Here is a 60,948-nt window from a genome sequence, read left to right on the forward strand (position 1 = left end):
AACGTGACGGGGGGACAAGGGTTAGATCTAAAGCATGTGTGTTTGAAGAACATTAACATATCTCCCCCCACCAAAAAAAAATCCCAACTAAAAGTCAATCAATGAATGTGCTAAACTGACTCATCTGGAAAGCTATCTCACCATGTAGAAGCTTGCACTCCAGAGATGGAAGCAGGAAGCAAGTCATTGTGAGATCAGTATGGGCAAATAAACGAGACACTGTCTCAAAACAAAAATGGGAATGCTTGGAGCCTATTATCAAGAGTATATTTTTTAACAGATCTAGACTTTTTTATACTTAAATACATATGCATCCAACTCAATCATAACTATAAGGCCATTATCATACTCAGGTGTGTCATTTTATGAGAAACCTAAATGATTGTTTTCAACTATTCGGGGTTCAGGCATGGGGCTTTTATGATTTTTAGAGCATGTCTTCCTTCTTGACCCTTGATTGTTGTTTGTTTGTTTTATGTGTGGCTCACCCTGCACTTGTCAGCTCTGTTACTCATGCTTATACCAAAATAACAAACTTACTTGGCATGTGTGAGGCCCCATCCATTTCTTCCTGTTCTACTTCTGCTCATGGTGCTGAATTGGAATTGGTGGTATAGTTACTACAGGGCATCTTAAGTTGCCTTGCCATTGCCTTGTGCGAGGACTTGGGGGAGGGGGGCTTCAGCAAAGATCATGCTTCTGAAAAGAGGGCTCAGTGGTAAAAAAAAATGCTGCCAATACCCTAGGAAGTAAACATTTGACAGTGTCAAAAGGACAGCTGCTATGTTGTACAATAGAAACATCTGGGGTAATTACTGAGAGTAGACACAGAGATGAGCATCTTGTTCCTGTCATCCTATTTAGTACTTTGGAGAGTCCTGGTGTTTTTTGTTTGTTTGATTGTTTTGTCTTTTCTTTTTTGGTACTGGGGACTGAACCCAGGACCTTGTACTTGCTAGGCAAGTCTTTGCCACTGAGCTACATCCCAGCCCGGTACTTCTAAGAGTCCTAAACTGGAGATACTCTTATGTTAATTTTATACATAAAGAAACTGAGACTAAGAAGGAATTTGTCCTATTTGAGTAATAAGGAGCAAAAGTTGGGTTCATTGAAGATTCAGTCTGACATGTAGCCTCCAGAACTACGGGGACAAGAACTTTCTGTCATTTTAAGCTACTCTATTTCTGGTAGTTGGTTATTGACAACTCTAGGAAATTAAAACAAGTACATTTTTATCATAGTGCCTCCCTGAAAATGTACAAGTTTGGATATACTTGGCTGTGAATGGTAGAGAGAAACACAGAAAACAATGGTACCTTCATGCAAGTACAAAAGTAAGGCCAAGCAATTTGTGTATTGACCGAGTAGGAAAGCCTGAAGGAAGGAAAGGCAATCAAGGACTCAACTTGCTCTTATCTATCAAACTAAAACTACATGGGTGCTTCCTACATAAAGCTCCAGGAACCTTTGACAGTGATATTTCTATCTTCATTCTACAGGAAATAGAACTGACTGGCCCCAAATCACACAGCTAATAAAGACAAGAAGCCTTCAAACCTTCAGCTTCTAACAAGCCTCATTGTTCTTTCTGCCTGCTAGACTAATTCCCACAGGAAACCATCTTCAGAGACAATCTCATTGCCTCAGGATGTGGGCAGATATTGGAAGGAACACTGTGTAAGTAATCTACCTAGTGTGTGTTGCACTTCAAGTTGTCCTTGGCTCTCAGAGGGTTCTGGAACAGGTTTTGGCTTTAGACTTTGTTGTGGTTTAAAAAAAAAAAAAAAAAAAAAGCTTAATTGGTCAGTAGACCCAATGCAATTCCTCTGTGTTATCTCTGAACTCCCAACTGCATCTCCCAGACGGTTTCATTTCCCTCTTCTGTTACTGTGCATTCCACTGCACATTGCAACTAATTAACTTACGAATTGCCTTGAGATAAAAACAAAAGTGCTGACATGAAGGAAATAGGGTTGGGCAGAAGCAAATGAATTTGTCTCATAAAACTCTGACCTTTGACTTCCAGCAGTGGGCCCCTCTGATGTCAAAAGGGCTGTGATCTTCTGTTGTTCCACTGAGTGGACACAAGGGCACTCCCTCTCCACGTGGGAGAATGGCATAATGCAAACACTCTTCTTCCCACACACTGAGAACGCAAAGGAGTGCTAAGGTTGTAGGCCAATCACCACATCTGGCACAGCTCAGAACAGCTCTAGAATGAAGAAAAGGTAATAATTCAATCAGTAGTGTCCCATCTTGAGAACTCTAAAGACCTATTATGTTTAAAATCATCTTTATTCATCATTTAAAATGAGATTTGAAAATTGAGATTATTTGTAACTGCTGTATTCATTATGGAACCTAGCCTGGTAACCTGCAAATATATGTCCACACCAGCACTTTAAAGCTGTCTCTGCAATGACCTTGCTTTCTCAGTCCAATTGTATTCCTAGCAACTTCACCTGGAAATCTCCATCCTAAAGGAATGACCTCGAAGTATGTCTGACTCTTCACTGCTTGGCTCTTAGCACTTTCACACTAGAATCCCACTATAGCCTAGTACAGGTGAAAGGACACCCACTTTCTCGTCCAGTGGATCTAACCTGCTTATGCAGAGACTGGCATTTTCAGAACCACCTTAGGTGCTGGCTGACTACAGTTCTGGAGGTCTACTCCCAGATGATTCTCAGGCACAGCCAAGTTTGGAAACTACCAATTATTCAAACTCACTTGGCTAGTACAGGATTTCCCTCCATACTCAAAGTATGAAACCAGCTGTTTCTTGAATATTCATTCATTCAATCTTGGAAATTACCACCTGATGAAAGAGTTAAACTCCATTTGTAAATAGTACTAATTGTCACTATTTTCTGCCTTATATTAAGGTACTATCCTCTCTTTCTCTGCAAATCACTCTGTGGGACCTAGTTCTTTCATATAAATCTACTTATAGCTGGTCCAACCATTCTTCTCGACAGCAGTTATTCAAATGTCTAAAGATGGATTTCAATTTCCATTCATTTCTGTATCCCCAACTCCTCCGAAGTCTTCAGGTTTTCTAGCTAACTAATTCTAATTCCTTCAGATGTAAATCATAATCTGTCATTATAGTATAATTCTTGCCATTATTCAATTAAATAGATGCTCTTGCTATTTCCATGTGTAGATAAGAAAACTGAGACCACCGTAGGTTAAGTGACTTCTACAAGACACCTTAGTAAGTTATGAGAGCCTGGACCCCAATAAACCTGGGTGATTCCAAAGTGGATGTCACCAACCACTTTGTTATACCTCCACCAATTTGTTCGTGTTTCTAAGGAAAGAGTCACGTGTCAATATCTCTCATTACATTTGATATCCAGAACAGTTCATATTGCTTGTGAACTTGTCTGACCAGCACAGCCTGCAGAGCTGTCCTACTGTTTGTTGTATACATCTTCTGTCAAGGTAGCCCAAGACCCTCTTGGTATTTTCTGGGAGCTCCATGCCACAATTCATTGGCACAAATAAAAACTCATGTCTATTTCACAAAGGCTGTTGTAAATTCGGGTATTGTTTCTTCTAATTGCCTATCATGTGAGAGATCAAAAAGCCACAGACTAGGGCTGTAAGAAGGGACACTGAACACTGTAGATGAGATGCTGAGAGCTATCATAGCACGTTTCTTGTCCAGTAACATTCAGATTTGAATTGAGAACTCTCCTTTTGTTTGTACTTATTTTGATCTTACCTGTTTATCTTGTGAGTCTTGGCACATCTTTTCAAACATTAAAACTATTTTTTGTTTTGTTTGCTTTATAAACAAGGTCTGGGTATATAATCTAGACTGATCTCAGAACTCATTATCCTACTGCCTCAGCCTCTCAAGTACTAGGATTACAGATCTAGGCCATTCCAGCTAGATTTGTTTAGTTCTTAACCCAATTCTGCCATGAGATGTCTTGGTCAACATTCCCAGCTTCTAAACTTCCCACAAATGGAATTAACATGCCTTCCATATTGCAAATAAAAATGGGTAGGAAAGGGGTGGGAATGTGGCTCAAGTGGTATAGCACCTGCCTAGCAAGTACAAGACTGTGAATTGAAACTCCAATACTACCAGAGAAAAAGAAGATATAAATGTGTCTTTAGAGATGGAAAAAATGCTCAAGTGGTAAGCTTCTTTAGCAAGTATGAGGTGCTGAATTCAAACTGCCAAAATAAACTAACAACAAATGAATGAATATTGACACTGGGTAGAAGGCATTGTGATAGAGATAAACTCAATTAGGAAAGGCCTATCTCTGATTTATTTATTAACTCTCCAATATATAGAACTAAGCTCCACAAAGAATGTACTACAACAACTGCTCATTATTTTTTCCTTCAGTCTTTAATTATAGAATATTCAAATACTCTAGCTGGATGATACCTTAAAAGTCATTAAACTCAATGTCTTCCTTTCATGTGATCAGGAAATGAATCTCAAGTCGCCTACTTAGGAAAGAGCCAAACAAAAACAAAACCAGAACAATGACCTAGGCTCCCAATTTCATAATACAAAGTATGACTACTACACAGAGAAATGGACTTAATGGTACACTTTCCTATAATTTTGTTTGCCCAAATAATTGAACTATTAGCCAGCCTGGGGATCCTGTGAAAAGTCCTATCAAGACAGAAGAAGGGGCTGGGAATATAGCCTAGTGGCAAGAGTGCTTGCCTCGTATACATGAAGCCCTGGGTTCGATTCCCAAGCACCACATATATAGAAAATGGCCAGAAGTGGAGCTGTGGCTCAAGTGGTAGAGTGCTAGCCTTGAGCAAAAAGAAGCCAGGGACAGTGCTCAGGCCCTGAGTCCAAGGCCTAGGACTGGCAAAAAAAAAAAAAAAAGACAAAAGAAATATCTTTTTCTCCTGGCTCAGGGTCCAAATGTTCTCAGCTGAATAATGATAAAGCATTTCCTCCTTATGAACTGAACTTATCATAATAAGGAATGATGTCTTTAACAGAGAGTCCATCTTTTTTTTTTTTTTTCCAATCCTGGGGCATAGACTCAGAATGAGCACTGTCCTTGGCTTCCTTTTGCTCAAGGCTAGCACTCTACCATTTGAGCCACTTCCAGCTTTTTCTGTTTATGTGGTGCTGAGGAATCAAACCAGGCCTTCATGCGTGCAAGGCAAGTACTCTACCACTAAGCCATATTCCTAGCCCAGAGGGTCCATCTTTAATGGGGTCTTAAGGGAAAAAAGAAGTCTTCCATGCTTCCATAAACACAAAATTGGCTTTCAGGAGCTCTCCAGGGTGCTAGACCACATCTGCGGTCCTATGGTCCCAGTGACCTACCTGCGCCATATATCTCTGGGCCTGGCCTATTATGAATTCCACTATCTAAAAACACTGAGTAGCAAATGACATGAATTCTTGACTTAGTAGGTGTTGGTCATGTTTTGATTTAATTTCATGTTTTGATTTAATTTTAAAGTATCCTAACAATCTTAAACATTCATTTCTACTAGCCCATTTTCCAGATGAGGAAATGAAGATCCAAAATGCTTGTTTATTTTTTCGAAGGTGGTAAGTTTGGAAGCTAATATACAAATCTAAGTTGAGTCATGTAAATGCAAAATTTAATACAAATTTATGTACTTGGCACCTCAGACTTCTTCCTCTAAAAAATAATATTCTGTCCTAAATTATTTCAAGCATGACCTCAACTAACTTCCAAACAATTTACTCAGAAAAATATAAATTGGCTCCTACTCCTATGTACGAATTTTCCCATCTGCTAACTTAGACCAGTCAATCCCAGGAGATTCCTAATATAACCTACATTTGCAGCCTTCTTTCGCAAAAACTCTCTGTCCTGAATTGTTCTGTTGACTAACCACATGACAGATTCTAAAGCAGTAGACTTGGAGAGGATGCTTAACTCAATACAACCACTGACAGTGTTCTATGCATTTTTTGGCAGGGAAGAGGAATTATGTGTTTCTTGAAGGTAAGGGTGATTATTTAAGAAATGAATGCCACAGAAAAAAATTAATTACATTTTTTCTGGATAGTCACACAAATGTGCTTGCTTCCTGCCTTTGAATACATATGCCATTATTACAGAAATGAATAATTTATTTTGGGTTTTTTGTTTATTGAATATAATATGCATATACTAAGAAGTGTGTGTGTGTTTGTGTGTGTGTGTATGCACTCACACGTGAACACAGGTCCTGGGGCATGAACTCAGGTCTTGTGCACTGTCCCTGGGCTTTTTGCTCAAGCCTAGAGCTCTGCCATTTGAGTCACAGCTTTACTTCGGGCTTTTTGCTGATTAATTGGAGATAAGACTCTCATAAACTTTTTTTTCTGAGCCGGCTATAAACTGTGATCCTCAGATCCCAGTGTCCCGAGAAGCTAGGATTTTCTGTGAGCCCTCAACAACACCTGGCTAAATGAACCTTCTTGCAATGTGCAATTCTTTGAAGTTGGACAGCAGTTTTCATCATCTGATTTTGTGCCTCAAAAGTCAATTTTTGAAGCCCTAATATGCAAAGTAATGTCCAGCCATGTATCCTTGAACAACAGGGATAAGTTCTGAGAAGCGTTCCCTGTGAGGGTGTTAGCACTGTGCTGTGAGAAAGGCCCTTTCTTTCTACCAAAGTCAGTTGGCTTAAAAGTTCCTGCTTTGGGCTGGGGATATGGCCTAGTGGCAAGAGTGCCTGCCTCATATACATGAGGCCCTGGGTTCGATTCCCCAGCACCACATATACAGAAAATGGCCAGAAGTGGCTTTGTGGCTCAAGTGGCAGAGTGCTAGCCTTGAGCAAAAAGAAGCCAGGGACAGTGCTCAGGCCCTGAGTCCAAGCCCCAGGACTGGCCAAAAAAAAAAAAAAAAAAGTTCCTGCTTTGTCTTGGTACTTGGTTCTTGTTGATTATTCTGCTAAAACAATATCCATAAGTAAAGAAAGGAAAAGAGGAAATTCTTTGAGATAAGGAAGAAATTTTTAAATGTGAAGTTTGGTTTTCACTGGTTCTTCCAAAATGTAAGAGCAATTAAGTCACCTCTGGGAGAAAGGAAGAAAGACTTCATGGAAAATTAACCCCATCAATACTTTTGTCTTGAACTTTAGGCCCCTGAATTGCAAAATAACTTTGATAGTGAAGCCACTGGTCCACGATATTATTTATGGTATCCTCAATCATCTAATACAGTTGTGTCATCATCACCAAAATCAAATTTTAAAGTAATTTTGTCATTCCAAAGAAGAAAGCTGACTAGCTGGGCACTGGTGGCTCATGCCTGTAATCCTAGGTACTTGGGGAGGCTGATGACAAATCAAGAACAAGGCAATGAAAGAATCAAATAGATTCAAATAATACAATACAAATATAATACAAATAATTTAGAGGGTTTTTTCCCCTAACATCTAGTCTAAGCGGATCTTTTTCCGCTTCTTAGCCTTTGTTCCTGCACCCCTGCCAATAACCTCCTCCCAGATTCTCTCTTGGGTTAATTAAATGAGTTTAGGCTATATGGATCCTTAAAAACTAGATTGCTAATTTGGCTATTTACACCATTTCAATTTATACAAATGGTATTCTCACATAGAACAAGTTATATGTTTGTTGTTAACATCTATCATGATGACATCAAGTACAATACTTTGACAATATGAAGAACTCTACAAATATTTGCTATTCCTACTATAGTAACAATTAATAATAATATAAAAATCTCTTTCCAGCATCTGTTTTGCATAAACTTTGGGTAGAGAGAAAAATAATTTTAAAAGTCAGCTGCTTATAGAAAAACAGATTCATCTGCACAATTGCACAATTAATTTTAAAGATGTTTGCATCAAGTTAAAAATGGTAAGGAATGAGAATTTCTGGCAGAACCTAAACTGACCTTGAAACTAAGGTTTAGAAACAGGTTTGAAATAATATATTTAAACCAATATTTTATCATAAGATATCATATGTGTCACATATACTGAACATATACCAAATTAGTTTTGCAAATTGTGTGTGTGTGTGCACACACATGTGCCAGGATTGGGACTTGAACTTAAGGGTTTGGGCACTGTCCCTTACCATTTTCTGCTCAAGACTAGCCTTCCCCAATTTAAGCCAGATATCTACTTTTGGCTTTTTCATTTTGTTTTGGGGGTGGTTTGTTGCTTTTTTTGTTGTGTTTTGTTTTGTTTTGTTTTTGGTGGTTAATTGGAGATAAGAGCATTGTGGACTTCCCTACCAGGCTGGCTTTGAACTGTGATCTCGGCTCAGTCTCTGAAGTAACAAGGATTACCGTTGTGAGCCACCAGTGTCTGGGTAAGTGTTGCAATTATGTTTTTGGAAAGGCAATGTTGAACAAAAGAAATCTAGAACTGACTTGTGGAAGATTGGGATCACTGACTGCTTTGGAGATGAGTCAACCCTGTATGACCAAGAGATGATTGAATGGTACATAGATCATGTTAAACTGAAAGCATCGATGATGTGAGTCAACTTCTCATTCTATGCAAGGGATGTCATCAGCAGCTGCACCTGCGTCACGAGAAGAAATAAAATCAAACACCAGCCAGTGAGCATTATGGCTGTTGGCCTGCTTCTTCACTTGGATACAGAAACCATTAGAGACATTGAGTAACAGGATGTCCAGCCAATTGGTCTTACAGATGAGGTGGGGGGGCGAAATAAAAGAAGTTCAAATACAGGATTAATGTCCCCATCCTAAGTAGCATTTGTTACAATAATTTTTGTTTAATGTCAAGTAGGCAAAAAAATGTGCAATCTAAGAACAGAGAGGAAATATCCCACCCTGTTGATGTTCACTTAGCAGACAAAGCTCAACTTTCCATACCCAAATCATCTCAGGAACCAGGTATGAGAATAGGCAAATCTTTTCCCCTGCAATGGCATAGCTAGATAAATATTTTGAGCATTGTTCATAAAAAAATTAATGCAAGCCTAGGCAAACACTGTTTTACTTTATTTAGAAAGTATGAAGTATTTTCCACTAAGGCAGATGATTTATTTGAAAATTGCCTGATCTGTTCTCCCTCCATCTTTTCCTGTACTATGAATTAATCTCCTATAATATCTATATTTCCTACTTGAGGAATGACTTTACATTGTATCTGCCCACCCATGTACAACACTTTCTCTCTATATATATCAGAAATCACAAACTGCATGGGCAGATTCATCATAATGCCTAATAAGTCCGGGAGGACTAAAAGCCAGATGTATTTTAAAAGGTATGGTTTTCAATTCATAATTTGTAAGTGTTGGCATGAGAGAGGGTCTAATACCAGAAGCATTGAGAAAGAGACACAACTCATCCTTGAACCCCAGGCATAAATCCATATGAATATTTTTTAGTCCTGCCACCATCCTACAAAACATTCTTATTGTGTGTGTGTTTGTTTCTATATCATTCCTATTATGATTAAGAGAGAAAGAAATATAGAGATAAACAGTCAAATTCTTAACCTTGGATCCTTAAATAAATCCAATAATCATTTAATTTAATAGTAATGATTTGGTTAATATTTAAACATTTACATCACAATTGTGATTAAATATTGACATGTCTAAATCCATTTGAGGTGATATAGACCCCAAAGTTTTTGACAGATTCCCAAATGCATGTGTGGCTTCAGGAAGTATGAGAATCACTGTCTTAGTTGTGCCGTAACTCACACAGGAAGATTGAATGATTAGCTGTCAAAGACAAAATAGCCCTTAAACTCATCTAATCTCACTTAACCTTCTTCAGTTTAGAGAGGAGAAAGCTGACTCACTCTCGTGAAGAGTAGAATTCTGAAGGGGCCATAGCCCTCATTCTGGAAATACCTATAGAGGTGACAGGATAGGGTAAGAAAATTACTATAGAGAAATTCTGAGAGAAGAAATGAAGTTTCCATTTCACTAGGGGTGTCAACAACAACAACAACAACAAAAAAGAGGAACCTGATGAGGGATGTGGTCTTTGAAACAATATGATAAATTTGGAAAGGTGTAGGGGGAGGCTAAAGTGAGAATAGATGGAACATGAGTGTTTGCTGGAAAAGAGAAACAGGAAGGTGGGAATGTGTAAATTATTTGTCAATAAGTGTGTGTGTGTGTGTGTGTGTGTGTGTGTGTGTGTGGTGCCGGAAGAGAGGAGATGTACTAAGACTAGAAATATAAATGATGGCCTTATTGTGAACAGTATCCCATCTGATGAAGACTTTTACTCTTTGTAAAACAGGAAGTATCATACATCCCCTATTAAATTTCTATAAACTTCTTTAAAGCTTCTAACTGCTGGGGCAATGTCAGTTGGTACAACTTTTCCAGAGACCAACTTGGGAATTGGCAGCCAAATACTTTGAAAAGGGCATAGCTCTGACTGAGTAATTCTTCATTTTGGAATTTATTTTAAGCAGGCCATGAATGTGTAGAGAAGTTTGCTCACGGAGCAATTCATCACAGCACTGATTCTAGTCATGAATAAGTAGGAAGTACCTAACGTCCATGCGTAAGACATATGTTAAATGAATTATGGTAACTTGACAATGGAAAATAAAAAGACTATTAATTATATTGTTAAAGAGTAGTTAAGCACATACAGAAATGTTCATGATAAATTATGAAGATACTTTTTAATTCAATTATTGTGTTAGCTTTCTGCTACTGTAACAAGTACTTGGGTAAATCAACTTTTACAAAGAACAGGTCTATTTCGACCCAGAGTTTCAGGTTGTCTGGTCCCTGGTCATTTGATCCCATTGCTTTTGTTTCCACAAGGCAATGCCTTGTGGTAGGGAAAACTTGGTAGAGTAAATGCACCTGCAGGTGTAAAAGAGAGACAAAAGACCATTACCCCACAATCCTCTTTGAGGCCACATCCCCAATGCCCTAAGCCTTCTTAAATCTTAAATTTTCTGCCACCTCCCAGAGTTCAGCCAGGCTGAAACTTGAGCCTTAATTTTTCTATTGACATGGAGGAGTTTCATCTGAACAAGCCCATTTATGTATACAAACCCATTTATGTATATTCATGGTAATCGCCCCTTTACCATACTTCCCTTCCAGTCATTCTCATCAAATTTCCTTGTTCTGTTTTCACACATGTACATCAAATATGTTCTCTATACTCACCCTTACGCTCCTCATTTGTCTCGATTTTTAGGTAAATCTCAGATCACTCAGAGACTGTGGATATAAGCTGAGATGACAAACCCCACTGCCCGGAACCGGATGGTCCCAGTTCAAGTGCATCATGGGAGATCATAGAGCCAGAGACCGCTAAGCATTGTTTCCAGCAAGTTCTTGGTTTGCCAGGGCTGATGAGGATCCATGTTCCATTGAGAAGCTAGGAGCTTGCTCTACTCCATATCCTTTCAGGACTGTGTTAATGAGCAGAGGTCCCAGTACAGGTCAGTTATGCCGTCTTCCTCTCCTCCAGCATTGTGAGTTCTACCCTCATCACCTCCACTAATCTCATGAGCATCTCTGCTCTGTTGTCTCCATAGTCAGAACTATTCTCTGTACCACAGCCTGGAGCAATGAGTTATTTTCAATCTGGGCATTTAATGACACCCAGCTCTTACTGGCTTTTCCACCAGCAAACGGTCTCCTGGAAAACACCTATATTCAAGAGTATGTATTCGACTATCTGGATAGAGTGATGCATGGCCAAATACACTCGTGGAATGCTGAGTTTATTCATGCGTTTTCTTTTGATGTTAGAGACTGATATGCATTGTGAATGGTCAAGAGGAAACAAAATCCTCAGTCTTTTCAATAAGGAGTATATGGCTGGCAGTTTCTTAGGCAAGAATAGTGGTAAATGTATTCATTCAGAAAACATTAAGTAAATATTAAGTTCTCATTTGGGTAGTGTTTCAGAAGCCTGGAAATTGGGGGGAATATGCCTTTCTTGAGGTCCTTTTCACATCATTCTAGTTTAGTTGCAAGAGATGACATTAAATACATGAACAAGATATTTTCAGCTCATGATAAGAAGCACATGGAGAAAATAGCCAGGGTCCCCTTCAAGGCCTTTCAGGAGATCTGTTTAAACTTTGAAGGTCAAACATGAGCCATCCACAGAAAGAGACCTGGGAAAAACATTCTAGGCAGACAGAGAATAAGTCAGGAAAGGTCAGGACCAAGTCAAATTGGGTCCAGCCTGGCATGGCTGAGAGCAGTGAGGGATGGAGATGAAGGAAAAGAGGTTGGGGAAGGAGCAGATGGTGGATTACAGAGGCCTTGAAGGCCACAGCCAGGAGGTTGGGTCTTAGACTAAGGCTGAGGTGAAGCAAGTAGGAGGCTTTGAACACTGTGGTTCTGGCAAAGAAAATAAAGTGGACAATGACAGCCGTATTTTGGAGACAGACACTCCCATCCCCACCCCCAGGACTCTCTACCTTCCCTCTGGGTTGTCTGAAGGCCTGAACATGCTATCTGTGCCATGCTGGCATTGTCCTGTGGTGCTTGTGAGCTTCTGTTTCCTAGCTTGGCTGCAAGTTCCTTCTCTCGGAGCCAAAAAGCAGAACGTAAAGAGTACGGTGTGGGTGGATGTGAGACTTGGGTTTCAGTCTGGGCTCATACCCAGCAGCTGTGTGAGTGTGGGCAAATTGAGTCACCTCTCTGAGCCTGTCTCCCCACCTGTGAAAACAGGTAAAACATGGGCCTAAGCCATGTACATCCAACAGATCCTCTACACAGAAATGACATGAGTAGAGAGAAGATTAGGCACCTGGCTACATACTGAGTTAAAACAGGGAGGAGATGCCCAAGGTCAAAGGTCACATGTTCCTATTCATGTTCCTATGGTTGTTGTAACAAATGACCACACATCCACCATCTGAAAGCAGTACTATTTTTTCTCTCAAATATTCTGGATGCAAGCCAGTCTGAAAAGCCAAAGTGTCACAGGCATGCGTCTAACCAGTGCTGCTTCTAGTTTCCAGTGACTGTCAGGAGCTCCTTGTCCGGAGACCACCTCACTTTCTTAGCCTCCCTGCTGTACTGCTTCCCCTTGTCTCTCAAACTTTTCCTGCCTCGTAATTATATTTGGGGCCCATTTGGAAAATACCACATTAAGTTGTCACCATCAAGAATGAACTGAAACATGTTTTTTGATGGATAAAGTATCATTCAGTCACCTTATCACCCAAAGTCATATGGGCAGTTTCAGAGGATTAGGATGAAAGCCTCTCTTTTAGGTGATCAACCCTCAGCCCCCTACAGTGATCAACTATCATCCCAACCCAAACACTCAAGGCACATTATTGCTTCTCTATTTCTTTGTTCCTCTCTCCAGGGTCCTCATCCTGCCTAACTTGCATTTCTTCTACATCTCCTTCACAGTACTCAGTACAGGACTTTGCACAGGATGGGTAATTCTTCAACCCATGTTGCTCCCAATGGAAACTTCCAGAAACCATTTTAGTCAGGGTATCCCAACCATTTCCCTTACAGCTCAAAGTCTGGAAAAATCAGCTGGATACCAATTGGTTTGTAAATGAAAAAACCTGTGTAGCCAGGCTTAGTTCAGTGGCTTCTAGAAGCCCTTATGCCATTCACATTCCACAAGAAGAATTGAAGATTGAGTAGGTTCCTTCCCTGAATACCATGAGATGCATTATTCTTTCAAGTTACACAAGAAAACATAGCCCTTTGTACTTTCCTACTGTACTTTGGGGAAAACATTTGCCCTAGAAAGAAGAAAAGGATTGAAGTGAGATAAAAATCTTCATTTTCCAGTTCCAGTGGCCCAGATCTGAACACTTGAGGCTTTTGCAATAAAGCGAGTCAAGTTTCAAAGATGACTATCTTTGCTGCAAGCTCCACTTGTTGTTTTGGAAAAAGTTAGAAGATCCTTCAACTAGCAAATATTCTCAGGCCTACTGATATGTAACAAACTGGGTACTTGTTTCCATCCATTAACCTGTACACTAGCCAGGTAGGTACATCCTCTTAAACCTTAAAGTTACACTCAGAAAAACCTTCCCATAAATGATTTGAAGAGCTACATTATTAACTAAAGAGATTATAACAAAGGCATCGGGCAAGGAGAAAAAGATTTAACTTGTCTCCACCTCACTCCCTTACTCAGGCCCTTAATGAAACATGCCAGAAAGGAAGAAAATAGCATTAGTTGAGCACCTAATAAACAAACAAGGCCTTTTCCTTGCTATCATAGCTCACTGAAATAGATAGTCTCAATTTCTCCAAAAGATACAAACTGCTGTCTGTGGTAATTCATACAGGCATGTGCTTCCAGCATTCAGGAGGCTGAGGCAGGAATATCACAAGTTCAAAGCCTGCCTGGGCTTCTATACCCATGTCTCAAAAAACAAACCACAAAACCATACAAAAATATGAACACCAATACCAAAAACATAACCCTTATATTCTTTGACAGAGGAATGGAGAAACAAAATATGATCTAGATAGATAGATGATAGATAGATAGGTAGATAGATATGTGTGTTATATATATGCACACACAATAGAATATTACATATTTATGCACAAAAAATAAAATACTACTCAGCCTTAAAAAGGACTAAAATTATTATGATACATGCCACAATATGGATGATCCTTAAGACATTGTGCTGAGTGAAACAAAAGTAAGCACAAAAGAACAAATACTGTATGGTTCTGCTTGAGTTATCTAGAACAGGTAAATTCACATAGAAAGTAGAAATGTGAGTACCCAAGGTGCTACAAAGACAGGGGAGTGAATGGATGGTATTTATAAAACTGGTAGAACTTCTGTGTGGGGTTATATACCAGTTAAGGAAGTGAACAATGATCATGGTGACTCAATAATGAAGGTAGTGGTCAAAAGTTGGACAGAAGGCCTGCTTTCCTATAAGCCAACAAAAGGATCTGGGAACTGATTGATTGTCCAAGGCCACAATGCTTCTTAATAGCCAAGGGAAGGGCAGCCAGGATTTCAGGCCATCTGTTCAACACACAATAAATGTTCATATGGGGGGGGGGGCGGGGTGGAGAGATAAGAAAAGATCACATGGAAGGAAAAATAATCAGCGTGATAAATGCTGACCTCTAGATGAGGCACAAACTTCATTGAGTCAACAGTAGCTTCTTGTGTCTACCCCAAGCTGACTTCCTCACTGGCGGTTGTTTTTCAGATGATTGCTGTGTGGGTGCAAAGAATTTTAACCATTGCTTTCAGGAGCATTATCTAACCACATCCTCCTAAGTCTCTTCTATAGATGGCTTCCTCTGCTGCTTTGTCCCCTGCTGGCCACCTCTGTTTGAACTTTGAGAATGATTAAAGAAATAAAACCAAAATAAATATGGCTCTCATAAAGCCGACAACTAACAGCAATAGAGAGAATAAACAATGAAGTCATTCTCTCTAGACAGTGTCATGGAATTTTTGAGGCCACTAAACCATATCTTGCAAGCTCATCATCTTGTTGTCCCATTCTCAGGCATGTGGCACAATATCTGGCTGATATCAGTGTTTGGATTTTTAAAAAATATATTGGGGGATGGGGGGGAGGGGTATGCTAGAGCTTGAACTCAGGGCCTGGGCCCTGTCCCAGAGCTTTTCACTCACAGCTGTCACTCTACTATTTGAACCACAAATAGTAGAGTGCTTCTGGCTTTTTGGTAGTTAGTTAGAGATAAGAGTCCCATAGACTTTTCTGGCTGGGATGGATTCAAACCATGATCCTTAGATTCAGCCTCCTGAGTAGCTAAAAATTACAGGAATGAGCCACTGGCTCCTGGCTCTAGATTTTGGAATTTTTAACCCCAAATCTGACAAAAGGTCTGTCAGCAAAGCCACTGAATAAAGGCTCTAATAGAAATTGTTTATATCAGACTTTTTATATCCATGCTCCATTTCAGAAAGAGTAAGTACTGCACCCTTCCCCAGTAGTAATAAGAGCTAATGTTTAGAGAGTTTGCGCTAGGTGCTAGGCAACGTTCTAACTTTGTATTCCCAGCTCATTTAATCTCTACCACAATGCTAGGAGATAATGATTAATATTCTTCTCACTTTGGTGATAAGGAAACTGAAAAAGCTTACCCTGTATCACACAGTAGTTGAAGTAAGCTGTCATATCTAGTTGCTTATGTATTGCTACTCAAAATTGTCAGTCATGCAGGGCACTGATGGCTTATACCTGTAATCCCAGCTACTCAGAAGGCTGAGATCTGAGGATCGCCGTTCAAAGCCAGCCAGGGCAGGAAAGTTCCTAAGACTCTTATTTACAATTAGCCACCAGAAACCTGGAGTGGGGCTGTGACGCAGAATGGTAGAGAGCTAGCCTTGAGCAACAGGAGAGTTCAGGGACAGTGCCCAGGCTCTTAGTTCAAGCCCCAAGACAAACAAAAGAAAAGAAAAAGTTAATCATATCATACCTGTCTCCCACAAGAACATGAAACATTGCAAGACCAGTTTTGGGCAGGCATATAGTAAATTATTTTATTTCAAATGAATGCCAAAAAAGGATCCTCCAACACAAACCTAAATTCCAGATTCCTTAGTGCCTTTCCTGGTCTAACCAAGCTCAGGCCTTCTCTTTTTGTAACTTAAGTACTCACTGACAGAACTCCCACAATTGTGAAAGCTCCACCTCATAGGAAGTGATGTCAAACGATGACCTTGATCTTGCCAGGATATTGTTTAGCTTCTAATTTAGGGGTTAACATATTCTATTTTGGTAGCAGGAAGGGGAAACAGTCAAGTGGTTCAGCATGTTTGGATGTTTATTCCATGACTGCAGCTAACAGTTGCAGGATCTAAAGGACATATGTTTGTGTATCTCTCTGATTTCTCCATGTTCCACGCTGGTCTATGATCACACTATAATTAGGTAGAAATCGGCCTTGAGGCACATGGCTGAGCAGAGGTCGATGCTTGGTTGGGTAATAAAGGCCCAAACCAGCATTCTCTCCTGCCTGCTGACTTTCTGCCCAGCCCCTGCAAAGGTTCTTTAACAGGCATTTTCTCACTAAACAACAGCTTTGCAGCCATTTTGCACTGTGATTGAGCATTCCTATTTATTCTATTTTCCGTGGGGGCATTTTGGTCTTCTTTCACAAGGGACTGAAGGTTTCCAACATTATTGTTACAGTTACTTTGAAAACATATAAGCAAACTATATGGACACTGACATCAATTTCTGTAAGCACTAAATTCAAAGAGCCACCCAGAATGGAATGTGTCCCAACTACCAGGATAGCAGTCTTGAAACCCTGATGCCTAGCCCTTTGCCAAGCAAAGTGTGAAAAGGCTTCCTTGGTCTGGCAGGATTGATAGTGCAAACTTTGCTCAGAGGCCGCACCTTCCCCCTTAGCCTCTGACCAGGACATCCTGCACTGGTATTTCTAAATATGGACCAAAGGCAACAATGTGTAAACTCCACATTCCATCCCTTATGTAAGAATGCCCTGTGAAAGTTCCCTCTTGGCAAAGAAGACCTTGGAGGCAATGCTGGAGAGTGGCCTAAAGATTGCACAGTTCAAAGGCGAATTCTACCTAGCATGTACAGGACCTTGGGTTTGATTTTTCAAATTGAAAAAAAAATAAAAGGAAGGGAAAGAATGGGTGGGAAGGAGAGAGAAGGGAAGGGGAAGAGAGAAGGGTGGGGGGGAGGGGGAGGAGCTCAGCTAGGGTTGTGTGGTTTATCTTAAAGCATCATACCCAACCACAACAGCAATTCCATTTTTTAATTAAAGTAGGAAGCAGCATGTTGAAACTGGGAGCCATACACATGAGTGTCTGTCTTAGAAGTCCCACTATATGATGTTAGCAAGGTAAAAGTTTTGAGAAAGACAGATGTAAGAAATCCTGTTTGTGTTTCATGCAAGAATTGCAAAATACTATTTGACCATAGTCTTTGTTTTCTTTTAATGTGACACTATTAACATTTGTTCTGGGGAGTGCACGTTGGGAAATACTCATGTAATGGAAAATGGTGACCTTTGCAGTCAACAAACCCACATCGAAACCCCCTTCTGAATGCTGACTTGCTATGGGCCCTAGGAAATTTACTGAACCTCCCAAGTCTCTTCAAAAATTAAGCTTACCATGAGGATGAATGATGCAAGCATATTGCTTGGGGCCTTATGGCAACCCAGTTAATGATGCATGCCATTAACAAAAAGGGCACCTTCAAGAATGGAGGCTATGAGGTACTTTTCAGATCCCACATCTAGGATAAAGGAAGGAAGTAGGTTTTTCTACTGTTGTTTTGTTTTTGTAATTCTGGGAATGCTGCTGAAAGACAACCCTCAGCCCTCCATCCTCTTCAGGAATTGTCATGGATTTTGAACACAAGCCACCTAACTAAAGGGTGAGCCCCACTCTCAGAACAGCTGTGGCAATCACTTCATTGACAAGGACCTGGCTCCCTCACCCTGTCTGAGAATAAATCTGAGCACCATCTCAGCTTCACACCTTTCCAAAGGATTAGCTAAGCCTTCCCCTGAGATGACTGCAGCCTTTCCTCTCTCCTCATCATTCTCTTTTGCCTTTCCCTTCTCTTCCATTCCAGTGCTCATACTTTCCCCTCCATAGGTGTCCAATGTCAGAGCACTTTCTAATATACCAGCAAACAAATTTGCTGGGGATTCACCTGACACCCCCTTGAACCTAATAATCTACCTTCCATCCTGACTTTGATGAGCAGGAAAGAAAGGCCTGTTGGGCTCCACGGGCCTCAGCAAGACTCAAACTTTTGCTTCCAAGTGTGAATGAGCTCCTTAAAGACATATATCACATGTCAGGAGGATGTCTTCTGCACCAATGCTCAGTTCCTTTAGTTACACAAGGGGTGGCTTTGTTCCTCACAGCTCAGCTCCTCTGTATCACCCAACAAAGGGGCTTGTCAGGGCCACTCCTGACTGTTCAAGGATAGGTCTCAGAGCCACTAGGAACCAGCATTTCTAACAAAACCTCCCAATGATGCTCATACTCACTGTCCTTGGACCAGCATTGCAAATCTTTTCTGAAAAGGGGCAGACAGGAGAGATTTTTAAGGCTAGGAGCCATGTTAGTATCTGTCACTACTTAGCTCTTTGTTTCAAGCACAAGCGCATACACAGAATGTTAGACAAATGAGGGCCCAGACCTGGCAACAAAAACAACAACAATAAAAACTATTTACAGAAAAGACAGCAGGCTGGATGTGCTAGCTCCAACCCTGAACCATTGCTATTCAAGTATTAGCTCCAAGATCAAGTATCATTGGTAGTAAGCTGTAAAGACTAAATATTAATCCCTGTCCTCCAACTACAGAGTCAGATCCTGCAATTTAACTTTTGAGTTTGAGAAGAAAGCTTTACAGTGCCCACTGGGACAAGGCCTCAGATCAATATCGCTGGAAGCTTGTTGACTTCGTTCTGTCCTGTGATTACAGAAGAAAAATTAGCACGGAGGTGGTGCCAACTGTTGCAAAAGTGTGCCACCTAGAGCAGCTCACATCCCTGCTCTTCACTGGGGAAACCATGGAAATCCCATTTTCTAACTGGAAGCCAGTGGTTTATTAATGAGAAAGACACACTCAAGAATAAAGATGTAATGGAGTTGATAGACAGGGAGGGGGGAAAATAAACTTTCACATCTTGAAGGGGAACTAGCATGGAAGAGAAGGTCTTGGTTTCCAGGTGCTAGAGCTCATCCATCTGATTCACAACATCCTGTTTTTCCATTAAGAGACTTGGGAACATTGCATTAAGTCAAAAGATTCTGCAACATCATTTTGATCAACATAAGGCGTCTATCTGAGTCAGAGCATGATTCTGAGGGTGGACTTGTGCTACCCAACTGTTCCTCTGAGAACATATCCAGAAGTGATTCTGTCAGAAACTCCAAAACAAGCTTGCTTTGACCAGTGACATAGTAAGTGGAGACAAAATGATCCCATCCCAAAAGACACAACTTTTCCCTGTTACACATGACCTGAAGAAAACCCAGACATGTCGTCTTGGCTGGACCACCGCATCCCCTAAAAGAGTGGTCAGTCAAGTTTTCGTGGGAAGGGTCAGACAGTAAATGTAGAGGAAGTTTAAAACTTTACCCTCTCACAATCCCTCACTGGGCCTGAGAATTCAATTGACAAGAGATAGAACATCAAAACAAGAGGTAGGAAGTGGCGCTGTGGCTCCAAGTGGTAGAGTGGTAGCCTTGAGCTGAAGAGCTCAGGGACATCACCCAGGCCCAGAGTTCAAACCCGCAACTGACCAAAAGAGAGGGGGCTGTAAACACTTACAAAGTTTGACCTTACACAGGAATCCTCATAAAGAAATAAAAGATTCCAAAAAATGACAAAAGCTATATCCTCTTGTGTCTACAGGTTGAAAATAGTGGGAAAAAATAACTTCAGTTCATTACTTACTACTTGCCTACTAAAAGAAGGGATATAGTTTAACTAGGTCTGTTTGCACATAAGTCTCTGGACAAGAACAATCTACCAAAGAATGATTCTTTTCTCCTGGTACAGACAGGATGTCTTCACATGGGTGTGTCAATCTCTTGATTTTTTTAAGGGGGGGGTGAGATTTCCTTCTTGTATCTGCTGTCTTCCAAGTACTTTTGAATCCAAGTAAATCCTATGTCGAAGTAGCATATTTTAGATGACACATTCCGCTACCCCTCACAGTCGTGCCAGTTTCATAAAGTCTTCTTTGCAATCACTCACTTCTGTTATTGAAGCCTGAAAGCAGCATGGGCAACACAAATGGATGCAGCTCTATACAATAAAACTTAATTTATAGAAATAGACACTGAGTTGGATTTGGCCTCTGAATTTTGGGTTGTTGGCTCTTTCTCTAGAGTCTGGTCAACCACTGCTTCATAAAACTGATTATGCTTAGGCATCACCTAATCCAGATACAGATTCTGGATCAAAAGATGGAGCCTGAGATTTTTTTAAATAAGCTCTCAGAGGATACTGATGGTGGTCCAAGAACTGCAATTTGAAGGACTGAGTTCAAACCGGTAGCTCATGATCGTGAATATACTCTTAAATCACCTTAGAGAGGGTTAAAACTACCAGTGTCTGGTTCTGGCTCTACCTCACTCAACCCACGAAAATATGACTCATCATTCTGTAATGTTGCTTGAAAATCAGGCTTGTTTTGAAGGATTCTAGGTTATTCTGATATACAGCTATCTTAGACATAGCACACAGCAAATGAATGAAAGATTCAAGAGTGTCTTTGAGAAGGGTTTAATTCACTACTCACATTTCTAAAATGGAACAGTTGCTCAGAATCAGGTTGTCCTTTCTGGAAAGAAAATGTTTCTACTCAAGAGGAATGATACTGTTTCTTGTGTATAAAGTCACTGGGTTTCTGAATTAGTCAAACAAAAATTAGATATAAAGACCCAAGTGAATGAATGGTTTGTAGTAGAGACCCACCTTTTCTTTCTGAGGTCAAGCAGAGACAGATTTAATAGGTTAAGTTCTGGAAGTTGGAATATTCTCAGCTAGAAAGCTTTCTGAGCCTTAGATAGTCATTTGTTAGACATGAGACATGGTAGTGGAATAAAAGTTTTGAAGAGAATTGTGAAATTTTAGAGCAAGTCCTATAAACACTAGAAGATGCAGAACAGGGCCCAGATGGACTTCTCAGCATTTCTGCAGGCCAGTTACAGGTATTCTTTCCAACTGAATGAGAGGAGGAATTTGCTTACAGTGAAAACTATCCAACGTTGTCCTGGCCTTCCAGCAAAAATGGGGAACTCCCAAGGGAGGATCTCAATCAATGGCAAGTGAGATCAGCACTTTGGAAATGGAAACAGAGGTATGGCAACAACCAAGTTCAGGGCTAGGAGTTGTTTTTGGCTAATAATGATTTAGCAGCCAATTTTTTCAAGTTTGCTTTATGATACAATCAAGGCTGTCTCTGGTAAGAACATCCCTCTCCATTCCTTTCATTATTGATAGGCTCTGAGTAAGGGAAAAGGGCAGGGCACAAGGTTGACTGTGCCAGGAATTGCATATAACCTGCAAAGTTTCATTTCACCAGCAGAGGTAATGTATCTCACACTGGAATATTGCCTCTGAGTTTGGGGGAGCAGAATAGAAAACAACAGGATAACTGTGAAAGTGGGAGGAGTTGAACAATGAACGTGGAGAGAGGATGTGGAATTGAAGAAGTTAAAAGTCCTTCAATTCTAATCCTTTATGATCTTGAGAAAACAGTGTGTGCTTCTGGGTTATTATTGTTGTTATTATTTGAAAGTGAAAGTTTCATATGAGGAGGGAGTAACTCCCTATCTAAATTATTCAGAACTTGAAGTCCCTTAGGGAATTGCTTCCTGGTCTCTGATTGAGGCAGAGATTTTTCTCCTGTATTCCTAGTCTGAATCATGATTGCATTTAAAAAAAAGTCTTTTGGGTCTAGAGAAAAATCATAAGTGATTAAGCCATAAGAACTATGCTTCTTGTATCTTGTTTCATTTTTATTGTTATCAAAAGCATCACACCCTGTGTAGCTTGTGATACTTTTATTTTTTACATAAAGCCAAAAATTAGGTATTGTTATAAAAGGATGCCTTAGTTTTGCTTGGGATTTGGTATTAGTTTTATCACATTCCAAATAGTGACCTTAAATAGAAAACTTCTGCAGAGTGCCAGCTTTTCCACTGTTAAATGACTCCAAGAGTTACTGGTAGAACATATACATATCAACTACTTTGAATAGTAGCTGGCAGGTATACAGGTGAGCAGTTTAGCTGTGTACATTATGTAATTCCCACCTCCTAGGAGCTAGGAGGAAAGAACAGTTAGAACTACAATTTTTAACACATGCAGCCAACAAGATAGAAACATAAAAGAACAAAGTTAGCAGACCATTTAACTCCTTTATTAAATGGATTCTTCTTCTTTATAAAATTAGGAAGACATTCTAGCTTGGCATCCAGATCCTTTTTGAGGAACAAGGCATGATGCTCAATGGTTAAGAGCTTTCTGGGTCTGATCTCCACCTCCAGAGGGGAAATGTCCTTCATGATTTGGTGCCACTGTTCCTACATATGTTACACACTCCCCCCCCCCCCGCCCTCCATACACATTTGAATCAAACCAGACCTCTTGTGCTCATCCCAGTAGGTACCATACATTCCCACGGCTGAGCGTAATACTAACTCAACCTGCATGTAATATACTTTTCCCTCATCTTTGCTGGTCAGTATCACTCCATCCTCAGCAAAAGCAAAGCTTTGTCATAGAGACTTTCTTTAAAAATACTATGTGATAGGAAGTGTCAACCTCTGTCTGTGGTGCTTTTTCCTATTTTGTGGCTTCTATTATTCTACTTTCCATGTGCTCCCTTGCTTGTAAGTTACTTTGTGATTCCCACCTGATTTTACAAGCCTTGAAGGACAGAAGTTTTTCCTCATTCTATTCCAGGCCCACCATCCCTTCCTCCTCACACAGCATACATTATCATGCCGCGCACACAGTAGGCTTTTGATAAATCTGGGCTGGGCAGGAGAATCCCTGAGCAAACTAAAGCATGTAACTAGAATAGATGTTGGCAACTGCTCCCCATCTAGTCCGATTAGGGCACATAAAAGAAGATGGCTGTAACTCAAGAGCTGTGAACACTTACAAAAATGATATTTTCAATGCTTATGAAAAATGTCTCTACACTATAAAGAAATTCAATTTATTTGTCCACCAAAAAACAAAGTACATTGGAATACCTTCATTTTACAGATAAGGACGCTGGTATGCAGGCATCAATATCAGCAGCCAATAATGATCTTAATATATTGAAAACTCTTTACCTACACATACACATATACACACACATACACACACTCACACAGGCCTATGTCACTATTATATAATCAATGTCAGATGATTGTGAACAAATTCTTCCACACTTAGTATAAGGCATCTTTCACTTGCTAGTCACACTCATCTCCTCCTATGTCAGCTTCTTTCTTCTTAGCTTCCAATGAGGGGGATGAATCACTTGTTTGTTCTACCTCTGTATACCCCCCCCCCCAAATACACACACTTGACTGGATCAAAGCAGCCAATTTACATAAACTCTGTTTGTTGTGACCTGTTGAGATAGGATGAACTCTGCCAATTGCACCTTCCATTGAGAATTTCAGGTTAAGACTTGGAAATAAATACTCAGCCAGGAGCTCCAAACACCAGAATTATTATAATAGTCATAATAGCAGCTAGACTTACTGTGCTATACTGTGTGTCTAACACTGTGCAAAATATTTAACAGCATTTTCATTGTTCCTCACACTGTCCTCTAAAGTCAAGGCTGTTGTGGGTTCAGCAAACCAAACCACAGTACGGTGCTTTGACAAGCCGAATAGTTAGAAAATGAAAACGTGTGTCAGGATTAAGTTCTCTCAAATTCTCTCCAGCATCTTTCAGCTCTCATCCTCTCACTCCTCTCTTCCCCATGAGGTACAGGGAGGCTTTTCCTCATGTGCTGAAAGGTCACACTCTAGAGTTTACTGGCCAGCAAGACTAGAGTTGATGCCATTCCTGAAGCCCAGACAAACTTTGTCTTTCATTGCTGCTAAAAATTATTTGTTTTCTCTCTCAATTGCCTAAATCCCACCTACTCCCCTCTCTTCTGTGATGAAAGTACATGAGGCTCAAATGCTCATTAATTTTCTGGGTGTTCACCTTCTGGGGTGCTCCTGGACATGTAATAAATACATATGCCTTTTCTATGGTGAATCTGTCTATTGTCAGGTTATTCTTGCTAACTCAAGTATCAAACCTACAGCAGCTAAGGGGAAGTTCCTTTTCCCCTACAAAGTCCATTTCATTGATGAGAAGACTAAGAGGTATAGGAATTCAATGTCAAACCAGGCATTCTACTCAAGCAATTGGTCTCCAGAGGCTACAGTCTTAACTATGGTGCTGAACTGTATTTCCCCAGGCAGGGCAGGTCTAGGCAGAATCTCCAGAGTCCCACAGGGCATTCGGGAGGCTTGCAAAGAAGTCAATGAGTAAGCGAAGGAAGTCATCTACAGAGGGGAAAACAGCTACCAGTGAGATAAATGCAAGATGAAGCAGTCACAGAAAAGCACCCCAAAACTCCCATTTCTTATCAGCTAGAAATGCCCAGGTTTGGACAATGTTGTATATCCTGCCTTAGGGTTTGGTGAATGCTACTGCTTATGACTTTTGCATAATCATGATCCTGGGGCTCCTTTGCAAGGAAAATAGGTCTAAATGTACTCTTGTGAAAGCCCGTGTTGCCATATTCATTGTGGATTCCAAAGTCACCAGCATTTCCTGGTCCTCAGCTAAGGCCAGCTCGGACCCTGTGGACCAAGCAGTCAGGAAAGGAATTCTTACTCACACTCAAGTCCTTTAAGTTTAGCTTCTCCAACTGCTCCTTAATTAATATATCTGAACCTCAGCAGTCCCATTTATTAAAATGGCTGTTGGGGGAGGGAGATGGGTGATAAAGAAACATTTTCTCCACCTCCAGGCAGAAGTGTTGTTGCAGGTCATCTAAGACTGAGTATATTGAAAGGCTATGCAAATATAGAGGGCTTTATTTACATAGCATGGTTTAGGACTTCTATGTATACTATTGTGATCTGGTGGTACTGGGTCAATCCACAAAGTAAAAGACAATGTTGTTTATCTCTCATGATTTTCCTTCTGTCCTTCTGACTCAATTTACAAAGTCACAGGTGTAGCCAGAAAATAGCCCGATTCCTTTGTTCTCACTAATGAGTCAACTCTGGAAGCACCAGTTTTAATCAGTGAGACATCTATTTTTCCACAACTCTGGTTACTCAAAAGAAAGACAAAACAAAACAAACAAAAAAACAAAACAAAACACTCTGGAGCTGGCTCTCTGTTGTTTTGGTCTTGAGTCTTTCTATCACTCTCCTTGGCCAAAACCTACTTTCTTGAACTATCTTGGAGCAGCCCTTTTTGTCCCTTACTCAGCAGTTAGGGTAATGACCCTTGGCTGGGGGAATCTGAATTACTTGTTGGACAAGAAACATATATAGTCACAAAGAGTTGAGCCATAAAGATAATTGAGTCCAACCAACAGGAGGATTCCTTCATACAGTTTAGTTTGCCTTACTTGGTGGCTTGACATTCCTTTGAATTTCCTAGTATATATCTTTGCAAATGAACCATGTCTATCTTAGAAATATTACCTGGAGTTGTCTCCAGCTTCAAAAAGGTTTCAGACAGCAACACTCAAGTGAGTTATGAGATAGTTGAAGTTGCCACTACTAGGTTGGTTGGTAGCAAGGACTCTGGCGTAGGATTGCCATCGGATGTAGGATGCTAACTTAAATTTGAACTTCAGATAAATAATGAATTCACAATCAATAGTGCTTTTTGTGTGTTGCTTATACTGGGATTTGAACGTGCGGCCTCCGGCTTGCTGGGCAGGTAAGTCTACCACTTGAACCAGCACTCCAACCCTTTTTTTTTTTTAAATGTTTGATAGAGTTCACCGTTTTGTGAGATATGGTCTCTGTTTCTGTCTAGACCAGTCAGTGCCATAATCTTTCCAGTTATGCTTCCCATTGTAGCTGCGCTGACAGCCACATGCCCCACACCCACCTTTTTCTATTGAGATGGCTTAAGCTTTTTTTTTTCTTTCATCTCAGGCTAGCTCTTAATCACAGCCTCCCTTCACAGCTGGGAACATCTCTATTTGATGCCCTCCCCCGCTTTACACACACATTTGTAGGCATAAATTAAGAGCCCATAACACTTCTGAGGTCAGAAAGTTAACCTTCTCAGGGCATCTGGAACTGAAGAGTGAGGCAGATCTACTCCTTTCTGATTGGTAGATGGCTGTGGGAAGGGGAGGGAGAAGGGGATGGTGTTTTGGCACCCTCAGCATCCTGTGCAGGGAACTCTGTGTCCTCCCAGAGCAAGCGGAGGCAGGTGCTCTCTACAGCGTTTCCACAGCACCTGGCTTCTGCTCCATCACAAATCCCTCCGTGTAAGCAACAGGCTTGTTCACACAAACGTGCTTGCAGTTTGTAGGACTGAGCTCAAGAAAGGTGTCCTATATCCTGTGAGCACAGGTACAAAAAACAAACAAACACCTTTCCATTCTCTTCTGCCTTGATTCACTGTAATCTGTGAAATGAATCTACTTCCTCTTTTCTCTGGACATACCTAGGATTCCACCTCAGAAATAGATGCAAAGAGATGCTTAACTACAAAGACTTTGCCCAGAAGGTGGGCTTCATGAATGTTGAGGGTATTTTCAATTGTGATCTTACTTGTTTAAAGTATCCACTTTTACTCAGTATCCCAGTATTCTGCAGAAGAGACCACTGAAGGTCAAGAATGCTGTACTCAGGGCTGGGAATATGGCCTAGTGGCAAGAGTGCTTGCCTCCTACACATGAAGCTCTTGGTTCGATTCCCCAGCACCACATATATGGAAAACAGCTAGAAGGGGCGCTGTGGCTCAGGTGGCAGAGTGCTGGCCTTGAGTGGGAAGAAGCCAGGGACGGTGATCAGGCCCTGAGTCCAAGGCCCAGGACTGGGCAAAAAGAAAAAAGGATGATTTAAAAAAAAAAAAAAGAATGCTGTACTCTATCCTATTTCATCTAAATGTCTACCTTACTCTAAACAAACAAACAAATAAAGCCCTGGGATTTGAATTTAGGACCTCAAATTTGGCTTGCTGATGTGAAGCCATGCCACCGGCCCTGCTTTTTGCTGGCCAGTTTGGAGATGGTATCTTGCAGATTTGGGGGCCCATACTGGCTTTGAACTACAATCCTCCAGATCTCACTCAGCCTCTTAAGTAGATAGATTACAGGCTTGAGATCCCAGTACCTGGCTTTTTCCCCCCCCCTTGGTTATCATTCACATCAATATTTCTAAATCTACTAGCTTCAGAAATTTTCCTTGGGCAGATTATTTCTCATGTTTGTGTAAGCCGTTTTCCCTGTATGATTGGCTCTGTTAAGTCATGTTGGATATTTTACTCAAAATCAATCTCTATAGATGTCTGTCTCTCTGATACCATCTCCCTAATTAGCCCCACCATCTTCGGATTTTTTTTTAAATTTCTGCACATTCCTAAGTCACTGATGGGAGGTGACTAGATATCTGTTAATTGTGTTTGATATTTTTTAGTTATTTTAAAATTAAATCCATGTCTCTACTTCAACATGTGCTACGTGTTAGCTTCTGATTAAAAAAAATGCCAAGGGGCTGGGGATATAGCCTAGTGGCAAGAGTGCCTGCCTCGGATACACGAGGCCCTAGGTTCGATTCCCCAGCACCACATATATGGAAAACGGCCAGAAGGGGCGCTGTGGCTCAGGTGGCAGAGTGCTAGCCTTGAGCGGGAAGAAGCCAGGGACAGTGCTCAGGCCCTGAGTCCAAGGCCCAGGACTGGCCAAAAAAAAAAAATGCCAAGCTTGCAAAACAAATTAGAAAATTTAAGGGTGTGAACATGAGTAAAATAATCTGTACTTCAGCTACTTCAATCTGTTTCAATTTTGGTCTTAAAAAATAGAAAAATAATGCTTTTCAAAATCCTTTTACACATAGGAGATAGAGTTCATAAACTATACAATTCATTCATTTGGAGTGTATTATTCCATATTTTATTCACAGACTGTGTACCTGTCACTGAAAATTTAGGACCTGTGTGTTAGTCCCCTAAAGAAATTTTGTGTCTTGTAGACATGAATGCCTTCCCACTTCTTGGCCCTAGGCGAACACTAAATTTACTTCCAGTCTCAGCAGATTTTTGTCAAGTCTTGTTATTTTGTACAAGTGGTTACATTTATAAGTGGTTCTTTGTAACTGGTTTCTTTCACATAAAGGTTCATCCATGGTACAGCATGCATTTGTCCCTTCTTTTCCCTTTCCCTCCCCTAACCTTCCCCCCTTCTTTCCCTTCCTCTCCCCTTTTTCTGAAAACATCATGACTGAGTTTTTTTGGGGGGGGCAGGACTTGGTTGGGGGTTCCAGCAAGTTTTGTTGACAAAAGAATGGTCTTTCTCAACTAAGGAAAGTCTGTCTTGGACTGAAAGCATGTAGAAGGATCTATATAGAATAGGAACAGTGAGGGAGGAAGGGGACACCTGCTCAATGGGGTGACAAATGTCATCTTCCCATTCTTCTTCATGGTTCCATTCGATATAGACTATCTGTGAGTGCAGGAAAAGGCTGATTCTATAACTTGGCTACTGTAAATGGTATCACCTCTATTTGTCTCCATGTTTGTAAAATTAGTAGCATGATGCCTCAGTCGTTGGTAAGATTAAAGCTATCATTGTGAAATATACCCTTCTAGATCCTGGCACTTGGGAGGTTAAAGAAAAGAAAACTAGGGCTGGGATGTTGGCCTAGCGTAGAGTGCTCGCCTAACATGCAGGAAGCCTTGGGTTTAATTCCTCAGCACCACATATATAGAAAAACCGGAAGTGGCGCTGTGGCTCAAGTGGTAGAGTGCTAGCCTTGAGCAAAAAGAACCCAGGGACAGTGCTCAGGCCCTGAGTTCAAGCCCCAGGACTGGCAAAAACAAAAACGAAAAGAAAAGAAAACTAGAACTGTGGGTGAAAAAATTCCCCAGCTTTCCAGTGCTGCATTGCAAAGTAAACACTCATAAGAGGCCGGTCTAAAGTCTCCTACAGAGTCTCAAGTTTTTGAGGAATGGAGGATGGGTGTGGACGTAGACAGGATACCTGGAGAACAGCACACTTCGGTGGAACTCCTTCAACTAATTTTCCTTTATTCATTGGAATCTCTCCTCTGGCAAGCCCTCTACGAGTTTAAAAGGTTTAGCAAAAAGAGGCAGGTACAAGTCTTCTTAGTTTATTTGAAAGGTGCTTTCGACTGAAAACAGAAAAGAAAGAAAATCACATTTGGGGATGTTCTTTCAATCTCAGATTGTGCCCTAAAGGTTACAACCTGTTTATCTGACAGACAGGAAAGGTTTTAAAATCTGCCCTGGCGCATCATTGTAACCTAAATGACAAAGGAATGATACAGGACGAAGGTTAAGATGCACCCCGAGGTCCCTACTTGCTTGCTCTTCCCTTCCCCTTGGCTTTTCTGTCTTGGCACACCTCCTGCCTTGAGCTTCCTCTCTTTTCCCCAGCCCACCTCTGCTCTGGCTCCACCTCAAAGCTTTATGGAAGAGCCCCGCCCTTCCAGCGCCCCTCCCTTTCCCATCGCCCCGCCTCCTTCACCTTGAGGCCCCACCCCGCCGCTCAGTTCCGCGGATGAATGGCATCTCACGGGCCCGCGTCGCTCTAAGCGCTGATTGGCTCCTCAGGGTGATGACGCGCCGGCGGCTGAGGACACACGCCGGTGGGCGGACCTAGCGGAGGGGGTGGAGCCGGGCTCCGGGGCGGGGCACGGGCGCCCGGGGGCGGAGGAGCTGGGGAGGCGGGAGGTGCCCGGGCCGTTTAAGCGGCCTCCCTCCCGCCCCCAGCCGCCGGGTCTGCCCCTACCCCTGCCCGGATCCCACCCCCGGCGTGGTCATCTCTGGCTTTTCCCCTGCTGGGCACGCTTTGGCCTCCGGAGCAGCTCATGCTCCTGAGGGCCGCGCGCCCCGCCGCCGGCACCGACGAGACGGAGCTCCGGGCCCCCGCGGAGGAGCGGAGGATCAATGCGGTTCCAGCATCGCTTCCAGCGGTGAGCCGAGACGGCGCCCGCCCGCCCTGCGGTGCAAGCCGGGCGCAGGTCCCCGCATCCCCCTCCCCGGACCCCCCTGGGGCTGCGTGGTCCGGGCTCCTTACCTGAGTCCATGCCCCGGGGATCCCGCGCCCTGGTCGGGACTGGTTTCTGGGACTCTCCCCGCCCTGCACCCCCTCCTGGGCGATCCCCGTCCCCCGGGGAGCTCGCTCCTGGCCCAGGTGCACCCCCGCGAACTGCGCGCCCGAGCCCAGAGCCCTCTTTCCCCGCAGCCCCTTCCTCCTCCGGGCGCCACTCTCCCGATCCCCATCCGGGCGGGGTTCGAACCACCCGCCAGCCCGGCCTCAGTGCCACCCAGCGTCCCCCCCCCCCAGCCAAACTTGGGCCTCTTACATCCTTCTACCCCCCACCCCGGGATTGAGGAGGGGGGTCACCTGGGGTGGTCGGAACATCCTCTCCCTGCTGCTTCTCGCCGGGAGAACTGAAAAGCGGAGAAGGGGGTGACATGGACGTTTTAGGGGTCGTGCCTTGTGATTGATCTGCCGTATCAACAGGGAAACTGAGGCACACCCTACATCTACCAAGGTTTGCAGCTTAGCCTGGCGGTGTCCTAGCTGGCCCTCGGGCTTCATAGACATCCCAGGGCGGTGCTATTTTTGGGGTTTGGGGAGGGGGCACGTGCACTTTGAGGTGAAGAGGCCGGTATTTGAAACGCTGAGTTGGGAAATCAGGTGGAGGGACCATCGGGAGGCAGGCCTGCGGCTCAGCGGCCGAGAGCTGGTGGGGATGCCCAGGCCCGAGGGGCAAGGGTGGGCCCGGCGCCGCTCCTGGTGTCTGCCCGCCAGGCATGGTTGGAGGCTGCCGGCCCGAGGTTCCCAGAGGAAGCTCAGGGCTTTTCGGTTTCATTTAAGTGGGTGAAAGTTCATCTTTCCCGTATTGGTGGAACCTCCTCATCCCTTTGTCTGAACCAGGCATTCCTTCCCCGCCGTGCCCCCACCTTCGTCCCCCCCCCCCTCGCCCCTACGCTCCCCCCACAGCCTTCACCCCAGCAGTCTAACTTAGCGAGCACCTCTCGGCAATCAGAGAGAAGAAAAGCACGAAGTGGTCCCGGGAGGTTATTATTAGTGAATTATGAGGCATTATCTTTAGTTTTTAGAAATCTGTGAGATGCATTTTTTTTTGTCTTTCTGGTCTCTTTGCTCCCAGGACCCACGCACTCAGGTGTATTTCACTCCTCCTCGAGGCTTTTACCCTTCGGTAAAGGCAACACACGCATAGGAAGAGAGTTGGGCCCGTGCCACCGAGAGAGGGGTAGACTTGGATTGTGCTCATCATTTAGTGTTTGTTCTTGGCTCGTTTCCCCGGGAGTGAGAACTCTACATGCCAATGCTTCTAAGGGCAAAAGGGAACCACGGTGCTAGTCTCTGGAAGCTTTGAGGTCTCCTGTGAATGCTGTGTGTGTGTGTGTGTGTGTGTGTGTGTGTGTGTAAGGGAGAATGTACCATTTGTGTTGGTGTGATGGGAGGTGGTGGTGGGAAGCCCTGTGCCCTGTGGTTTGATTTGGTTTTACTTGTCTACACATCTGTGTGTTTCCTGTTTTCAGAGAATGGTGGATATATTCTGTGAAATTACCCTTTCCTATTTAACATTTGTTTCTCCCACCCTTTTGGATTCTTTAAAAAAAGAAAGGGGGGAAAAGCTGTTTTATTAAAAAAAAAATTTTAAAGAGAAACAGTGCTAAAATTAGAAGAAGGAAAAAAAAAGACCAACCCAAGCTTCATTTAGAATCCTACTATTTCAGCTGGTTTATCTTTTGGCTGGCCAGTAATCTCTAATTCTTTATTAGTTTTTATTAGTTACGGGAAAAGGGATTTCATTTTTATATCTCTACATGCTTACACTATGTATTCCAATCATTTGCACCCCCTCACTCTTACTCCCCTTTTGCTAAAATAATAGTAACCCCCCCAGGTTTCTTTGTTTTGTTTTTATAGTCTCAGATAACCTATATTTTGGCAGTATTTAGCTTCATTTATCACCCCCATAATCTCTAATCTTTACTAGCTCTGTTGTAGTGAACTTTTGGACATTTTTTTTTAATGTGTACAGGTTTGAACTCTGCACCTGGGCACTGTTCCTGAGCTTTTCTAAAAGCTCAAGGCTGGTGCTCTACCACTTGAGCCATGGCTCCACTTCTGACCTTTTGAAGTTCATTTTAGTTAAGCGCCTCATGACTCTCCTGCCTGGACTGATTTTGAACCTTTATCCTCAGATCTCAGCCTCCTGAACAGCTAGTATTACTGGGGTGAGCCACTGGCACCCGGTCAATTTTGGGTGCTATTGTACCCATTTAAAGATGAAAAATACACACATTTTCTTTTAGTGTAGTGGCTGCGCATCATTGCTCTCTGTGGCTGTTTGTTTAACAATTTCCTTCCTGATAACATCTAACTCTGATAGTCTGAAGATGTGAAGGATTCCATACTTTCCCATTTCTACTACAGGCTAAATTGGAGAACTATTTCTGAACATCAGTCTGAACTTGGGCGGGGGGGGGAAAGCCTGTAGATAAAAATATAACAAAGCAAGTCCTGATTTTAACAGATGACACATTAAAAATGTTAAAAATCCCATTGTACACCTTTTTTTTTTTTTTTTTTACCAGTCCTGGGCCTTGGGCTCAGGGCCTGAGCACTGTCCCTGGCTTCTTCCCGCTCAAGGCTAGCACTCTGCCACTTGAGCCACAGCGCCGCTTCTGGCCGGTTTCTGTATATGTGGTGCTGGGGAATCGAACCTAGGGCCTCGTGTATCCGAGGCAGGCACTCTTGCCGCTAGGCTATATCCCCAGCCCCCCATTGTACACCTTTTAAAGGTGTGTTTACAACATGCTCGCCAGATGGTAAAGGTAGGTGAATTACACAGGGGCCTACTGTCTGTGGACTGATGCTCTCTCTTTCCTGGTAGATTTACCAGGACTCAGTTGAGGAGCTTTTGATTGGAGTACAATCTCATTAGGCCATTGTTTGTAGCTGGTTACAAATCACAAGAACACCTTTGCTGGTTTGTTTCTGATGGAAACTTGGCGGTTATTCTGGTTTTGGATCAGCTTCTAATGTCCTGCCATTTCTATGTAGGAAGGCCAAAAACAGTCTGCTAAGGTTAGTAGAAGGCTTTATTTACACAATCATGGCTTCTCCAAAGGCTTAGGATGTGAAAAGTTCCAAGGGCATGTTTCTATCTGGCTTTATGTGTCTACAGTTGAATCTTGCAGGACATTTAAAAACACAGAGACAGATAGACCCTCCCTCATCCCCTTTATACCATCTGACTGAAGGCAGTAACTGCCCACTTATTGAGTGCCCGTTTGTGCCAGACACTGGCTGATCTTTGTATATTCCTCATCTTCAACTGTAACCCTGGAAGACATACATTTTACACTTAGAATAGAAGAATGAATAGGTTTGGGGAATAACTGGGTACTTTCTCAAAGCCACATAGCTAAGGAAAGGGTGGGCCAAAAAGTTCAGTCTTACTGTCTCTATCAGCTAGCTCATTTTATCTCCCTCCCAATGCCACATTTGTGTTCACAGAAAGAGATTCTCTTTTTTCCTCATCTTTAGTCTAGTGACTACTGACAAGATTCAAATTGACTGCGTGGGGATAGCATCTTCTTCCACAGCCTTGGGGTGTCTTCTCAGGCTGCCTGCTGTCTTTTTGTGTGTTCTTGAAGAACTGACTCAGGCAGGGGCTATTCACCTTCCTTCCTCATTTAGTAATTAAGTCAAATTACCACTGTTGATATTACACACTCTGAACAAATACATTCCAAAGGGGGACTTGATGGCATGGTGCATTTTTACAAGGTCATCTTAAGGTGCCACAGAACCCCTTAAAACAATGGTTGTCTTGGCCTTTAACTTTTCTTACACAAATAACCTGCTGAATCTCTAGTAAAACTAAGTTAACTGGCCCATCTCTGTTACGGTATAGTACAGTGACTGAAATGTGTCTTCTTATTCATTCATCAATTAACAAAGCTTTGACCATAGGTTAGGCATGGTGCTTAGAATTGGAAATGGCGTTGTTGAAGAAGACAGTGGAGAAAGATGGAGTAAAAATAAACCCTGAGAAATCAAAATCTTGCTAGTTGTTCTAAGGGCTCTGGTTGGATGGGAAGGTCTGAAGTGACACTTTAGATAGGATGGTCTTGAAATGGTCTCTCAGAAGGTGAAATTTCATGCCCACAACAAGCTGAGAATGCTGGGGAAACATGTGCTAGGCAGGAAACAACAAATGTCCTAAGGCAGTGGTGTGATGAAGGGGTAGAAATGAGTGGTATAGCTAGAGAGTGGGAAGACAGGAAGATGGCACCCTGAGACAGGAAGAGGAATATGAGCCAAATCACACTGGGCTTATGAACCTGTCATAGTGTGTTACCTACATACTTTGGGAAGCCAACCTCTAAATTGGAATAAGGGTGTGTGTTAGGCGGTTTTCATGGCTTCTGTGTAAAGAAAGAGGGTCTGCTTGGAGAAGGCAGCAAGCCTTGAGATGTTGGGTGTCTGGAAGTCAAGTTGGAGCTATGGCATTGTGGAGGTGGAATGTCTTCTGAAGGTGGTGTTGACTCTACAAGCACTTGGAGAATGAACAGCACAGAGAACTCAAAAGACAACCTGTGGGGATTGGATGTTAACCGTCAGATGTCTGCGGGTGGGTTGCGGACCTACTTTTCTTAGGGCTGCTCTTTGGAGGGGATTTACGGTGTACTGATGTGTGAAAACTTGTCCCTGAACTGCTCGCTGACTGTTCTTTCTCACCGTACTTTTGGAATTCTTTTCCTAGAGATTGGCAGGTAAAAGGCTGGGCCAAAGGGAGGCAGGAGAGAATGTTAACAGAAAGTGAGATAATGAATGAACAACCCTGCCTAGCTAGTAGATTTTTAAGAATGGGATTCCCATTCTGAGGACTAAGTCACTGTTCCCTAGGCCCTCTAAAAAGTGTGCTGGCTACTCTGTCCAGGTGTAGTCATTAGGTTACTTGTGTTAAACAGAGACGGCTTCCTATACCAAGTACTTCACCATCTTCGGTAACACTTGAAAGTAAGTCTCTCATTCTTTTTCAGGGAAGAGACTAGGCTCAGCATGTGGGAGTTGATTTGCATTTTATATCTGCTTTTCCATTTAGATCTTAGGGATGATTTGAAAGGCTGCAGAGGAGGCTTGATTGCACCCTGGCAGGCTAAGAGAGAAAATGGAAAAAAAAATTGTATTATCATTTCCCCATAGAACCACTGTGCTATCTATCCCACCGGGCCCCAAGACAGTCAAATGTTCTGAGCATAGTTGATTTTACTATTGCTTATTGCCTGAATTCTAGCTTATCTGTTAGGAAAGACTGCTGAGAGGAGTATTTCCACCTACAAATGCCTACTTCATTTTTAATCAGGATTATTCTTAATGGGCAGGGGACCACACAGTCACAAACATGGCTATCCAGCTTCTTTGCTTGTAAGAGAAACTGTGCATGCCTATCCCTATTGCCTTGTAATGGTCTATTTTTAGAATGGGTTGCCAGAGGTATAAATTACTATTTCATTCTGCAGCTTGGTAGTGGATAGAAAAATCTTACTTACTGTGCCCTACACAGAACCCTCGCATTTTCATCTAACCTCATCCATGCTGGAACCTCACTCTCTGCCCTTTGAAATTCCTACTAGTGTGTGATACTAAGAGCTCTGCTTTTTCATTTCAGGATGATGGTGTGACATTGGGATAAGCTGAAAGCACTTTTCTCAAGAGAGTAATTCATTTTCTTTTTACTAATAAGGGTGGTATAGCAATAGTCTTGTCCCTTAGGAAATCAGTGAAATAATTTAAAGGATTGTCAAGGGAGGAAAGAAAGATGTTTGAGATAATTGGTGTAGTAGAATAGCTTGGATAAATTCTGAGCCTGCTAGCTATGTATTTCACTCAATAGATATTAAGCCATCTTGTTCAGTACATGTTTTACACACTAGTTAAATATCTAACCCATGGGTGGTCCAAATGAAATACCTCCAGTCTTCTCTCAATTCAGTCAGAACTATGTACTTGGAGTTACTAGCCTCTGCCATTGCATTTCTGTTTATTTGATCTAAGCACATCAGACTCTTAAGAAGGGAGAAAGCATTGCATAGTCTTTTGTTCAAAAAATGGACACTATTTAGAATGACATGATCATTAAATTTTTAGGCCCTCCCCACTTTGTGGGTGGCAACTTGGCTCTGCTATTTGACTCATCCTGGTGCCATTTTTGTCATCATATGCATGAATCATGAGTGACTGGTTAGAACTCTTTTATGGCCCAATTTTTGTTTTTAAAGCCCCATCCTACCAAACTAGCTTGAGCAGAGGATAATGTATTATACAAGCCCCATTAACAGGATGAACCTCAGAACCAAATGCTGTCCTGGCTCTTTACTCCCTGTTTTTCTGTGTTTAATTCTTTGCTGATTTACTTAGACCACTGTTTGATTTCCCCTCCTGAGAGACCTCAGAACAATCCAGAATGCCTCCTGTAACCGCGATGTGGGTTTGGCTTGCATTGAGGTAGGACAACCTCATAGACACACCGTAGTAGACTAGAGATCAGTCCTCTGTTTGGTCCTGCAAATCTTGTGTTTCTAATCTGCTGCTAATGGCAATAAAAAAAAAAAGTGGGACCAAAAGGCAGTACGGAATACAGGCATGTATCTATATGTCTAACAGGCTTCTCTATATAGGCACATAATCTTCTTTGTGTGTATGTATGGATTCTTACAGCCAGAATATCAAGTGCTGGCCCTGAGTTTGAGTTTGGAAGCTAATTCTTTCTATTCAGAAAGAATGAAGATGAAAATGTGCCTCCCTATTTAAGTTGCCTACAGTTAGCCAAGTATTACTTAAGCTATCTTGTGCCCAAACAGGCCGTACAATGTAAGGAAACTAGTAGGACAGGATTTTTCATCCTGGGATACAAGGGCTTAAAGATCTACCTATATCAACCTTTGTACTTTCTCAGAGAGAAAGCAGAAACCTTTTCAACGGCTTTGGTTTATGTCTTCATGTAGGATAGATAGAAACACACACCTTGAGCGTTGCTCACAAGATGGCCTTTTGTTTCTACAGTTTCATGAACCATCCGGCCCCAGCGAATGGCCGCTACAAACCAACTTGTTATGAACATGCCGCTAACTGTTACACACATGCAGTAAGTACATGTTTTCTGTTGTTGCCATCTTTTCCCTACAGGGCATTAGTTGAAGGAAGGAGTAATTGTTTCTCCAAGCTCAGCCAAGACTTACCTATTTCTGTGGACTTAGCTGCCCGGATGTTTGTGGTGGGCCCTGCCACCAGAAAGTAGTGCATCTGCTCTGTCCTTTATTTGCTTTTCCTAACAATCCTTAAAGAGAAGAATATTAACTAAGTACCTTAGTCAGAAGACAACCAAAGAAATCTGTTTGTCACCTCTGGAAAGAAACCAATAATGTTAGGACAATCTTCTGTGTTTGTTAGGCAGGGGAAGTTTGTAATAGTTGAAAAAGTGCCTGTCATTTTATTTTTATTAAGCCAAAGGATCCCTCAGAACTGGGGCCTCACATCTTCCCACCCCCCACAGCAGACGTTCAGAATAGATCATATTCTAGACTGCTGAAAAAAGAGCTGATAGGGTCCCTGAGCTTTTGTGTAATATGCTTCTTCCTTATGAGACCAAAACATCCTTCAAAAGAAAAAAATTTACTGGGCTGCGTCTGGCTCCCGCTCTCACAGCCCAGTACATTGAGCTCCATAGAGACAGCGCAGGGGCAAGTGAGAGCCGGACAGGCACCTCGCGGAGGAAAAACTAAACATGGGCAAAGGAGATCCTAAGAAGCCGAGAGGCAAAATGTCATCATATGCATTCTTTGTGCAAACTTGCTGGGAGGAGCACAAGAAGAAGCACCCGGATGCCTCCGTCAACTTCTCAGAGTTTTCTAAGAAGTGCTCAGAGAGGTGGAAGACTATGTCTGCTAAAGAAAAAGGGAAATTTGAAGACATGGCCAAGGTGAAAGAGAAATGAAAACCTATATCCCCCCTAAAGGGGAAGCAAAAAAGAAGTTCAAGGATCCCAATGCGCCCAAGAGGCCTCCTTCGGCCTTCTTCTTGTTCTGTTCTAAGTATCGCCCTAAAATCAAAGGCCTGTCTATTGGTGATGTTGTGAAAAAAACTGGGAGAGATGTGGAACAACACTGCTGCAGATGACAAGCAGCCTTATGAAGAGAAGGCTGCTAAGCTGAAGGAAAAATATGAAAAGGATATTGCTGCCTATCGAGCTAAAGGAAAACCTGATGCAGCCAAAAAGGGGGTTGTGAAGGCTGAAAAGAGCAAGAAAGAGAAGGAAGAGGAGGAAGATGAGGAAGATGAAGAGGATGAGGAAGAAGAGGAAGATGAAGAGGATGAAGATGAAGGGGATGATGATGAATAAGTTGGTTCTAGCACAGTGTTTTTCTTGTCTATAAAGCATTTAACCCCCCTGTACACAACTCAGTCCTTTTAAAGAAAAAAAATTGAAATGTAAGGCTGTGTAAGATTTGTTTTTAAACTGTACAGTGTCTTTTTTTGTATAGTTAACATACTACCGAATGTGTCTTTAGATAGCCCTGTCCTGGTGGTATTTTCAATAGCCACTAACCTTGCCTGGTACAGTATGGGGGTTGTAAATTGGCATGGAAATTTAAAGCAGGTTCTTGTTGGTGCACAGCACAAATTAGTTATATATGGGGACAGTAGTTTTTTCATCTTCAGTTGTCTGACGCAGCTTATACGAAATAATTGTTGTTCTGTTAACTGAATACCACTCTGTAATTGAAAAAAAAAGTTGCAGCTGTTTTGTTGACATTCTGAATGCTTCTAAGTAAATACAATTTTTTTTATTAAAAAAAAAAGAAAAGAAAAAGATTTACTGAAAAATGTATAAAGGAAATCAACAGTTGATCCTTTGGGACATTTCTTCCTTTTGCATGCCTCTTTGTGAAAATGCATGTATTCATTTTCCTGTAAATGCCAAGTAGTTGGCCATTTCCTTATATTGATCGTAAATTTTGCTTTTGTCTTTGGTTTTGTTATTATTCCCTTTGGAAGTTGAAGTCTGTGAGACCTTTGAGTCAATTTACTCCTTGGGAGATAAATGTTGAGGCTAGCTTAGTGGCTGTGGGCAGCGTTGGGATAGTCAAATGCTCTGTCTGTGGAGATGCAGCTCTCCTTCAGGAATGTACATTTAGGATGAACGTTGTTACCCCTCATTTCTAGTGACCCTTTATATATTACACTGTAAATATTACATATTTACTTATGTAACACACACATATATATACCTTATATATAACATATATAAAGGTTAAAGAACAATATATAAACTGAAACCAAATAAAAGCTCTCTGACAGTTCTTGTTAATATTTTAGAAGAGAAAAGCTAATTTTATTAAACTGTAGCCCAGATTTTGGGATTGTAGAGACCAGGGAAATTTGTAAAAGAGAATGCAAACTTTACCTTACATTTTATTAAGGAGAGGCCACTTTAAGGTAAAAAGCATAGAAAGAATATAAATTCAAAATAGAAAACATTTCTTTAAGATCAAGTAAGTTTTCTTTTATGAAAGACATATACTACTGTCCCTATTCTCCTGTTACTCTGGGTCACTGTAAACACTGGCATCTAATATTGAAATTTGTGTCTGTATTTACTGTGAAATATGGCATAGTAATCGAAATTCTATGATTCTTGGGCTGAGGGTGTGGCTCATATGGTAGAGCACCTGCCTAGCAAGTGCACGGCTCTAAGTTCAAACCCTGGTACCACCAAAAAACAAAAGCAACAACAACAAAAAAAAAAAACACCCAAAATCCAACCAGTCAAATACATAAGTCTTCAACAAATCTTATGATTCTAGTGTCATTAATTTTTTTAATTTAATTTTGGGATTAGATTATTCTTTGATTTAAAGATACTACTAAAAACTAAATAACAACAATTTTAAAACTCAAACTTGTAAAATGAAGACAAAGTAAAAATCAGAACAAATGAGTTCAATGATTGATTTGGAATGTGTATGTTTTATACATGATAATAGTTACAGACTTGGTTTATTCGCTTATCCTTTACTGAAATATTGGCATTTCAGTAGCTCGTGTGAGCTACAGGACTGAATATTTGAAAATCAGTGCCTTCTTGAGAAGGCTGTCTATACAGATTAGAATGAAGTGTGCCCTTGTTTAGTGAAATGAGGATAAAGAACATCTGTTTTGCAACAGTTGAGTAATGTTGCGTCTTGGCCCATTTGTGTTTCCCAGTGCCTGGCACAGCTCATGGGTTGAGATCTCAATACCTGCCTCAGCACAGCAAGTTGCAACCTCATTGGGCACTCATGATGAAGGAAAGCACCTATTTTTCAACTCATTTTCTAAATTTGCTTCTGTTAAACCACTGTGTTTTTAGCAAAAAAAGAATAACAACAAGAACAAAAAAAACACCCCATTGTCTTAAAAGCCAGGATGTTTACTTTCTGTCTACCTTTCCCTCAGTTCCTCATTGTTCCGGCCATTGTGGGCAGTGCCCTCCTGCATCGGCTGTCTGATGATTGCTGGGAGAAGATAACGGCATGGATTTATGGAATGGGCCTCTGTGCCCTCTTCATCGTTTCCACAGTATTCCACATTATATCATGGAAAAAGAGCCACTTAAGGTACTGTGGATGGCACATTCATGTAGCAGGCCAAAGTAGTTGATTTATTAGGCTGTTGTGACCTCTCAATCTTTTATGAAGAGTAGACACGTTCTTGCCTTTGGGTTGATGCTATCCCATAAACCAGGACATTTTCTTTGGGTTGGATAGAATTTGAGGATCCCTCTCCTCAGCCCCTTGTGCCTCTAAGAAAAAGCAGGCCTTTTGATGAAGTAACTAAAAGCAGTACCTCACTGGCTCCCAAAGTCTTAGGCCTTAAAATCTTGAGAGCTACTTTCCAGCTGGGACACACTCACTAGGATGCTGGAAGAGAGAGAGCGCCGAGGTTTCCTCACTAAAGTGCACTGGATGTGGAGTCAGCATGTAAGCATTGGGTCCAGTCCTGCTACTTGACATGCACCAGGTTATTTTAGCTCATAGACCCTCAGTGGCTTCATTGTTAGGAAACAGGAGTTATAAATACCTGATTCCTGGAGCAATTGGGGTAAGTGAATAAGATCAAATATATATGAAATAGTTTGAAAATTGCAAAAGAACATATAAGCCTCTGTGGTATAAGGAACTTGCATATTTTATTTTAACTACATGTGGTGGCACAGACCTGTAATCCTAGCACTCAAGAGGTTAAGGCAGAAAAATCAAGAGTTCCATTCTAGCCTGAGCTGTCTATCAAGACTTTCTAAAAACAAAAACCAAAAAATCTAACAACACCAACAAAAACTTCAAATAAACAAAAGTAGCATGTTTTGCCATTACCACCAGCAAGGTACTTTCCAGACAGTACTGTGGCTCTTGGCTTACCAAAGAGAAAGACATAACAGTGTGCCTTTTCTACGTGAAAGCCTAATTGGAAAGATAGCACACCACCGAGGTTGGAATGAATTGCTTACAAAATAGAATCTAAATTAATTTAATAGATTGAGCCCAGAGGTGCAAACTATCTTCTCCAAGGAGAAGGACTCCACAGATGAAGAGCGATTTAAGGTAATACTTGAAAATACCTTTTGGGCTGAATGTTGTGGATATGCCTATAATCCCAGCACTTGGGAGACAGATGCATGAGAATTGCAAGGTCATAGCCAGCCTGGGCTTATATATAAGCCAGACACTGCCTAAACAACAAACAACAAAAAGAAACCTAAAATAACCAAAGAGTCAAACTTGTTTGATTTCATAGAATGTTAAAAAATAAATGAGTTTTAAAGCTAGAAAGAATGCTCAGATTATTTAATCTATACTATTCATTTTTAGTTGGAGAAACGGCAGCCTAGAAGTGACCTCATTTGCCCAGATCAGGGATAGCAGCAGCACTGTATTGTCCCTAGACTTCTAACCCTGTGTCTTTTTCAGCATATCCTGCACAGTATTGCACAATTGGTAGACTGCCACCCTTCCCTATAAGGTGACAGTTCCTTGGGCTTAAAATAAAACCACAGCATTGACTCACAAGTACATCGTGGGATGTACTCACAAGAAAGCCACAGAGGTTTTGTTCTGTTCCTGGCTTCTTATGGTTGCAGGGCCCCAAGGCCTGTCTGGAAACAGAGCACTTCATTATCTTCTTGGCACAGTCCTGTGCTCGTGGTTCCTCAGCCTTGGCCTTGATGTCTAGATTTCTGAATCAATAAAGAGTTGTAGATGCCTACTTCAGTATTCAGGGCCTCCCTGGCAGGGGCTGGAGAGGAAGGTGTAATGGAAACATGACTCTTAAACCTGGAAAGTGCATTGCTAGAATCATAAGCCACATGTAGAGGTTTGCTCTGCATTCCTTTTTTTGTAAGTATCAAATAAAACCTTAGTCTAAGTGGGAGAAGGGAATTAGCAATTATCTTGAAACCATGTTAGATACATATGCTAGTATGTGCAAGATACATGTGCTAAATACATGGACTACATCACATGTAATGCTTTACATACTCTAGGATTATTTCCATTTTACTTGCAAGAATACTGAGAGTTAGAGGTGAGTGACAGGTCTAGAATAAAACTTAAGTGTGGCTACCTGATCTAACCATGTGCAGCAGTGCAAAAAGCACTGTTAGAAGGGCCCTAACCCTTTCAAAGAATCAGTCTTCCCCGTAGCTTAAAAGAAAAAAAACAAAGACCCCCCCTTCCCTCTGTTCCCCCCCCCCCCCGGCATCTTCTAGCCTGGAGTCTACAGCTACATTTGTACACTCCCCAGGTGATTCTAATACCTTGTCCAGTTTGAGAAGTGTTGACTTAGTGTTTGTGTCTTTATACCTGTGACCTGGGGGTAAGTTGTGACTGCTGACTAGAAGTCATTCTTTCTCAGAACACACGTTTTACTTCTTCACTAGCACATCCTTATCAGTCTGTTTTGACTGGTTCTGTATGTGGTAAGACATAGCCAAACTGGTGTTCTACCAAATTAGTTCCCCCTGGGGAATTGAAAATACATTCATGATAATACCTGGCACTGGTACTTTTCAGTTATCTCAGTAAGGGCAGATTTTTTTTTAATTTTTATTTTTTTGTATATACATCTCAGTGAGCTAGATCTTGTGTGTACACTTCCTGATCCCCTCCCCTTTTTTTGTTCTTAAGGAATGACTTCCTTAGAAATTCAGGCAGCCACCCACTTAAGGTACATGCCCTTTTGTTGTTTCTAAATTACTGAGTTTTTTTTTTTTTTTTTATCAGTTTTGGGGCTGGGCGCTGTTCTGAGCTCTTCTCAAGGCTAGCGCTCTACCACTTGAGCCACAGCTCTACTTCCTAGTTTGGGGTGGTTAATTGGAGATAAAAGTCTCATGGACTTTCCTGTCCTGGCTGGCTTTTAACCTCCATTCTCAGATCTCAGCCTCCTGAGTAGCTAGGATTACAGGTATGAGCCACTGGCGCCCAGTCTTGAGTGTTCTTTATTATAATTTAACTGTTTACACTTGGGTTAAAGCAAGGCTTCTTTAAAGACATTCTGAAAAGATAAGAACATGATATCCTTTTGGAGAGTTGGTTTACTGGACCACCAGGACTTTGTGCCATGCACTGTGATAGATCTTAGGGAGTCATCTCTTCTCAAGGAATTTTGTCTTCCTATTAGATAAGATCTCAAAGGGATAGAACCTGCCAGAAAAGACATTGTATTTGTTTTAACTTTAGATTTCTCAGCTATTGTGGGGACTCTAGTCGTTTCTTGCCCATGGTAAGGGTATCTGTTGTAACCTAAAAAAAAATTAGAAAGTGAGCCTTATGGCACCCAAGACAACAGCTGTGGCTTCAAAGGGCAAGCTGTAGATACCATGAAGAGTTAGAACAAGAATAGAAATTGCAACATAGAGGAGTGGCGACCCATTCTTCCAGTCTGAAAATTGGACACGATCAGAGTGTAACTTGTGTACGCTCCCATTCTCTCCCCACAGGACAGTGGAGCACTGTTTTCACATGTGTGACAGGATGGTTATCTATTTCTTCATTGCTGCTTCTTATGCTCCATGGTAAGATATAATCTCTGTGTTTTTATAACTCAGTCATTCATACCTCCTTTCTTCTTCCTGTCCCTGCCTCCACCGTTCATGCATATACCCTACCCTTCCTCTCAACACACACATACTTTTTCCCCCAATTTGATTTACTTGAGTCAAAAGATTGGAAGGGGAGAATCTTGGTGATGTTCAAAATGCGTGATTCAGGCATTGGGTGGTCCCAAGAGGCAGTGAGGAGAGCTTGCCTGTAGGTAGTAGGTTCTCTCTCAAAATCTATAACCTTGGTCACCTGTATCCTTCCATATACTCTCCTCAGAATACTTGGAGATGGGATTCTTCAAGTGGAAATATACATTTAGTTAATTAATTATTTAAACTTAATTTTTATATTGTGTGTCTTCAAATGATTTCACAACACAGTGGCTCCTCTGTCCTCACTTAGTCTCATTTCTTTTGAGTAAGCAAACTAAACCAAATAACGACTTAAAATGCCTGAAGTGGCTCAGGTTCCTTTGTCTACTGTTTTGGTGCAGATCAAATACAATCTTTTGTTAAATCCCAATTCGATTTCTTTGGTCAAAAAAGACATGTCCCAGTTTTAAACAGATGTTCATATGCTGTAGTCATTAAAAATAGTAGGCCTCTGGATTCTAGCTAAGGCAGTGTTAGTCATTCAAAGAAATATAATTATCTGTTAGAATAAAAAGCAGGTGCTAGCTCTCCCCAACTCCTCTTAGTAAATTATAGGTCTGATTCATATCGGAGCAAGAATACATAAGCTTTTGTGAAATATACTTCAATTTAAAAAATAAGTAAATAAAGTTAAAAAAATAATAGGATGTGAGCTAAGGGATCAGATATCAAAGTAGATAATTTGCTCAGTTGTGGCTTTAGATACTCAAGAAGTATCTTTGCCATTTGTAATCAGAGCCAGAGTATTTCTTTTTAGAAAAAAAAATTTAACATGACATTAGTGCACATGAATTTCTATAGCAATTGGAAATTCAGACCCCGCAACAGCCCCTGGTTAAATTCTAACAAGTCTTCGAAAACTGTGTGGCAGTAGTTCTTCTCATATTCTGCCTTGTCAGAGAATCTGATAATGGAGACACAGGGTATGTGTATTAGGTAGCTGATGTGGTTATGTGATCTGGTTCAGGATTTTGTGAAAGGTTCTTATTAAGCTTTGTAAGCAATCTACTTCCAGATACACATTCAGAAATATAAAAACAACAACAAAAACAAGCCTTTCCCTCAGTGTACCCCAGCTAGAGAAGGTGGGGTATAGCAGGTGTTCAGGGATCCAGTTTTGCATGTCTGTTTTTTCAGCTAGTTTTATTTTCAACCCATTCTGGGGCTAACAATGTTATTATCTTGGAGTTGTGAGTTTTACCCCAGTTGCTCAAATACTTCCTGCACTTCCTTGTTGCTTTTTTCTTCCTTTCCTTCTCCTAGTATATTTTGTTTTCAATGATGAGAAGAAAACACAGTTTTGTGAATTCCCTTCATTCATCCTTTCTGTTCTTTGTTTTCATGTTTACTTCTATAGGTTAAATCTCCGTGAACTCGGACCCCTGGCATCTCATATGCGTTGGTTTATCTGGCTCATGGCAGCTGGAGGAACCATTTATGTATTTCTCTACCATGAAAAGTAAGAGAAAATCATTTATATGTAATAGTTTTCAAGTTAACGTTCTAAATTTTACCTGCATTGCAGTGTAATTTTCTTTTTGTTTACACGTTAAAATAGTAGAAATACATAAACACTATCACACTTATCACATAAACAATTTACCACACTTTCAGTAAATCTTTGGTACTTGGAGGGTGGCTAGATTGCTATGGGAATGGCCCAAACGTGGTATAATGTGGTTGAGAATAAAAGTGGTCAGTCGTTTTGAAGCCGTCTCTTAATCAAACTAGCTTTATCCTCTGGAATGCACAATCATAATAAAAGTAATCCTTTTTAAGGGTTTCTGGGAAGATTGACAGTAACCAACACCAAGGGCCCAGTATAGCAATTGACTAGATGAAAATCTAGAGCATTTTCTAATAGGCTTCTCTGAGAAAAGGACTATTTTGAAGTACATCAAACTCTCATAATCCTAGCCCTCTGGCACAACTATTTAACCCCTTACTCATACCTCATAGCTGTAAGTGTTATGCAATATAAATAAAAGGCGTTCTGAATTTTCTTTTCCCCAGTCATGGGGCTTGAACTCAAGGCCTGGGTACTATCCCAGAAGCTCTTTTGCTTAAGGCTAGTGTTCTACCACTTTGAGCCACAGTGCTACTTCCAGTTTTTGAGTAGTTAACTGGAGATAAAGAGTCCCACAGGGTGAGACTTAGGTGCATATATCTCTTCAGCCGAATGTACCTGAATGGCCTGTGTGGGCACAGTGCTCACTTCTCTGTGGTTACAGATTTACCATCGACTCTTATACCTCCAAATTCTAGGGCATACATTTAGAAATGATAGATGTATTCTTATATATCTTTGCATTTTCTTTAATAATACTTCAGGAAAAATGATCTTAAAGGACAGTGTATAAATATGAATTGAAGAATGCTATGCCCTTGGATTCTTCCTGGGTTGGCTTCAAACTATAATCCTCAGATCTCAGCCTGCTGAATTGAATAGCTAGGATTGCAAGTGTGAGCCACCAGCACCCAGCTTAGGCCTCCTGAAATTTATCATCTTGGATCTAGAGGAGACCTTCAAGGTCTTCCACTTCAGCTTCATGCTTAAAAATTGAGAATATTTACAATATGCACTAACTATGTGAGTAATCTGGAAAATTAGAGTCCAGGTCTTCAGGTTATAATTCCTGTTCTGTAGTCTTTTCATTGTGAATTTGAGAAACAATCATAAAAAATTCATTGGATTTATTAATTTATTGCTCTTTAAATTCTTTGTCCATGGTACTGGACAGAATGGCTCTCAGAATTGACATGATTTTTGTATTTTGTCAGAAAGAATTGTTTTCTTCCGTTAGAAGAAAATGGTAGTTTTCTCTAATTTCTTTCTGACTTTGAATTTCACTTAAATATTTTGAAGTGTAATTTGCAGTGCCAAGTGGTGTTATGTGGTATACATAAATGCAGAGGACTGGTTTGCTGTCTTGGACTTAAACCCTAAATTATGTATCCTTGGCTAAAATAGAAGTAAGGAAGCTATTGTTTCTTCCCTAACAGGTCTTGTGGTATAAGCCACATCCTTGAGTCCATTCTTTCCCTGATGGCTACTTCATGGTAGATTCTGAGTATAGAATACTAAAATGAAGTGTGACTCACCTTGGCCATCCAATTTGGCAAGCCTTAGGACTGCACTAAGCTGTATAGATCTGAGTATAATAAAACCTGATCCTGGCATTGGTGGACCTGATAGAAATGTATGTTGAATTTTATTTTATTATTTTTATTTTTGCCTATCCTGGGGCTTGAACTCTGTCCCTGAGCTTCTTTTGCTCAAGGCTAGCACTCTACCACTTGAGCCACAGCACCACTTCTGGCTTTTTCTGAGTAGTTAATTGGAGATAAGAGTCTCATGGGCTTTCCTGCCCCAGCTGGCTTCAAACCACGAACATCAGATCTCAGTCTCCTAAGTAGCTAGGATAACAGGCATGAGCCACCAGCACCCAGCTCATAATCATTTTTGAAGTTCCAACTGAAGAATGTTTGTCTTTTATTAAGAAAAGTACATTTTTTTTTTTTTTTTGGCCAGTCCTGGGCCTTGGACTCAGGGCCTGAGCACTGTCCCTGGCTTCTTCCCGCTCAAGGCTAGCACTCTGCCACTTGAGCCACAGCGCCGCTTCTGGCCGTTTTCTGTATATGTGGTGCTGGGGAATCGAACCTAGGGCCTCGTGTATCCGAGGCAGGCACTCTTGCCACTAGGCTATATCCCCAGCCCAGAAAAGTACATTTTTAATATATTCAAACATTATGTTGAATTTTAATAGAGATGTCTTGTAGCCTAAAGTGATCATCTTAAACACTTAAATTTGTTCAAATGCCTTTCCCATAGGACTTGCTGGTCTTCTGGTGGCCTGGGCCACCTCTCCATCTTATTCCGTTACTATTCCCATAGCTCGGGGTTGAAATGGTGGCAAAGGCCCTGTCACACCAGACAGGGAAAGACAGTGTGGATCGGGTTCAATTGCAACCACGTTTGGCAGAAAACGTTTTCTGTAGCATGTGGAGTTTTGAAAGTAGAGGCCTACTCATTCTCCTGCAGGGAAATGCATTTCATTTGAATACTGATGTTTACTTTTTTTCCTTTTTCAAAATAAACAAGGAAAAGCTGGTATGCAAATGACCTGTGTTAAAGAAATAAAATAACCCTATTTCTATTCTTGCAGGTATAAAGTAGTTGAGCTCTTTTTCTATCTCACTATGGGGTTTTCTCCAGCCTTGGTGGTTACATCAATGGTAAGAAACAACGTCATAATTTACTTAACTCCTTCGTTTTTTAATTTTAAAAAATTATCTTTAGTAGTTGGACAAAGGGATTTCTTTTTTTCTTTTTCTTTTTCTTTTTTTTTTTTGCCAGTTCTGGGGCTTGGACTCAGGGCCTGAGCACTGTCCCTGGCTTCTTTTTGCTCAAGGCTAGCACTCTGCCACTCCAGCCACAGCACCATCTCTGGCCGTTTTCTATGTATGTGGTGCTGAGGAATCGAACCTAAGGCTTCATGTACTCTTGCCACTAGGTCATATTCCCAGCCCTGACAAAGGGATTTCGATTCAACATGTCAGTTTTATGAGTACAGTGCATCTTAATCAATGTTACCCCTTCCACCATTCTCTCCATATTTCTTTTTAAGTCACTGGGGCTTGTGTATGCTCATAGATGTAATACATAAGTTTTCTTTTTGAAATTACAACAAATATTTTACCTAGAAAAAAAACTGAATGAAACAATATATGTAAATAACAAAATGTGCCAACAACTTGGACAAAATACTGTATTAGGGTTTGGAGAAGCTGTATATGTAAGTATATTTCTCTCCTTTTGATGTTCTTTATATTTGTTTTTCTTGGATGACTGCTACTTTTACCCCCACCCTTCTCCCAAAAATGCATGTGACTGTGTGTATTTCTAATTGGATTCATTAGCGTCTTAACCTTAAATCTCTATAAGAAAGTAAACATCAAAGTTGGTTGTAGTGAAGAAAATATAAGTTACTGGCCTCTGAAATCTTAAGAATCAGAAGATCTTAAAAGGCCATTACTAGGAAGATTGTGACAGGCCAATCTGGGCCATCTAGGGGACCCTGTCTCAAAATCCAAGAGGAAAAATAAAAAAAGATCATTTGCTTCCACAAATAAATACTTAAGAGAATTCCTTTTTCAGAACTTTGATGGATAGAAACATTAAATCACTGTTAATAGGCAGTTGCATGTACATATTTTGAATTCCATTTCACATGAGATTACTGTTCAGAAATCTAATGTGTATCTGTCGCTTTGAAACAAAAATATATCATCCCAGTCTTACAGCTCAATCTAATTCTTCCTGTAGCTATGTGTTCCAGTGTCTTATATTCTAACTTTTTGGGTATTAATCACAATTTTCATGAAAGAAAGCCAGTGTGTTTTGTTTGAATTAGTTGGAATTCCCTTCTCAGCCTGTAGTAGTCAGAAGTACTATACTTGAGATTTCACTCTAAGGCTCAGAGGTACACCATGTGGCTATAACACACTATGTATACTGGTAGCCTGGTTACAAAAACACCGGTAGGGTTAACCTGGATTCTGATTTTTTTCAGACAGTATGTCAGGAAAATCCAACAAAATATATATTTCTCTGAAATATGTGGGTTTTGATCATTTTTATAATTAACTAGCATCAAAAGTGCCTATCCTGGGCTAGGAATCTGGCTTAGTAGTGGTAGAATGCTTGCCTGGCATGCATGAAGCCCTGGGTTTGATTCCTTAGCACCATATAAACAGAAAATGCTGAAAGTGGTGCTGTGGCTCAAGTGGTAGAGTGCTAGCCTTGAGTAAAAAGAAGCTCAGGAACAGTGCCCAGGCCCTGAGTTCAAGCCCCACAACTGGCAAAAAAAAAAAAAAGTGCCTATCTCTAGTTGGCAAAGGAAACAAAGAGAATGTTGAGAGAAGAGGCAAATGGTTGAAGTGAAAAAATTTGCCGTGACAGCCCAGAGTTAGCAGGGCAATTCAGGACACCCAGAGCAATCTAAGCAGTCTCTGTAGATAAGTTACTGATGATTACAGCAGAATTTCAACTGGAATCCCTCTGGTATCATAAGATCAGGTTTATCCAGTATCCTTCCTAGCCCAAATCTTTTAATTGGCGTTTTCATAAGTGAGATACTAGTAGGTGACTAATGTTTATGGCGATGAAGCAGGGTAAATCCCACACTGCCATCAGATAACCTAGAATACAACAGGCACATAAAGCTGAGATCCAAGGGAAGATTATAATGAAAGTTTATCATGTCTTTGGTTAGAGAATGTTCAGGCTGTTATGAGAACCACAAGACAGAAGGACCAGAAGCTTCCTAGCAAAGGAAAATAGGAAACACAAGATGGTTGGAGTTGGAGTGTTGTGTTCTTTGGGGAAGCATAGAGAATGAAGGAGTCAGGACTAGGAGAATGTTTAGCATCTCAGGGGAATTAAAATAACTCACTGTTTGCATGGATGGAATTTATGCAGCTGTTGGGTTGTGTGCATATACATGTTGGAACAGGTGTGCAACTCACACAAGTCCTGTGATGAAGCTGGAGAGCTAGCTAGACAGAGTCCAGATCAAAAAAGACTGCAAGCAAGCCATCTAAACTAACAAGGAAACCATTTGTATTGAAGACTCCAGGCTTTGGTTCTTGTCCTTCCTGGGAATCAGGCTTCTGATATAGAGAACTGGGAAACAAGAGTGAAAGCAACTGTGTTTCTGACATTGAGCATGGACAGTACAGGAATGATCCTTGAGGTTAAGGAAAGAGGCGGGGGAAAAGAACTTTGAATTCTTCCCATTTGTTTCCCTGGACTCGTTCCAAGTAGCAATAAAAGGAAGTAAGAGCCCAGACAGCAGCAGTCTGCATAGAGGAAACAGAGATTGGCATTTCAGGCTGCTGAGACAGCTATAGTGGTTTGTGGAGCAGCTGGAGAGGAGGGAGATGTGAAGAGAAGTCGCTCCAGAAATCTACCAAGGAGATTTGACCCAAATATCACGCTGAATTCGAGCAGGGGAGAACTCTGCAAGCCTTGGCCAGGAGTAGCCATTTCCAGGCCACGAGATAAACGGAGATTCCAGAAAGCAACCCATGCTGGGCCCATTGCCTTTTCAACCATTCCAGCTAAAGAGACCATCACACAGCGAGTACACGGTTGACCTTGCCAAAGCCACTTCTTAGGAACGGGAGCTCTAGCCCCGTATGTTTGTCATTTTTCATCTCTGACAATGCCTGAAACAAACAACTTGGAGACAGAAGGGTATATGTTAGCTGAGGATTTCAGAGATGCCACTGCCTGGGCTCTGTTGCTTTTGGCCCTGTGGTGAGGTAGAGCATTGTGGTAGGAATGTGTGGCAGAACAGAGGTGAGCCCTCCGTGGGCAAAATGCAGAGAGATGCCCAAGGAAGGAGCGAGGGGAAGAATACACCTTTTACGATCATGCCCTCAGTAACCTACTTCCTTCAACCAGGCCCTACCTCCTCTTAATTAATTAGTCCAGCTATGAAATCACAAATTTGCCCTTGAAATTGAAGGCTTCATTATCTAATCACCTCTCAGAAGTCCAGCAGCTGGCAACCACATCTGTGATCCATGAGCTGTGGGAGACATTTAGAGTCTAACCATAGCACCTAGAATGAGGGTGTCATAATACCCTTCTAACGTTGGCAATAACATGGACCTGCCATACAGTGCTATCTTAAATAAACAGGATGGGATAGTTTACAACAGAAAAGTCCATGAGAGGCTTATCTCCAGTTTGACTCTCAGAAAACTGAAAGTGGTGCTGTGGATCAAAGGGATAGAGCATTAGCCTTGAGCAAAAGAACTCAATTAAACAGCTTGTTTACTGTAGAAGAAAAAGGAAATGAGTGAAATTGCGAAGACTGGTCCACAGAAACTACAAACTGAAGTTCAAGAGAAAAAAAGAGTGTCTACCCAATGAATGGAGCTTAGTAACTTGCAGGACAACTATCACACTGCCTACTAAAGTCTAATAGAAATAATAGGTGAAACTTTCATTTGTTTTTTTTTTTTTTTTTGGCCAGTCCTGGGCCTTGGACTCAGGGCCTGAGCACTGTCCCTGGCTTCTTTTTTACTCAAGGCTAGCACTCTGCCACTTGAGCCACAGCGCCGCTTCTGGCCGTTTTCTGTATATGTGGTGCTGGGGAATCAAACCTAGGGCCTCGTGTATCCGAGGCAGGCACTCTTGCCACTAGGCTATATCCCCAGCCCTTGTTTTTTTTTTTTTGAAAAATGTTATGCATAGATCTATACAGCACAGTGGGAACAAAGCAGGATAAACTACACCAAGGCCCGGCATTAAATTACTAAACTATGGTGAGGGAAATAATGACCCAGGGATTCTGGAAACTTAGTAGAAGGCAGATTTTATTTTTAGGTAAAAGGTTTAAAGACACTTCACCAAGGTATCTAGAAGCATCCAGGAAGCTTTTGAAAAAGTGTTCAATATCATTATCATCAGGAAAATGAACACAAAAGCCCCAGTGAGCTCCCACTCTATACTCTTTAGGATGGTTGAAATTAAAAGGTAGAAACCTCTCATCCTAGCAAAGGTAAGTCCCTGGAACCCACCCACTTCCAATGTATTGTTGGAAGGAGTATAAAAACTGTTTAGAGTATTGCTAGTTTCCTACAGAATTATATACCTATTTCTCAGGTGACTCAGCAGGTGCTACCCCACTGAAATGAAAATGTACATTGACAAAGGACTTCTAAAAGAATGTAAATATTGATTGTACTCATAGTAATACCCAAGAAGCAAAGAATAAAGAAACAAATAAGGTAAGAGAAAGCAATAGACTATGAACCACAATAAGAAGGAATTAAAGAATATAAACCAGGACGTGTGTGAATCTCAAAAACACATATGTTGAGCAAAAAAGATGGGAGACACAGAAAGGCACATATAGTAGCGATTGATTGACTTCTGTGAAGCTGTAGAATGGGTAGACTTAGTCTGTGATGTTATTGTTGGGATCTCTGCTTGCCTTGGTGGCTACACATGTACAGCATTGTAAATGGCTACCAAAGAATTTAGGTTTATGCGGATGTGTACATTTATCCATTCATACCATTACTTTGAGATCTGTGCATTACACCATAAATCAGTCATCATTAAAACAAAACAATATTTCCTAGCCAGGCACTAGTGACACATACCTGTAAGCTACTCAGAAGGCTGACACCTGAGGATCACAGTTGAAAGTCAGCTCAGGAAGGAAAGTCCTTGAGACTCTTACCTTCAATTAACCACCAGAAAACCAGAAGTGGCACTGTGCCTTAAAGTGATGGAGCACTAGCCTTGAGCAAAAGAGCTCAGGGACAGCACACAGGCCCTGAGTTCAAGCCCCATGACCAGGGGAGAAAAAGTTCTGTCCCCTTTGCCAATTAAAGTTCTTGACTACTTTAGTTCAAATCCTGATTCTGACACTTGGAAGTTTCCTGGCCTTGAGCAGATTACTTATCCCTTCAGACTTAGTTTTCTCATTTGGAAAATGAAGATAATAAACAGTAATAACTTAGGGTCACCTTGGAGATTATAATGAGTAAATGCTGGGAAGTGCCTGATTTGGATCAACAGTGAGGAAAGCGCTTCATACCTGGAATGGACAGTGTTCTGGTCTTTGAAAGAGGACCGGGTAAATGTGGCATCTTGAACTGTCTCTCTTACCAAGTTTATGTACTTGTTTTGGTCTCTTGCTTATTTGAATGGAAAGAAAAAAGCAATGCCAGTCAGAACCAAGGTGAAGCCTAGCAGAGGTGTCTGAGGAAAGGAGCTGGGTAGTGACCTCACTGAGGTCATTTCACTTCTCTGGCTTTAGTCCTCCTCCCTCTAAAGCCAAAGAATATTACATGAGTGACTTTTAACCATGTCAGGGGTTCTGCACCCCATGGGGAAATCAAGAAAACACATGGCTGCGTCCTTTCATACCAAGGGTAGGAAGAAATCAGTTTGCATCATCAATTCCTTCCCCATTTCAAATCCTACAAAAAGCCATGAAGTCTTACACACGCCTTGTGAAAAAGGACTGATGTTCACACCTGGTCCTTAGCTGAGGCCAGTCCTGCTCTCGGTGCATTTAGTACAGACCCTTGGGCACATTCCGAGCAGGTGGCTGAGCTGGCACTTCCTTTTCCTTTTGCCACATTGGCCACAGGGCTCAGCTGCCTCCAGGACTCACAGAGCTGCAGCCATCACTGTCTGTCCTTTTCCTCAGCCCTTGCATGCGAGATTCCTCTCACCCTGTGAATTCAGGACCTTTTTGTTCCTAGTCCTCAGATACCCTGGGGGCTGACTTACTCCTCCATCACCTTCCATGCACTGCCTCTCTCCCCTCCCTGCTTGTTCACACAAATCTTCACTGGACCTAGATCTTTGCAAACCATGAACGGCATAAAACGTTCTTTCCTTTGTCCTAAAACACACAGGACTGTTAACTTCCCACTTGAGGTTCAAAAACAAAGAGCTAGGAGCATCTAAGAGGCGAGGGGAGAAACTTGCACTGTGTGATGAGTGTGTTCAGAGGTCTCTTCCACACTTATAGCTTGGATCCATGTGTCAAGTCATAGTGAGGCCACACCTAAAGGCAGACAAAGCTCCCCTCTTCCCCCCCCCCCATCCTCTAAAAGCAAGACAGTGTTTGAGGAGGTTAAGGGAAGTGTGAAAGTCCTACCTGAGATAGGGGTGAACTATACATGGAGGGGGTTCGGCTTGCCTGCACAGACAAGAATACTTTTAAAAGGGAAGATGAGAAGTTCGTTATGTTGAACTTTCTGTGGCTATTTGCATTCTGCTCACACATGTAGCTAATGGGCAGAGCATGCTGGGAATTCATGGAGAACCATTAAGCAGGTGGTCAGACAGATGAAGACTGACAACCCAAAATAGTATCCCATGATGAAGCGTTTATATGTGTTTTGTGTCTATACATTAGATTTCTGTTCACACAGAGCTGCCTACTGTCTAGAAAATGTTTGGGAAGAGGGAGTTCTAGTTGTCTCTGGAACTCGTCATGCCAGAATCACAAAACCTTTCTTATTTTTGTTCTGTTCTTTTCCTCTTTTGACAGAACAACACGGATGGTCTTCATGAACTGGCATGTGGAGGCCTCATTTATTGCCTAGGAGTTGTGTTCTTCAAGAGCGATGGCATCATTCCATTTGCCCATGCCATCTGGCACCTGTTTGTGGCCACAGCGGCTGCAGTACATTACTACGCCATCTGGAAATACCTTTACCGAAGTCCCACGGACTTCAGGCGGCATCTATGACCATTCTGCTAGGTCTCCAAAGCAGTATTATCTTGGTTGTGCACTTAGGAGTGGGGTAAGAGCTTGGGAGATTGCACTGAGGGGGAAAGAGAAAGAAGAAACTGCACTGACTTCATTTATATTTTTTTAATATAATTACTGTGAAAGTATATATAAAGCTGTGTTCTGGAATTTTCTCCCTCACAGCAAACAAATAAGGTAATGAATTAACTATTCATTCCATTCCACTATCATGAAGGATTCTGGGTAGACTTGGCCAACTGATGTTTACAAATCAGGATTTTGTATTTTAATTTTCCAGATTTTACTAGATGATTTTTTTCTAAATGACCAGGTCAGGTTGTAAACGTCAGTGCAATAAACAAAACTTCCTTTTTAAGAGAACTTTTAAAAAGATTATTTCTATCACTTTCTCGCTCATTGTGTAAAAGAATCACGGTCAGAACCTCACTACTTATTACCATGTTTCATCTTGGCATAACATGGTTATTTTTTAAATAGAAACTTTAGGTTTTTGTAAATTTTTAAAAACAATTGTCATTGAAGCGCATCTCTGCGGTTTCCTTATCCATCCTGTGACTTCTTGCGACAAGCAATTCAACATTCCACAAATGAAAAAACGTGATACCTCTTCTGATAGTTTTATTAAGTGTGAAGAAATTGCCAATTTTTAAAAATTGAAGTTTTCCAAACTTTTCTGCCAACCTCTTGACTCCAAATTCAGTGCTGCTTTGGGCCGTCTAGTTGACCTAGCTTGGTTCATCAGAGATGGAGAGATATTTTGATACCATTAACTTTTGCAAAAGATCCAATTTTTTCTTTAGGCCTTCATGGTCTCTTTCAGCACTGGGTGAGTGTCCTCTCTATATTACAGTAGTGTTTGGCTATCCATGGAAAGCTCCTTAAGAGTATTATGGAGTAGTAGTAAGTAGTTGAATTGCCTGGTTTGGTGCCCAGAGCTTAATGCCCAATGTGATTAAGTCACTGCCATTTAGCTTTATAGTATCAATTTGCTATTTGTTTCAAATTGTGAAACTAGATGCATTCATTCACATTTCTGCCTTTTCTTCTGTATCTCCCAGTATACTCTTATTTTTCTTTCTTAGAAAAATATTGACAGGTAGAAACTCATGTGTCTGGAGTCCATGGGTTATATCATGGCTCAGTGGAGTAAGATATATATACATATATATATGTTATTTTTCACTGTTAGTTTTCCCTCGATGTCTTATATTAAGATTGATGTATTATTGCTTCATTTGGTTAATCTCTTGTTGGTGGTTTATGGACTAAAATAACCTTGCCTTTAGACCTGGTGCCCATGTTGCCTGTTTCATACTAATGGGCTTGCTCAGTGGAATTGCCTGATGGAAAGCAAAGCTTATGTAACATAAAAGGAAAGTTCACTTTGTGTGCATTTGTAGGCTGATCTTGGAGAACTGTGGGGAATGAGGAACGAAAGAACTGATACTGCTGAACTGTTAAGTAGGCAAGGTACCAGTAAATCACACCAAACAGACCACCTCCTTGTGCATGCTTCTGACCACCTGGATGCTGATTGTTTCGCTGTGTATATTTTGTTCACAATGTATTAACTCTTGTGGATTTATTTAAAGTCTGCTCAAAAGTCATACTGTTAAAGCCACTAAAATGTATATAAAAATGTGTGTGCTATAGACTAGAATAAAACGGTTACTTGGATTGGGTCCAGTGTCTACATCGGATGACCGGAAATAATGATTCCCATTGAGAGTCTGAGCTCATCTTGCATTTGTAGTGTGTATACTAAGCCTTTTGTTTCCTTTCTAAATCAGAATGGGAATGGGAAATAAATGTGCCTGCTCATGTAGAACTTTCTAGTCTACTTTTTAATAATTTGAAATGCTGAAGCCAGCTCAAACATGAATCAATACACACAGTCAGTTTTAAGTATGCTGGTTGGGGTTAGAATGTTCTAAATTTGTAGGTGATGGGACCTTTTGCCAAGAGGAACTTTTTTGTTTGCCTTATGTAATATACCATAGGGTTCAAATTACAGGCTTTTGTTACCAACCAAGTATTTATTATACTGTAACCCTAACTATTGAGTGGGTGTTTGATTTATTCTCCTCCTTTTGATTCGCCTCTCCTCTAAGAGATTGGATATGCAGGGTAAGTACTTTACCGCTGGGCTACCTCCTCAGCCATCTCGTTTTTTTCTATAGTGCAAGAAACTATGGCCAGAGAAATTAAACTGCTTCATCCTAAATCAGAACTGAAAAAAGGAATTGATGTCTGTCTGATTCCAGGGCCTCCCATTTGTATAAACCACTTCATTTGCAAAGTGGAAAAAAAAAAAAGAGAAATAGAAGGGAGAGAGGGAGGGAGGCAGACAGACAGACAGGCTGGCAGGCAAGCAAATCTAACACCTTGAACTTTAACGTTTATGAGCCATGGACATGAAAATGAAAGCACTATTCACACAGCTAAGAGTCTTGCAAGGCCCAGTCAGTCTTCTCTCCGCTCTAACTCAACAATTGATTGTCTTGAATCTTTCTCCCCAAGAATTGTGTCCTCTGGCTCTCCAGGGAAGTCATTTGTTTCTAGAATACTATCACAGTGCTGCTGCTTCCTGACCAGTATCTAACCTAAAACTTAAAAAAAATCTTTTTTGCCAGTCCTGGCCTTGAACTCAGTGTCTAAGTAAGCATCACTGAGCTAAGCTTGAGGCTAGTATTCTACCATTTAAGCTACAGCTGTTTCTGTGTCTGTCTGTGTGTGATTAATTGGTGATAAGTCACACAAACTTTCCTACCTGGGCTGGCATTGAACTCCAATCCTCATATCTCAGCCTCTTGAGTAGCCAGGATTCTAGGCAGGGGGCTCTAGTCTGATCTCTATTCAGCTGCTTTAATGCCCCAAGCATATTTCACTTGTCCTGTGTACACTGAGATGGTTAAAACTCTTTCTTGTACTTACATTTCTGAAATGTTTTATATTAGTAGTGTGGCTAGAGTCATTTATCCATTCTGTGTGTGTGTGTGTGTGTGTGTGCACGCCCACCAGTCCTGGGGCTTCAACTCAGGATCTGGGACTTTGTTCCTGGACTTCTTTTCCTTAAGACTAATAAGTTGCTCTGCCACTTGAACCTCAATTCCACATCTGACTGTTTTGGTAGTTTATTGAAGATAAGAACCTTTCTTTCAGTTTATTGGATAAGACTTTTCCTGCCTGGGCTGTCTTTGGACCACGATCCTCAGGTCTTAGTCTCCTGGGTAGCTAGGATAACAGGTGTGCACCACTGGGCCCTATCCATTCATTCATTCTTGAATTCCTTCCTTCCAGATTCTACCAGTTAGCCAGAGCTGACTATGCCTTATGGGGTCCTTGCCTCTTTGCTACTTCAAGACCCTGAAAAGTCCTCCTTTGTCGCCCTGAAGCCAATGCAGCTGCACCATCATTCACCTCATGCTCATGACAGATACCTTAGCTTGGACTTCTCCCATGCTGACTGCCTGGGAGCGCCCCTCTTGCCAAAGGGACTGAACCTGCTGTGGCGTAAATTTCATAGCCACCCCATCCACTGTGGGGTATCCTCAGATTTCTTCTCTAACTGCTGTTGTTACTCTTGGTTGTTCAACTTAGAATGTGCATACTTGAGTCCTGATCTCACCTGGCAGGCACTCATTCCAGTCATTTGTCCTATGCCAAAACCTCTCTGTCTTACTGTTGATCCAAGCATCATGCATGATTAGGAACCCCCTTTCATTCCACAGTATCAGTATTCCTTCACAGCCCCTGTTAGGGAGCATCTATAGTGTAAACTCTCTTGTGGTTCTAGGAACACACTCTTTCAAGGTAGGATGGGTCTAGTCCCTCTCTGGTCCCTGCTTTTATCATAGCACTGGCCTTAGAGTAGAGGCAAGTTATTGGGTGGGAAGGGGAGTGATTGGGAGTGTAGCAGAGGAGAGGGATGGAAGGGGGGGAGAGAGTCTTTAGTAGTAAGTTTGTGTTCATCAGAGCAGGGAGCTGGGTAGAGCCTGGCTTTCTGCTTCTTCAGAATACTTGTAGCAAGGACAAGAAAATAGATAAGAAAAACTAGAATGTAAGTATTTGACAGTATGCCCTAAATAAGGGCTTGTTTATTGAAGCTTTCATAAAACCTATCAACAGTTTAGGGACTTAGATATTTTCTTCATATTTCCCTCTGATCTTTCACTTCTGGATGTAATAGTTAAATAAACAAATTACACTCTGTCCTGTAACCCTTCTTGAAGATTATTTCAAGTAATTACAAATATTATTTTGTATATTTTACCTTGAAAAGCATGCAACTATGAAATTCCTTGGAAAATAAAGAGAAAATTTTTAAAGTACTTAGTTCACCCATCCTAACACATTTTCTTATTTTTCTTGTTTATCTTTTCCTGTATTTACAGGATTTTTCATGTACTTGTAAATATGCTGTGTATCATTATATGTGGTACTGTTTTTCCCCCATGTGTCATCACTTAAGAAAATATATTCTTCATGATTAGAATCTTTTTTTCTCTTGATACTGGGGATTAAAGCCAGGGCCTTATGAATGCTAGGCAACAGAGGTGAAATTTTCAGTGGTCTTGTTTTTCAGAAGTGAAATTACATTCTGTTTGCTGAATCATTCACTTCCTTTTGAATTTTTAGATTAAAAAAAA

At 41.3% G+C, this 60,948-nt stretch overlaps 1 protein-coding gene and 1 pseudogene across 2 annotated transcripts; both read left to right on the forward strand.

The window, feature by feature from the left end:
- Positions 1–30,377: 30,377 nt before the first annotated feature.
- On the forward strand, positions 30,378–60,374 carry Mmd (monocyte to macrophage differentiation associated). 2 transcript variants are annotated; one of them, XR_007213714.1, is made up of 8 exons: positions 30,378–30,614; positions 37,760–37,841; positions 41,192–41,352; positions 44,730–44,804; positions 46,342–46,443; positions 49,151–49,220; positions 56,075–57,407; positions 60,365–60,374. XR_007213714.1 is itself a non-coding variant. In XM_048365656.1 (7 exons), the coding sequence occupies exons 1-7, from the start codon at positions 30,589–30,591 to the stop codon at positions 56,273–56,275; spliced, it is 717 nt and encodes a 238-aa protein (XP_048221613.1). In that variant the 5' UTR covers positions 30,378–30,588; the 3' UTR covers positions 56,276–57,976. The 2 variants fall into 2 exon arrangements, 1 of the variants encoding a protein (XP_048221613.1); XM_048365656.1 differs by lacking the exon at positions 60,365–60,374 and having other exon boundaries at positions 56,075–57,976.
- On the forward strand, positions 38,465–39,288 carry LOC125365526 (annotated as a pseudogene).
- Positions 60,375–60,948: the final 574 nt, after the last annotated feature.

The sequence above is a fragment of the Perognathus longimembris genome, chromosome 17 (genome assembly GCF_023159225.1).
Source record: "Perognathus longimembris pacificus isolate PPM17 chromosome 17, ASM2315922v1, whole genome shotgun sequence".
NCBI lineage: Eukaryota > Metazoa > Chordata > Mammalia > Rodentia > Heteromyidae > Perognathus > Perognathus longimembris.

What these genes read in the sequence shown, in the direction of transcription:
- Mmd (XM_048365656.1), top strand. Translation starts at nt 30,589, where the DNA reads ATGCGGTTCCAGCATCGCTTCCAGCG. An exon ending in TTCCAGCATCGCTTCCAGCG is followed by an intron (nt 30,615 to 37,759) that starts GTGAGCCGAGAC and finishes TTGTTTCTACAG; the next exon opens with TTTCATGAACCATCCGGCCC. An exon ending in GCTGCTTCTTATGCTCCATG is followed by an intron (nt 44,805 to 46,341) that starts GTAAGATATAAT and finishes TTACTTCTATAG; the next exon opens with GTTAAATCTCCGTGAACTCG.